The sequence below is a fragment of the Lolium rigidum genome, chromosome 5 (assembly GCF_022539505.1).
Source record: "Lolium rigidum isolate FL_2022 chromosome 5, APGP_CSIRO_Lrig_0.1, whole genome shotgun sequence".
Taxonomy (NCBI): domain Eukaryota; kingdom Viridiplantae; phylum Streptophyta; class Magnoliopsida; order Poales; family Poaceae; genus Lolium; species Lolium rigidum.
Window position 1 is genome coordinate 95,701,136 of NC_061512.1, and position 51,170 is coordinate 95,752,305.

The window sequence follows — 51,170 nt, forward strand, 5'->3', positions numbered from 1 at the left end:
CGATGAAAATAGGAATTTTGGCGTTGATTTCGTCCGATTCCGAGAATATTTCGTTACTAGGATTTCTGAAACCAAAACAGCAGAAAACGAGAACCGGCACTTCGGCATCTTGTTAATAGGTTAGTTCCAGAAAATGCACGAATATGACATAAAGTGTGCATATAACATGTAGATAACATCAATAATGTGGCATGGAACACAAGAAATTATCGATACGTTGGAGACGTATCAGTGCTTCTTGCAAGGCTCGAGCTAGTCCATCCAGCCAGTTGTTCTCCCTCACGGAGAACTGGATTCTCTCAGACATAGGTGGCTTCATCTTTCCCCTCAGGTCTGCAACTACGACCCACTGCAGTTCTCCCCCAGGCTGATCGTTGACTTGTGCTCCAAAGAACTCCGGGTGCGGGCGCTCGAGAAACTCAGCTAAGGCCTCCAAGTCCCTCTCAAAGATCAGGCTTTCTCCGTTGCCCAGCTGGTAGAACTTGGTGTGGTTGAGCATCTCCATCTGCAAGTGAATTGGATGAGTAAGTTACAGAAGTGAGAAAGTGTGTCAAAATTTTATGTAGAATTACAAGAAAAAGTAGAGCATGGATTTCTCATTTTGAAAAGATCAAAGATAAGAGTGAGAATAAGTTTTCATAAATATTCACTTCATTTGTTTTGGAAACTACCTTTTTCAGACGTCCATTCTAGCTAGGGCCTCCTAAGGTCAAACAATAGCTCTGATACCAACTTGTCAACACCCGGATTTTTAATTCCAGATGCCTATTATGCCATACATCGCAATCCCAGGAAGATTGTTTTGCGAGACATAACAGTCGATATCACAGAACATTATTCATTACAAACCATAATCGTCTTACAACAAGGGATCTCATGATCCAATCTTAAAACAACAGTTGATCTAAAGATCAGATACAAAACACATAGCGGAAGAAACATAGTAGCAGTCCATCTGTTTCACAGGCAACACTTGACGTTGGGAGGTGGTCCTAGTTATCATAGACATCATGTTGTCCATCTTCCTAGTACTGGTGCTCTTCTTCATAGTCTGGCCTTTTGAATAGCCAGGGACAAAGCCATGAGTACTTTATAAAGTACTCGCAAACTACCACTAATAGAAGTACTAGTAGCTCTAAATAAGGGTTCTAAGCTTCTAGGTTTATTTGCACAAAGCTAGTTTTATTTCATAAACACTTAATAATCAAAGACTCTTTATTGGTCAAAAATTACTCAAGTGGGAACATCAGTGTCATTCCCACAACTCTTGTTGTGATCAAGTCAAATTCATCTTTGTAGTCACAAGTCATTTTTAGAAAAACATATGACAACGGAACAGTATGGCCATCCAACCGTCCATGACCGCGGACGCGGCTATTCGAATAGTTTAACACAACTTTTGATTACATCCGTCAGGGATAGCCCTGAATAATCATACTCAGTATGCGGATCATCAACCATTAATATTTTACTTACATACCCTAGTATAGGCACCTCCCAGCTGAGCTTGGCCTCCTAGCGATGGCGATCTGCCATCCTGGGAACTGCACAGGGCTTGGGTAGGACATTCATCTCTATTTCACGTCATTTCACTTTTCACGGAGGCAGCCTCAGCATAACCCCTATGACGCTTGTTCAGAGGGAACCATACTAAAGTACATAAATTTCCAGTTAAGCCCTACCCATTATGAGGTATTGTGGGGGTACGCTAAAGTTGGAATGGTATCGCATCAGAACCTAACCATCAGTTTTTGTCAAATTCACCTTGTTATTCAAAGGTCATATTCACCTTCAAAACTTTCAGTAGAATGACTCATCATCTTAAGGTTTTCAAAGTCATTTGATTCACAAGTTCCCATCTAGAGTGGTCATGTTTAGTTTTAGCACTAGCAACTAGTCATGAGGGGTGCTAACTAAATTTTAGCTATCTAGGCTAAGTTTGATGCTCTTGTAGTACTCTAGATTTAGACCAAAGTTAACTATAAAAATAAGCCTTGATAACCAAAGTAAAAGATTGCAAGATAAAAACTTGGGCTTGGAAAAATCCTTAAACACAATAGTATTGCAAGGGTATCTTGCACTAATATAGCTTGCATTAGTAGAGCTTGCCTTGGTTGGTGCAATGATCAAAGTGTTCCTCCTCTTCTTCGTAGAATACCTCCTCCTCCTCATAGCCTTCGGTACTAGCGTCTATAAACGGATACGATGTATACAATCACCAAACAATGCTTAAGTAGACTATTTAACCATAATGGCTCACACAAGATGATCTATTATCATCACCAGAATTAATACTAGGGTTTTCAATTATTTCCTCTGTGAAAAGTAATTTCCTCTGATTGAAAATTACTAAGATTTAATATCCTCAAATAATAAAATATGAGGCCATGTATACTAAAGTCATCACCTCACATTAAATTACTTGGGAAAGTGATTTAAATGAGAGGCTACCTCTCATAATATTTTGCTAATATTTTTGGTAATTTAAATGAGCTAGATATGACTACATAGTCATTATTTAACTCTAGCCCATGATCATGGTAAACAATAATGTCATATTTTTACATATTCAGGTAGAGTGTTTTAAGTGTGAATTTTGAGAGGTGGAAACTCAAAATAATTTATGGTTGATTTTTAATAAATGTTTGAAATTGGCAAAGTGACTGCCTTATTATTTTTACTGTAGGTGATCTACAATGTTTCTGAGGTTGCAACCAATTTATTTTGCTAGATAAAATCCTAAGCTATCCATAGAAATTTGAATCACTAGATTTGGCTGAGCAGATATTTTTCTATGGAATTTTGAACAGGGCATCAACATTATGTCTAGGCTAAAAAGAAATAAAACAAATCTGAATTTATGGGCTTAGGCGGGAAACTAAACAGGCCAGGGGAAAAAGCTAACGGGACGGCCTAGTGGCGCTTCACGCACACGCGGGCTGCCCGGCAGCGGGTCCTACCCGTCAGTGGGTTTTTAAAATCGAAATGGTATGGGCGAGGAGGGTCGTTGGATTAGAACAGGATCTAACGGCCGAGAGTCGTCGTCGTCGACGACGAGCTCTAACCCTAGTTGCGGCGGATCTAGGGGGTCGGAGGGCTCACCGATGGCCGGCGATGGTCTGGGGTGACGGAGATCGACATTGCGGACTAAGAGGAAGCAGATGGTGGTCGCGGCAGCTCCGGGGGTGCTCGGCAACTCCAGCTCCACCTTCTCCTGCTCCGGCGGGTCTCCGGCCAACAATTGGGGCTCAGTGGGTGAAATTGGGATGGGGCATTGCTTGAGGAGGGTCAGTGAGAGGAGTGGAGTGAGATGGTGTGGAGAAAGAGGGCCGGGGCGTGCTCCTTTTATAAGCTCATTGAGCAGCTGCGGGAGGTCACGGGGGCGGACGGTGAGGTGGTGCTACGGGCGGTGAGAGGCATGGGCGAGGATGGGGTGCTGTTCAGGGCGTCATGGCGATCATCACGAGCATCTTCGCACAGGAAACGGTGGTCAATTACAATGGGGAGCTTGACGCGTCCGGCGGTACTGTGGCGGACGTCGTCGACAAGCGCGACGGCGACAGGGCACGGGAGAGCTGGTGACGATGTCTGGCATGCTCCTGCGAGTGAGGTGAGGGTGCGGGCGGGCGCTGATGGCGAGGCGAGGGCTGAGGCGACGGGGCACCGTGGGCGCCCGTGCGCACGCTGGCGTCGCGACCATGCCGGTCGTGGCATGCCTGGGTGACGTGGGCACGTCTTGGGCTGGGCGGTGCGGGGCTCTCCTTGGCCGGGGAAGTGTACTAGCGTGTTCATCGTCGCCGAGGCAAGCCTAGTGGACAAGGTGAGGTGAGCCAGGGAAGAGAAGAGAGAAGAGTGGCATGGAAGAGGTCATGGTGAGTGGCATGTGCATGGCATTGTCATGATTCTCCAGTGATCAGTGGTGCAAAGGCATGCCATTGTTAAGAGGATTCAAGGGGGCACTAAGGATGACAAATGGAGCTATGGTTTAGGCTTAAACCCAACGGATTTTAGGGTGTGTGCACTTATCTGATTCATGCACACAAGGTGTTCGACCCAATGGCCGCAAGAGATTTTATTTTGAATTTTGCCAAAATATTTCATGGGAGTGACTTTAATATTATTTGACATCTCTTGGTGGTATTGGTTTGCAAAATGAGATTGGTTTGATGAAAATCAAATTTGAGGTGATCTTAATTCTGTTTTAAGGTTGCCACTTTGGATGCTTATTATAAGCATTTGAGAGTGACTCAGCAAAGTTGGTCAACACCAAGTTACTCACTTTCATGTGTACTTGTGATCTGGGCAAAAAGATTATGGTGCTTGATTCAGAAAATAATAACCACAGGGGCTGAAAGTAGGCATCAGACTAAAAAAGTCAAAAATGACCATTATCACATGTGCCTTGATTTTTATTTTTATTTTATTTGTTTTGCTTTTTTTGACTCAAAAGTTATTGTTTTGGGTTCAGAGGTATTTCCCACAACTCTAAACAATAATCATGGCAACATCAAAACATTCATGCATGAACACTATGCACAAAATTTAAATCAAACCAAGTTTTTGTTGGCTCAAAATTTTGGAATAAGGGAAATTGACTTTCTTCATTGCTTTGGATTTTTGGGGTGTTACACTTGTGGCGACGCTGAACTTGGCAAGTCTTAAGCACTTGTTGCGGTACTTGAAGATGAGGTTGGCAATCACCCACTTGAGGAAGTTCTTGACGCACTAGCGATGGAGGAACTCCTTTGCGCAGCTGCGACACATGGAAAACGGGGTGTAGCTTGGACTCCTCCGGCAGCTTCAGCTTGTAAGAACAATCGCTCACTGTTTGTTCCGCTTGGAACAGACCGAAATAGCGGAAGGCCAACTTAGCATTGGATCGCATGGCCAACGAAGGACTGGATGTAGGGATGCAGACATAAATAAACCCAGTCGCCCACCAGCCCATCAGCAAAATGATTCATACGATTGTTGGCACGATGAAAGTGTTCACGCGGCACATTAGTCATCAAATGTCGTTCATTCAGCCATTCCTTTAGATCGGTCACAGTTATTTTGTAAAACATACTCCTCTGGGAATAATGTTTTGGCACATGAGAGCACATGCTCCCTTTACATTGAAATGCATCATTGTAGACACATTTTAAAATATTAGAAAAATTGAAACAAAAAATTCACATGTACATCTTCATGTGCTACACGCTCATAAATTCGTTTCATGAAAATCAACTTGTTGTGGGCGTGTGTAAAAATGACAAAGTTAGGTGCCAAAAATAAGGCTTTTCGATAATTTTTCTCGTTTTCACCTAGACCACATAATTTATTATTTTTTCATGAAACTTGACGAATATATACATATTGTGGGGATGTACATGTAGAACTTTTTATAAAAGTTTCAACTTATATATCCGGGAGCCGAACTAAAGAGTTTTCGATACTCCTTTTTTTGTGTTTGGCATGAGTTTCCGATACTCCTAGCAAAAAGTAAAATCCCCTTAAAAATAGGTAACCCTAGGGAAGTCTGAAAGTGGACAGAAGAAGGCGGCGAGAGCGAGAGAGAGAGAGAGAGAGAGAGGGACGAGAGATGTCGATCCTGTGGGAGAAGAGCTCGGCATGGCGGTGGCTGGTGGGGCGGACGCGGGATTCGAAGCCCTTCTTCTTCACCTTCGCGGCGCTCTGCGGCGTCGTCCCTGGCGTGGTGGGCTACGGCGTGATGCAGCTCACCAGCTCCCGCAACGACAAGCTCGAGGCCCACCTCCGCTCCAACGCCCGCCCGGAGACCACGGTGCGTGAATTCGCAACCCCCCTTCCCCACCCCCGCGTCTCGATTAGCAGAAGCATGCTCTGATTTCTTGTGATCGGACGGAGAACTCCACGACTCCCATCGGTGAGGCACGGTTCTGCTCTGTCGTGTATATGTTCTTATTGCCACATCGACACATCGTAGCAAGCATTTCGAATGTACGCGCTAGCGATCTATCTTCTTTAGATTTTCTGTTTGTCCACATTCCAAGATTCGATGTCATGGATAAGAACTGGAGAGCTCGTCTTGAGAGGCATGACGATTGGCAGGATTCGTTCTGGGCGATTATTGTCAGCCATATATCTAAAACTCACGCGATTATAACACCAAGAACACTTGGTGTTGGGCTGCGTAAGCATTCCAGCTTTTCTGGGTTGGTTCTTTCCTTTTACTCATTGAACATGAAGTCTAACTGCCCACCTGACGAGCAAAATCATGCGATTGTGCCATCCCAAGCGTGCGCTAGGCCAGGGCACATCTACCTGCGTCGGCTTGGAGTGAGCAGACTTGTGCACACCTCACTGATTGCCCAATTTCTAGAAGTAAGTAGTAACTAAGGCTTGGCACAAGATACCTAGGCCTGGTTGGGTATCTCTGGCTAACAGGGTTTCAACAACCATTGTGCTGTGTACCTTCTTCAGATCATTTGATGCATAGTTCAAACAAAAGAAAGCTGTAGTTACTTGCTGAAACATTACCAATGATCCTGTGAAGTTGTAACTAATGGACATGTTAAGTGATATTCAGCCAAAATATGTCAAAACAAGTAAAATGTCAATAGAATGGGGATACATGCGACACTTGTCGTGAGAGAAAGGTGGGTGTTAAAGATTAGAGAAATTAGCATGGTCTGTTCCACAGTAATGGTATTCTTGTTTTGTATTTTTGTGCTGTACCCATATCTAGTGCCAGTGGCGGAGCTAGCTCAGGATTGTAGCCTGTGCAAGCTTTGAGTGCAGCCAAGCTTAGCAGAAGAACACTATATGCTTTGGATGGAACATGGCGTGTGAGTTTCTTTTATGCATAATACATTGTTCAATTGCGGTGAAGATGCAACCAGAAGAACAATATAACATACTAATTGCAAATCTTTGAGATATGGCTAGTATTACAATTTTAGGTTGTTCTAATGATGGTTTATTCTGTTGCTACACATTAGGAATTACGTGTAAAATTCATCCTTGATTACCGAGGAACCAAACTGAATACGTTAGATAGTCTGGTATATGGTTAACAGTGTGGTTCATAAGTTCGTAACGGCTGAAGCTTCGGTTATATCAGTACAAAACTGACACAGATTGGTTTCTACCGAACTAACCAGATAGGCCCCATTTGTCCTGGACTTCCTGATCCCTTCTGGTGTGGGCTGCCCGTAATGGGCCTTCTGGTTTCAGTCTCACGGTACTGTGTCTACTGCGTAGCAGTACTATTATCCCCTGAAACAAAAGAAACATAGCAACCTACTAGTACGACCAGTCTCTCTGGACATGAACTTTCATGCAAGGTTGTGTTAATGTCTGAGCATGACGGTCCAACTCATATGCACCTAATGTGTAAAGAACTATGTTGTACGTGGACTTGTGCTTGCCATGTATTCTAATTAATCTTCATACACAATATACATGCATGGAAAATTTGAGGACTAGATCGTTACACAGACACTGATGTGGTATTGATTGCTGTGTTGTGCTTGGGCTCCTCACTGATGTAGATGCCTAATGGAGTGCTGGACACTTTGCTCTTGTTTTTTCTTGGTCCAGAACACTTCTTACTCGATAGTTACTAGTTAGAGAATTTCTAGACAACAAAGGTTGCAATGTGTGATAGTATGATGTGCAGTTATCGTGTCGTTCTAAAATTCATGTCAACTTTGGTTAATATAGTAATTACCGGAACCGTACTGAAGTAGTTTGGCATTTACCAAAACCTAACCCTGTTCTCAATTCATAGCATGTTTTCTGAAGTACTGAAACCGTATTTATCAAATAACCGCATTTACCAAATTAACCAAACATGCACCCCTAGGTACATGTAATTTAAGTACATCGTTATATTACAACCTAACTTGTATGCATCTGTTGAATTAACCGAACATGCACCCCTAGGTACAAGTAATTTAAGTACATCGTTATATTACAACCTAATTTGTATGCATCTGTTGTGTTACTCCCTCCTATTTGTAAGGCGCACGAGCTTTTTGTGACGAACCTTTGACCAAAAAGTTGAGCAATAATATCTCATTTAGATTCGTATTGAAAAACACTTTCTAATGATATGAACTTTTCATCAGATAATCTTTTATTTACTTATACCATTTTTTGGTCAAATGAAAATCTTGCATGTGCCTTATAAATGGGAATGTAGGGAGTAGTTTTCTGCATGTGCCTTATAAATGGGAATGGAGGGAGTAGTTTTCTAGACCTTGCTCTGTGGCATGCTTTGCTATACATGATTTTGGATATACACTCTAGTGGATTGCAGTTTTTTTATGTACAGATAGACTGGAATGCCTTCAAGAAACATGTCCACTACTTGAGTTCTAGTTACACAGTTGACCAGTATTCTTTAGTAGAATATATGGTCCTAGGACAAACCTGCTTCAGTATTGGTAGTTAACAATATGTGAAAGACCTCTTATCTCCTTACTATCGAAGGGGAGTTAGTGGTGATGGTGATTTTGACGCATGTCCTTTCATCCCACATCATATCTTCCTCCTCCACCACTAAAGGCCACCTCAGTTTTCAATATGTGGATTCGATTTAAGAAAAACAGCTACACTATCTTCCCCCTCAAGATTAATCAACAAAACAGACCAAACGCTGTACCCCTTCTCCTGGTAGCAATTCCAAAAGAAAAAAAAGGACCATGGTTCTGGTTCCTTTCTTTCTATCCAATTCTACCCAAACCACCTCCCTACAGAATCGACTTGATCATTGCAAACAAATCTTAATAGAATTTGTTTTCTGTATCAAACCCCTAGTGTCAATCTCATCTTAAGTTGTCTCCAATTCATCGTCGGAACCATCAAGGGCCCTTTTTTCCTCTAGCCGGGAAGAACAGTGAATTAGGCAGCCTCAGTGATGGCCCTCGTTGCCAAGCGTCGGGAGTAGCAAAAGAAAGCTGCCGCTGCGTCCAGGAATTAGCAGGTCGCTCTGCACCTTGCTAAAACTGCTTAGCACTTACGGGTTTAGCATGCTCGATGGCGCACTTGTGCACATGTGATGCCTTTGATTCAGCAGCCTTGTGATCTCATCTGCTCGTTTTGGGCTGTCTAATAGCAAACTGAGTACATTATTCCCGTAAGTCTTTCTCTCCATTCGTGTCCTCCCCCTTCATATGGGGTGCGTTCTTATACCTTTTGCCAGTGTTGATGCTGGAGCACGATCTGAGTACCTTTTCTCAAGTGCTGCCTTGTTGTGCACTTGTGCCAATGTGATATACCTCTCCGCATTGTGCTGTCACTAGTGATTTTTCGTGAATCAAGTTGAAGTCGGTGTGCATATTTGAGTGAGTTGAAGTTTTTCGGTTCTTACTTACTTCACTGTTTGAGCAACATGACATTGGAAGAAAAGGAATTGAGTTGCAAGTAGGGGATTTAAGTGGGAAGTGTTCTGATGTGGAATTGAAAGTTCAAATTCGATGTGAAAGTTTCCCAAGTTGATGAGCTGAAGAAAGGGAAGGAAGCCTTATTCAAACTGTTTATCCGTGCAATAGCAGTTTCATGGTGCAACTTGTTAAGGGTGGCAAGATTTGCATTGAGAAATCATTTGCCTCTTGTGAAGTAGCAGCATAATCTTGTGTGGAAACTATTGTGGTATAGGCAAGACTTGTGCATGTCTTTCACCTATGAATAAATATTTTTTTGTGTATGTCAATGGTGGTTTCTAATACTCGCTTTTAGTTAGTCGAAATGTGCATAATCATACATATCATCATGTGACCTTCATTCAGAAGTGAGTGAAGGGGCAAAGAAGCTCATTTCTTATTTGGAAAATATCATTCATGAATGTTTATTTGGACAGTACAGACCAATATTGACGTGTGGACCATATAATACCTGATGTGATTGACAATTGCCTTCTTTACCATCTAAATTTACACTATACATGTTTATCTGGTGATAGCTATGAATTTGTGTCCCAAGTGTTGAAAAACAAATTGGTGGTGGCTATTTGGACCAGGTCATCCCCATTCCCATTACTTAGCTACAATCTTTTATCCACTTATTGATTTTTTTATGATGGCTACCCGAACCTGGTTGTCCACATTCCCATTACTTCAAACGGAGATGCACTATCTTACATAAAACAGGGAAAATGAGAAGTTCATATTGGAAATACATAGACAGTCGCTATGGTACAAACAATTTCGAGATATAAAGAGTTTCTTAGGGGTTGTTGGTTTGATGCCATATGCTGCCATTACTCTGTCTGGAAATGCCGTGTGCGGCCTGTATTATTGTTGTGTTTGATTGAGTACTTTGAATTTTTGGTCCCTGCAAACAATCTGTAAGAGATGGTTGTGCATGTAGATACTATCAAAATATGCTTCTAGAGTACCTTTGTGGGAAAAGGGTGTGCAGCTTAAATAAGTAATACTCCTAGAATATCCAGGTGGATGAACTTTGACGAAGTTTGATACCCTAACAATTTGTTGCCATTTAATATGTTCCTTGTCCAGTCCATACCATGGTTGAATGTTTGCTGCATTTTTCCAAAGCAGCTGTAAGAAATTGTTGTGCAAAGAATTTATATTAGGTGGATGTTGCCAACCATTGTCTAGTTATCAGTTCAGCATATGTAACTCTTCACTCCCAACAAAGTGCTTGACATCTATTTGCACAGCTAAAGGTTTTAACTTTATTTTTACTTCCTGACAGACCATATATCCAATTCTTTCCTCTGTATCTTTCTATCTTTCCAGCTTCCAGGTGCATCTGTCATGCACATTTTGTTGTGGTCTGTTAGTGCTTCTCCTGAAGTTTTGTTTATTTCATTTCCACTAACTTATGGAACCATTGAACAACAGATGATGGGACAAGTGAACAGGGAGAGGCTGGCAGAGTTTCTCGGTGAGATACAAAGGAAAGAGGACACAAATGACAGATACGTCGCTGCTCTTAAAGGGGAGACACTGACAAGGAAACGCTATGAACGAATTCAGCCTGTCCAGCAGCAACCTGCCCAGGAGAATGCAAAGGACCAGCAAGCTACCCAGGAGAAGGGCAAGGCTAAGTGAACATAAATGAGCTGTAGCTCTAAAAACTTTATGAAGGGAGGTTTATGGATCATATTTCCTCTTTATGAGATAGTGGAAGTAGCATTAGCGGGACAAGTAAACTCCTTTTCAAGTCTTATCTTTGGCAACTTTTGATTAGTTCCTTAGATGCCCTTATAGCAAGAATGATGCAGGAGCAAGAAAGTATGTTTCATCTGCCTTTCCAGATTCTTGCTATTCAAATAACACGGATATCAAATTCAATTCGTAAGTAATGCTGGTCAATCGATGACAGTTATATGCTCTAAAAAATAGGCTTTGCTCTTTGACACGTTTTATATGGACTTCAGTCATGCTTTATTGGAGTTGTCTGACGACGAGGAAGGAATATAGAATAGGATGCTGGCCTTGTTCCTTTTGAAGTTTGGACTTAGGTTCAGTCAGGAATTTACATATAGAAAGGATTTGAAGTTTGGACTTCGGTTCAGTCAGGAGTTTGCGTATAGAAAGGAGCCAGGAATCGCATGCGCATTAGCAACCAAGCTTCTTTTGCTTCTGCAATCGTGCTTTTCGCAATTCTCAGTCATGAATGGAGCTCAAACCTTGGCGCATAGCAACCTGAAGGCTGGTTTCCATAGCGAATGTTTGAGAAAGGAGCTAGTAGAGGGCAGCGCATCTGCATAAGCACTCGTTGACTAAGCCTTGCGTTCCTCAGGGAGGTACGAAACGTTTTGCCCCTGCTCCTTTCTCCCAGGCGGCGGGCACCAGATCCCATCTCCACCGGTGTGAGCTCTAGGCCTCTTTTCCTCCGTTTGCCGCTCCAAGGCCTCTTTTCCTCCGTTTGCCGCTCCAGCGGCAGGAGGGGGAGGGGATCTCATTTCTCCTCTGTTTTGTAGTTAGGGCTTGTCTGCTATGGTGCGTCGTTGGGTGGTGGGAGCGGCGCCCGGGCAAATAAATCTGCCTCAACTCCACTTCCACACCGTCGGCGACCTTCACGGCGGTGTCTCGGAGTTGTTGGCAATGTGTGCTTGTCGATCTTTCAGGTCGGTAGCTTGGTTTTCTCGCCGTTCTTCAGATCTGGCGAGATCTGTTTCTCGACGTGTCACTGGCGTTTGTCATTGTCCACGACGACGCTGGGGCCTGGGGTGAGGTGGTTCTTCTGGAGCGAAGATGTTGGTCCGGAGGTGGTGGATATGCTGTTCTTCTCCGACTTCGTCGATGGGAGACCGCGTATCTTGGTCCAAGACAGCACGGGGACGTCCCCCGGTCGACGTGCCACAGCGACATGTGCCTCGTTGCTTGCAGCAGGCTGTTCATCGACTCACAAAGCGGATCTTGCAAAGGTGGAGGCTCGGCGTCTCTTCTTGCGTTCGTCTCGGCGGCGTTGGAATTGAACGGCGGCCGCTGGCTACGGTGCTTGCAGAAAACCCTAGAGATCGTTTTGTATTTCTTGATCTTTTAGGATTTTATCTGCAAATTCAGGATAATCATTTTATCCCGGTTTGTCTTTTAGTTTCCACATGTGTTGTTTCATGTAACTTGGTTTTCGATTAATGAAATATGTGGTTGCTCTCATAAAAAAAAAGCACTCGTTGACTAACTTGAGGGCTCGCTGCCTATTTATCGTTGGGTAACAAATATGCACACCAAGATCCACCCAAGGGGAGTTAGGAATGGAGAGAAAATCATGGCACGCAAAATCATCACAGGTGATGCCTGACCTAAAATAAAATTGAGCAGCTGGAGAAGCTCTGCTATCCAACCGCAGGTGGCAGGCGTCTATGCCACTTCTCGGTGGAACAACGGTCATGGACACCGAATTCCATCAGCTCGAGCTCCTTAGCGTTGAAAAGGAAGAACTTTGAGAAATTGAGTTCCCGCGGCTTTCCCTCATAGCGTTTGAGGCCTTGAGCACCACTTGCCTGAGAGGCTGAGACTGTGTTCAGGATTTGGTTTCGAATTTGGACCTGAGCCGCCCAAGATCTCCATCTTCTCCGCCTTGATTACCCAGACAGCCAGCGGGGAAGTGTTGTAATGTGATTGTAAATGATTGCGGCACAATGCTCTGGAGCGTCGTTGCAGTAAAGCTGTCCATGATCTTTTCAGACAAGGCGCATGTATGATAATTAAGGTAGAAAGTCGTCCCAGAACTGCACAATTCTAAACTGACATTGATTACTTCAATCCCTCATTCTAAATTGTTTGTACTCACTCGGTCCCGATTTATAGGGCCTGCGCTCCCTAGAAAGTAGAACATCTAAACTTTCTAATGATATGTGTTTTGAAACCTAGGGATACACGGAAGACCTATAAGCCTAGGGATACAAGGAAAAGGTGCAAACAGAGATCTATAAATTCAGCCATGCTCTGCCGTCAAACAACTGAGTATCCTATCTTAGAACACACTATTACATGCTAAAACTCTACACAGGGACTGCAGCAACTGGAAACGGCAGCTTTGCATAAGAATGTGGTGTTGGCACCTCTGAAATCCGGTCCGTGTAGAGCTCCCTAAGGACCTTTCAGCTACTCCATGTTTACCTGGCTACCTGCACCTTGCCTGAGGCGTGCCTTTCGCACCGCCTCTTGGATGTGCCTCTCGTGCTCCTTGAGCATGTCCTCGATGTTCCCTCCTGGCGGCACCAATGGCCCTGAGTGGTGGATCCTTCTGAACTTCCTTCCATGGTTCTGGCCACACAGAAAGGCAACGGCACGAGCCACGTGAGATGAAAGAAAAATATTCGATACTTCCCTACTAATGGTGTCCTTTACCTCTGGGGGGTTCTTGTGAGATGATGTAGGTATATCAGGTGGCTGATTCTGATTGGTAACCTCAGCTGCATTCGTGAGGTCTGTCGCACCAAACTGTGGTATATGTGAATGTGATGATGCCTTTTCCCTTGAGGTAGATGTATTTGCGACATGTACAGAACTGCAGGCACGACCAGGCACCGTCGTGCCATCGTTGTAATCTCCCATGTTCCGTGTTGAGCCAAATTCAGGAACCTGCACCGTGGTTGGCAACGGACGTGGCTCCACCCGGAACCCAGGCACACTGTCCTCTGGGTTGAACTTCATACTGTTGCTCTTTGAACTGGTATGTGCGTTTTCCTGCTGGGTCACAAGGATATGCACAGTTGGTGAAATGTACTTCTTAAGGTGCTTGCCTTTAGGAGATAAAGTAATGTGCTTCAAGGGAAATGACAAAGCCGCCATTTTGGGGCTAATTTTTTTAATGAATGTGCCGATGTTTTAGGAAGCATAAAATCTGACAGCAGTACAGAATTAGAACCAACAGAACAGACAAATGATTTGATTTCTTTTAATTTGGAAACTTGAGCAACAGTCCTGAATCGCAATCATACCCACCTTTGACTCGGCAGCACAATTTACAGCACGACTGGTTACATGATTCTCATTTCCTGGTTTGAAAGATTCAGTTCCACGTCCACCTAAAGCTGTCTTTCTTTGCCTGCAAGAACATGAACGCAGAGTGCTGGTATTTCATTTAACTGCCCAACAAGGTGCACAGCGAATCTGGATGGAACAAGAAATGGTGGTGTTGGCAAGTGTACCTCTTAGCTTCCTCTTGCCTGAGTCTAACATCATATTCTTTGCTTGCTGGAAGTTTTGGTAGGTCTGAAGGGTCGCAGGCAAACGGCTCTGTTGTAAGAAACTGAAAGATATTTGAAACATGGATAAGTGCTACAGATCCAGAAATATCCACACAAGCAAAATACTATGGGTGCACACAGTCACACAAGGAGAGTTCAAAAAAGCAGTGGCAATTAAGGTCACCACTGATTTATTTCCCCTTGAGAATGTAATCTGGCCTAGTTTGATTCCGCAATATACTAACAAAAATGTAATTTTAACTATAATGGTAATACTAATATGTTAAACTTCCAGAGAAGTAAAAAATGATTCTTATGATAGCATATGAAACTTTCACAAAAAAATATGAAACTTACATCACTCTGAAGAGCTGAGGAAGCTGTTCCACGAACTTCTGGTTCTAATGAAAGCAAGGAGTCTATGAGAACTACAGCGGAAGGAGGAAAAACTTTGAAAGTCTCAGCAACACACCGCCTATATTGCTGCTGAGGCTTGAACATTGCTGTTTCTGGCACCTTTGATTTCTTGCAATAGTCATCCATTGGCGACCCACAAAGTTTAAAGATCTTGTGAATTTGCTCCACCTAGGACACCATTACCACAAAAAGACTGGAGACCTCAACCAGCTAAAAATATGAAAGTTAACTGACATGGTTTATTCTGGATCTCCAGAGGTAAAATAAGAGATACCTCGGTTCTTCCTGGCATGATTGGTTTGCCAGAAAAGAGTTCTGCCACAATACACCCTGTGCTCCACATATCTACAGCAACACCATACTCTGTGGCACCAAGTAAAAGCTCTGGTGGTCTGTACCACAATGTCACAACTCGGCTAGTTAGTGGTTGCGGGTTGTCGGGGTCATACGATATTGCCAGGCCAAAATCTGCAATCTTCAGTACTCCGTTGCTGTCAATCAAGAGGTTCGAGCCTTTGATGTCTCGATGCAGAACTCCATTTTTGTGGCAGTGACCAAGGCCATGAAGCAGCTGTTGAACGAAGCATTTTATCTGATAATCATGTTTAATTGTTTTAGTCATATAAGTTTCTTATAACTATTCAATGCAAGAGTGGGACGATAACCACCTGTGGCTCGGTGAGTTTCAGGCCTGGACTTGCAATAAGACCAGAAAGGTCATGTTCCATGTATTCAAAAACAAGATACAGGGTTTGTGATACACGGGATGTTACAATTCCTTCAAGCTTTATGATATTTGGATGATCCAGTCTCCGAAGAATATGGATTTCTCTAGCCATAAAGCGAACACTTTCAGGATCCATGTTGATGAACCTCACCTTTTTGAGTGCAACAATCTTCCCTGTTTCAAGATCTCGAGCTTTATACACAATACTGTAAGTTCCTTGTCCAATCTACAACTCAAAAGAAACCATTCAATTATTCAAGTAATTTAAGTCAGAAAAATTCTAAAACACATAATCCACACCATTAAATCAGTTCTTCACCTTGTCTAATTTCTCAAATGAATCGGCCCGGCGCGGCAACCAGCCTTCTACTGCTTTAGGTGCAACATTTGTAAGCCAAGCTGGCCACCCAGCAACAACATGCTCACCTGAGATCCCTTTCAAATCTGCAATGTTACTACTGCTTATCCTAGCATCAAAACCTACAACCACCTTCTCTTCAACATCTGGCATGACTTTGCTACCATCGTTTGTACCTGATGCAGTCTTAGAGTCATCTTTTCTTGACGCTTCTGTCTTTTCGGAAGTGGCATCAGCATGATCTTTGGTGCCTTTGGAGCAAAGGCAGCCCATAAGTACATGTGATGCCTTCTTGAACCAGTGAATCAGATTGAGACCAATCTGTGCAGCCTTTCTAGCCAATATCTGCACATTACAAGAAATGACCATTGCCTGAATTCTCAGTCTTGCCAAAGCTGATCATATTCTTAACCAAACAATGACAACATCATATGAGGTTTTCCACTTGCATGGTATTCTTAGAAAACAATGTTTGAAGAAATGTTTATTTCTTAACCAAACATGTTTATTTCTTACATAATAAAGCAATCCATGTTTGAAGAAATGAAGTGGCGTAAATCCAAATAAAATTTGAGAGTTACTGAATCCTTGAAAACAATGTTAAAGTGAACCTCAAGGTAACACCAATTAAGGCTGGAAACGGTAAAAATAAATCCTTTCGTATAATTATATGATACCAACCAATATGGAAAAATCGCCCATGATTTGTAACTCAAAAAATTATGTCAAATCCAGATAAGTAGGTAATGGAACACAAAAATGACATACTTCTCACCTTTAAAAGGCAGCTGAACTCTGAAAATTCCAGCTTGGTGTGAAGGCACATGCCAATAACAAGAACCAAGAACCTGGTATCAGTCTGTTTTCTCCTTGCAAGAAAACATCATGGCGCCTACTCCCCATTAGTCCTTGGACAGGGAGGAGCGGTGAGAAGCAGCAATACAAAATGAAATTGAATCCAGAAGACCAGGGTAGAAGATACAGATATCACATCAATGAAGTTTTATCTGAAATTCCTCCTTTATTTCTTTCCTAACACAACAAGGAAAAAAATGAAAAAAAATCTCAAAAGGAAATGCTGCAAACCATTAGAAGTTTTTTAATAGTAACAAACCATTAGAAGTTACAGACAACGAAGCAATGGATAGGAGGGATTTTCGAGAGCTAAAAATAGTTATCAGCTATATTCTGCTCTAAAAATAGTCAACAGTTATGTTTCTTAGTATTTTTTTATACTACTCCTTTTGCGGATAGGACTTGCCAAATCACTGTTAGCTGCTGAATTACTATGTCAATATAAAAGGTAAAGAAAATTTAGAAAATTAGATTACTAGCTAAACATTTCTACAATAACACTGTATTGCTAGAAAAAAATCTAAGTTGCTAACCCTAATTATTATGGCTTATTTAGCAGTGCAACAAAATTTACACTTTTAATGTGTGAGACTCATGCATGAGTCCTGACAAAAAAAACAAACTGAAACAAACAAGTGAGCCATAAACCCAAGTTTCTCATGCTGAAGTCATGTTGTTGAGGAAATAAAGGCAATAATATTATTTAGTATTCAAAACTTGATGTGCTGCAGTTGAAATCAATACTGAATTATTGACCAAGCAATTATAGCATTACTAGTTGGTAACAAACAATGTTCCTTGTCTCCGAGTTCTAAGCTACTAATCCTTACCAGTATGGTTTTGACAAATTTTGCAATAAATATTTGAAGGTAGGAAGAAAATCACATGTACAAAATTACTGCTCTTCAAAGTCCTAAATCGGATCTGGTAAACTAAACAGAGCACCTTTCAGATCAGCAAACCGCTGAGCTTCAGAAGTCCTGCCAGCACCCGTAAGAAGGCGGATGATGCAGTCATAATTCTCTTCAGATGCTTCCAGGTTGTACTCTTGCACCATGGAGTCAAAAATTTCAAGAGCTTCATCATGCAATCCTGCTGCATCACAGATTCTCAGAACCACATTGAAGGTGACATTATTTGGGACAAATTTGTTTGACAGCATCCATGCAAAGAGATCGAGTGCCTCCTTGTGTCGCTGGTTGATTGCATAAGCTTCTATTATTGCAGTGCAAGTCAGGGATCCCTTGGACTCTATGCGATTGAACACCCTCTGTGCTCCCTTGAGATCCCCACACCTGCCATACATGTTTATAAGTTCCGCAGCAACTAACGGGAGAGGTTCCATCCGTAACTTCAACACCTGACCATGAACTTCCTTGCCAGGTTGCAATGCCCCAATATCAGAGTAGGCACTCAACATCCTGGTGATGGCAACAGCATCAGGCCGACGGTTGGACAGCAACATTGATCTAAACACTTCAATAGCAGTTGAAGGGTCTCCATTCTTTAGGTAAGCATCAACCAATGCAGTCCAAGCCCGTACAGTTTTCTTGTCCATAACATGAAACACCCTGCGAGAGTAATCCAAATGACAGCATGCACCATACATGGTGATCAGGGAAGTGCATAATGGGACATTTGGCAGGAACCACCTCCTCAGAGCATATGCATGGATTTCTTTCCCCTCGCTCAATGCCCGCAACTTTGTGCATACTGGGAGGACAGTACCCACCGCAACAAGATCTGGCCTGATTCCTTCTTGCTGCATCCAAACAATGCACCTCAGAGCCTGATCTGGCCTCCCATTGGATGCATACCCAGACATTAAGGCTGTCCATGAGACAGCATTCCTCTTCTTGGTGCTATAGAATACTCGCCTCCCAGAGGCCAAATCGCCACACTTGCAGTACATGTCTACCAGCCCTGCATGGATCTTTGCTACATCTTTACGGTCTGGAAACTTCTTGAGCACCAAGCCATGAATCTCCCTACCCAAGTTGCGCGCACGTAAATCGCCAATAACTGGCACGATCGAGGTGAGCACCACTGAGTTCACCTTGATCCCGTTGTCCACCATCCACCGGAAATGCTCCAACGCCTCCCTCTTCATCCCCTTGTGTGCGAACCCAGAAATCGCTGCGCCCCATGCCACCACATCCCTCTCTGGCATTTCCTCAAAGACCATCATTGCCAGCTTCACCTTCCCGCACCGGAAGTACACATCCATGAGACCAGTCATCAGCATACCTGGCGCACCTGCAAATGCGTTCTTGACCAGCATTGCGTGTGTGGCAGTAGCCATAGCCATCGATGGCCTGGCACTCCCAGAGATGGACTTGAGGATGCACCCGTATGTGTACTCGTTGGCGTTGGCCCCAGCAGCGCGCATGTTTGCAAACTCGCCTGCAACAGCATTCCCTGCCTCCCCTCGGCCACGGCGAACATGCCCGTGGAGTAATGCGTTCCAGGAGAAGGCACTGGCCCGAGGCAAACCGTCGAGCACCTTGCGGGCGTCGTCGGCGGCACCGACCGTAAGGTAGAGCTCGATGAGCCTGGCCAGAAGAAATTCGTTGGAGTCAAGGCCGTGGACACGGAGGTGCGCGTGGATCTGGCGGGCGTGGGCCAGGGAGCGGCATGCGGACAGGAGAGCGGTGAAGGCGGAGGGGCTCGCGGGGACGCCGCGGTGGGATAGATGGTCAAGGAGAGAGAGCGCGGAGCGGAATCGTCCCGCACGCACGAGACGGCATATCTCCGCGGAGAGCGCGGGCGCGTTCTTTGAGTCCGGCCGGAGCTCCGCCTGGGTCGTGCCGGGGGTGGCCGCGGCGGCGTCAGCTCTCGCTGGTATGGGAAGCTTGAAGGGTTTGGAATGGGGGACGAGCTTGGTGGGTACAAAATGGGGGTAGTTCAGGCTGGCGAGAGAGGAGGAGGTAGAGGCCATGGCCATGGCCATGGCGAGCTTGGGTTTTTGGAGGGAAGACGGACCACGTATAGGGATTGGATAAAACGAAGGGCGTTCAATTAAGACCATCTCCACTCGTCCCCCCGAACAAGCCCCCGGCGAGCGTTTTTTCCATCCGGACGGCGTAATTCGGCTCAGTCGTGCCCCCGGTTTCTCGTTTTCGTCCGGATTTGGGCCTAAATTCATCCGGCGATCCCACGCCATCCTCGGCCCTCCGGGGAGCGCTCGGGGAGTCCGGACGAAACGAAAGCGCGCGTGGCCCCAACTTGTCGGCGACAATGGCCTCCGATCTACGACAATACCCTCGTCTTCCCGATCTACGGCAATACCCTCGTCGAACGATCTACGGCAATACCCTCGTCGAACGAAAGCTTTGAACTCTCAAGTGGTGCAACATAGATAGATTATATATATCTTTACTATTAAATTGCAATAGGTGATCGCCTGGTGTCACAAACGGGCCAAAACGTGTTATTTCTAGGCCCAGCATAATCCGCCGCACATAACCACTGCTCTATTTATACTAGTAGAAATGCCCGTGCGTTGCCACGGGTTTTCAAATTTCATTTTTCAATGCACATATATAATTTGAGCTCAATATGAAAATTCAAATTCAAATCAAATCAGGAATATTATAATGTGCTATAGCATGATAATACAGAACAGAATAACATGATATCATTGTCATAATACAACTACATTGCTTTGAAGAACGTTATACATGATTGATCTCAGTAGGACGCGAGCAGTTGTAGAATTCTTGTACGTTATAAAAATTAAATAAGTACTCGACTAACTGTTTATACATGGTATCATGCGCTCTCAGGATATACTTACTTTCCTGGACCCAACCATGCATACGGGAAAACCTTACAAGAGCCATGTTGTAGCACATAGTTACTTTTTGGAAGATAATAGATGTGGCTTGTGCAACGAACTCAAAATTGAGACAAAATATCATTTGTTTTTTCAATATCCGTTTGCCTGGAGATGCTGGAAATATTTTCCCTCCGATTTCACTGTATATACAGTAACATTAAAATATGTTGGCTGCCCTTTTCATATGGAAGTTATTACATAAATAGCATGTAGTATCAGGTGCTGCAGTAGGCAATTCGTATAGTGTTTACCTTCAAAAAGAAAAAATCTGGAAGTGGATATGGACCCTCAAAGGAGGGTAATTCACCTAAGCATAAACTGATTGGGCTTCAAGTATGTTCCTATTTTGTTTTCTTGATAGTTTTGAGAGAAGAATAAGAACTGCCTTTTCACTACTTTCAGTTGTCCATACCCACTTACACCTATACTTCTCTTATAAAAAAAATCGTAGGGTCCATTTAGTTAGGCTTCCAAGCCATTGGGGACTGTGTATTATTGCAAACTGCTATTTTTTGTCTGGATAATTAAACACGGTATTTCTGGCTTGACTAACTGATGCAATTTTGCATGAACATTACTTTGGGTCAGGTTCTTTTGTCGTACTAAAGATTTGCGGGTGGGATAAGTATCAAGAATTTTGAGGAGCTAGATTGCCTTTTTTCCCATAAGCTAGACTGTGGTAATTAGTCAGTGGTTATCCAAAAAAAGATTCAAGCAGGTTATGCAAATTATTAGATTCCCTAGCTTTTTCGTAATATTCCCTTTTTCATGTCAATGGGAATAGTGGAACAGTGCAAAAAATGTGTTTTGTACCAAGTTGAAAGTGGCAGTTGATTCTTCTGAAAAGTGAGCTTATGATTCTTCAGAACAGCTTATTGACCTATATCAAAATGATCCGCTGTGTTCTAACTTCTGTATCAAGTATGGAAGCCATTTCACGAATGATCATGTATTTTGTTTCGTCTTCCACTACTATCAAGTAAAACTTGCTGAAATACTTTACAATGAGCTTGATAAGATATTTTAGCAGCTTGGTGAAATATCTGTGTGATATTAGGAAAATCTTCATTAGAAGCATGAACGTGTCACTCCGACTTCAGTATATTTTGGCCACTGCGTTTGAAATGATTGGAAATTTCATGGTCAATTGCTCTCTTATTAACTATCTGAAGTGTAATAATATTTTAAATGAGATCCATATTTATTTTGTAATCGTGTTATCCCGCAGTATTTCTTGAAGCCAAAGGTTGCAAAGGAGCCTTTTTCGGAATAGCTGTAGCAAATTACAGCTTAAATTTTTGTACCATTGGAAGCGACATTCCATTTTCGCTAAATACTATATACAGTTTGATAGTTGTTGAACATTTCATGTTTTGTGCCCTAGGTTCTGTTTTTGCATGGTGGGTTAAATTGTAATAGAAGCAGATCCTACTTTTAACATTCACGTGTACGGTAAACCCCTATCTTTTAACATTAATCGCACTATCAATCAAATCGTTGCTTGCCAAAAATAGCTTCCACGAGAATGACTGTTGATCTGTACATGTTGAGCCCAAATGTTGTGTCCCTGTCTGAATTTCGCCATCTACAGATTTCCCTCGTATAATTATTTCTGGTCCTTCCATGCAACAGACTGAATCAAATAGTGAAATGCTAGTGTTAATTAGAGATTTCTCTGCCCGAGCTAAAATATATGATATTTAAGAGTTTGGGTGCTCTAGGTACAGTCTCAATGGTGTAAAGGGATTAATTGCTGATGCTGATTATGCTGTTTCACCTATGTTTATAATGTGGACATATCCAAATATTCCTCTCGGTTATTTGCCATCTTTAAGTTAGCTCTGCAGCATTTCACTTACTGCCTCTAATTATTTGCCATCTTTAAGTTAGCTCTGCAGCATTTCACTTACTTCCTCTAATTATGCTATGAATTTAGGATGTGTTGAAAACATTTTAAGTTCTAACCACAATTTCTTTAAGTACCCCTGCAACCACTCACACTATTTTCAGTTGTAACCACACGTATTGGTGATTAGTCACAACACCACATCACCTCGTATTAGTGATTCTCCACACCTATGGAAAATTTCCTTCAGTCAATGTTACACACAAGGGTTTCAGTCGATCATGTGCTCTGCACGTACTGGTTTTCATTCTTTGAAGGACATTTGATCTAACCGATAGTATTATTTTGTATTTTCCAATCAAATGAATGTTCTAATTTTGTTTTCTGCATTTTATTGGCGTTTGTTGGCAGGGTCTTCTCCCTAAGATGAGCTCCTGATTTTGGGTAAAGACATCATATACTGAGCAGAACATATACATCATAATCCAGTTTCAGTTTTTCTCGTATCAAGCATGGCGGAAGCTTGAAGACGACACACACAGTTTTCGAGCGTGTATTTCAACTCACGTAGCAATGAACTAATAACCTCTAAAGCATAACATCGTATCTTGGAGGTGTAATATATATGAGTTTGGCATGTCACTTATGGATTGGCAGCGTGACTTATGGAGGCGATTAGGAAGCATTACAGCGATGGGTCGATTGGTTTGGCATGAAAGTTAATTGTTTGTGAGAGTGAGTTTGGCATGTGAATTATTGTGCGATTTGCTGATTGACTTCGATTATTTTGGCATGTGAATTATTATGTGATTTGCTGATTGACTTCGATTAATCATCACTAAATTATTGCATGATTTTGGCATGTAAATTATTGCGTGATTATTGCTGATTTGCGTTACTTGATGTTTTGCTGATTTCCGTTATTTTGGTGATGGTTGACGAAAGATGATGGCAGAAAACGGAGGAAGTTCCTCCTTTTTATATAGTAGAGATACACGCGACCCCGTCGATCTGTTCTCCTCCTTCTGTGCAGATTGGGCCCTCCCCGAGGTCCTTGATGCCCGCGGAATCCATCGATCTGGAAGCCGATCAGGGCTTGGCACCCTCGCTAAAGACTCCCGATGCAATCGATCGCGTTCCATGTGAGGCTAGACTACAGGTCACTTTCAGCGACTCACTATCCGCTCTGTCGCGCCGCGCCTCGCCTGAAGCCCTAGAACTGAGACAGAGACGAATACTATAGCGGACGAGATACGGATTGGAGACGAGGATAAAAAACTGACACTCCGGGCGACGCTTCAAACTAGGATTCCTAAAGATGGCGGAGAAGGTGTGAGAGAAGGAGCATTACCTGGGTCATCCATGAACTAGAGGCCCAAGGGCATGGAGGACACCGGACGCATCAGCGTGCTTGACCAGCCGCAGCCGCACGCTCACCTGATCCTCCAGGTTCGTGGCTTCCTTGTCGGCATCCATAAAGGCACCCTTGGTGCTGGGCAGAGCGGCCGCAATGCGACCGGGACGTACGACGCTCTGGAATTGCGCGTGGACATGCACTTGATGGAAAAAGGTGTGGACCAGATGACGGAGCGAGATTGGCGCTTCCTCCGCGAGGACTTCAGAATCTCCTACAAGGGCTCCTCCGGCGTGTCGTGGCCAGTGCAGAGCTGGGTGGAGAGAGGGGGCCGAGCTGCGATTAGGCTGGGTATGGGACGCTGAGGCTGATCCTTCAACTGCCCAAGCTCGGCATCCAGCTGCTTGATTTCTTCTCGATTCTGGCGAATGGCTATGTGCAGCAGTGTTGCCTTCATCTAGGAACTATCCCTGACGATTCCTGACGGTGCCCATCTGAAGAATTCGCAACGTGGATTGATGTTGGACAGCACATCAGCATAGTGGATGAATTTTGATGAGTGCATGGCCACGATTACCTAAGCAATGTTGGCCTTATAAACACAAGTTAGTTTAGTTTAAATTGAGCAACGTAGATAATCTATCCGCTACATGTTATCTGTTCTTTGCAGATATTTAAATTTCGATTTAGTAGTTATTATTCTTTTAGTGTGATACCAGTTCGGAGCCTGAATTCGGGTAACATGGAGTTGCAATGACACAGTAATTACGATGGACCTGAAAGTACTATTCATGAAGGTAATACTTCTGAACTAATTCCATTGTAGCTACGTACAGAGGGGGTAAGTTCAGGAAATACATGTTGTAGCCTATCACGGGCTATGACAATTTTGCAAGTACCAAAAAAACACTGAAAATACATCTTACAGATATAACTACTCAAAAGTGCCAATGTTTCTCATACTGCAGCTAGCATCAGATGAGATAAACATGCGCCCTAGACAGCCTTCTACATGTTCTCTTTCTTGAGGGGACCAAGATAAGTTTCTCTGCTGAGCCAATATTTTTTTCGTTTGGTTGATGGATTTATTTTATTTAATGATCACAGGGTAACTCTAAACTCACATGTTTATTACGTTGTTTCGTCGTTTGGATATCCAAGATAAAAGTGATGTGTTTTTTATTTGTTTTGATGGATTGTCACACTGTGGGACGAGTGCGGACTAAAACTGGTTTTGAACTGAAACACATATTTTTGTAGTTGTATATAACCAAAGCTAGAATGAACTTCTGATGTTTGTGGGGTATAAACTATATTAATGTATTTCTAAAATTATAGGCATAAATAAATTTATTTTCGAATTGTTGCAACACATGCTAATTTCCCGTTGCAACGCACGGGCAATTTTCCTAGTTTCGAATATAATTCGAATAAACATAAAAATTACATATAAAAACTTTAAAACAAACTTAAACTACTTCTTCTTCCTACATGGCCCCGCCTCATCGTCGTGGCGGCGACGCTTCCGGCTCGTCACCTCCTCGTCGGAGGAAGTTGAGTCCTCCTCCTCGTCGTATCCTCGGCCTCTTCGTCGTCCTCCTCCTTTTCCTCGGCCTCTTCCTCCTCCTTTTCCTCGGCCTCTTCCTCGGCCTGCTCCTTGGCCTCTTCGTCCTCCTCCTCGTCCTCCTCGTCGTCATCCCATTCGTCCTCGCTGGCCGGCGGAGGGGAATCGTCGCTGCTGGACGATGCAGCTTTATCCCACCAATGGCGCCATCCAGGCGGCTTCCCTCGCCGTCGGTGTCCGATGGCCAAGAGAGATCGCTCATGGTTGACGGAGGATGGTGACGAGAGAACAGATGAATGGCGTCGGCCGTCGGAAACCGTATATGTAGGTCTCTCGACGAAGAGAGCGGCGGTTGCTCTTCCGCGGAGTTCGTGCTCCATTACGGCGGTTCTCGCATCGAGGCCACTTCGACCGTTCCCGACGAGTCGTTTCGGCTCTCCAGACCACTTCGCGATAGTTCAATGCGTCGAGGGAACTCCGACGATTGCCCTTCCCGGTGACTGCGCCGTCGCTATGCACGCGGTGGGTGCGCGTCCATGGGCTCGCGGCTGGAAAAATGGGCCTCCCCAGGCCAAAAACTACATCCATCCGGCGCTAAATAACGCCGGATTTCGGCCTGGGGAGCCCCAACGGCTGGGGATGCTCTAAGGCTATCTAGAGAACGTTCACTAAGTAATTAACTAATGGACATTCTAACATCACACTGTTCTACAATGTGACCTCATTCTTGGATTTAACCACAAGGACATAAATTAATTGATCAAAATAGTTCAGATGCTAAATTTAATAGACTATACTATTTGATGTTTAAGAGTTATAATGATATGGACAACAGAATGTATAAAGAATGGATGGTGTAGATAGTTTACATGATAGATTATAATTAATAAATATTAGGACGATGATATGGCTGACAAAAAGAATAAGACGAAGTGGATAGCTTGCATTTTTAAGCTAAAAGAATAACTTGCACATTGAGAGAGATTATCACTGATTAGTGAGTTTTGCTTTATAAGAGAGAAGGAAAAGGTGTTTCTGCTCCCGGGTGCATGTGCATCATTTATTTGAAATGTATTTTAAACATATTTAAAAAAATTAAATAAATATAAAAAATGCCCCGTGTAAATCTTGACATGTTACATGCTCACAAAGTTGTTTCAACAAAAAAAAACTGACATGTTTTGCGCCTTGTGGAAGAAAGATAATTTTTCCAGAGGCCACAAAAATTGTTAGTTTTATGTGAAACTTTACGTGTACGCATAGAAGTGTCCCTTTACATTTTTTCCTAAATTTTTTACTTTCTAAAGGATGTTCTGTACATACCCGATGTGTATGCACATGGGATCAGTTTTGAGTTTTCTTATGAGACATATCAATAGAATGAAATGAAAGGAGTTAGATCGTTTAAAGGGTCCACATTTGAGTGCCATCGAATTTCAGTCCAGGCGCTTTCTTAGAGTTGAAGTTTGAACATTGAGTTAATTGCTTAAGTATTTATTTACAACATCTTCAACAACCTTTATATATTTGCCACCGGTTGCTAAAACCTGAAATTTTAGAAATTTGGCTAAAAACAGTTGCTCCAAAAGCGTTGCTAAAAGTGCTCCCCATGCCCCTAAACAATTTAGGCAACCGAGAATTTTTTTGCATCCAATTGGTATATTGCCAATCCAAAGGCCGCGGCCTAAAAATCCTAAAACGAGCCGAATGGTGCGTGGGAGAGGCTAACTGCTGTGTGGGAGGTTCCGTGTGTGACCTAGCCTTCCATATTCGGTGACTCTGGCCACCGCAATGACTATGGAGGCCTCCTCCGACCTCTCTCGCGCCCAAGAAACCCCACACACCGCGAGACGCCTCCTCCTAGTGTGGTCGATCGCTGTTCCCGCCCCTTTCGCTCCCCTTGTCACGTCCCATGTCGGCTCGGCCAGCCGCCATTCCCGCTGCCGACAACGAGGACGTGGTCTCCCCTGCCATACTCTGCGCACCAGCCGCCAGGGGGGAGAGGCGAAGAAGCCCAGCGCGACTACGCATCGGCGCCGCCACAGAAATGGGTGCAAAGAATAAGCCCCCTCGCATCCGCGCCTCCATCTTGACCGTCGTGGAGGCTTCGCCGACACTGGCATCCCCCGTGATGCCTTCCCCCGCAGTGGCAATGTCATTGGTGCCCGAGTTGAGCTCACTGATACGTCTCAAACGTATCTATAATTTCTTATGTTCCATGCTACTTTTATGATGATACTCACATGTTTTATACACACTTTATGTCATTATGATGCGTTTTCCGGAACTAACCTATTGACGAGATGCCGAAGTGCCAGTTCCTGTTTTCTGCTGTTTTTGGTTTCAGAAATCCTAGAGAGGAAATATTCTCGGAATCGGACGAAATCAACGCCCAGCATCTTATAATTCCACGAAGCTTCCAGAACACCCGAGAGGGACCAGAGGAGAGCCACATGCCCACCACACAGGATTGTCTGGCGGCTCCGTAGCCCTTCCGACTCCGCCTCTTCGCCTATAAGAAGCCCCCTGACCTAAATCTTTGATACGGAAAAGCCACGGTACGAGAAACCTTCCAGAGCCGCCGCCATCGCGAAGCCAAGATCTGGGGGACATGAGTCTCTGTTCCGGCACGCCGCCGGGACAGGGAAGTGCCCCCGGAAGGCATCTCCATCGACACCACCGCCATCTTCATCGACGCTGCTGTCTCCTATGATGAGGAGGGAGTAGTTCTCCCCCGAGGCTAAGGGCTGTACCGGTAGCTATGTGGTTAATCTCTCTCCCATGTACTTCAATACAATGATCTCATGAGTTGCTTTGCATGATTGAGATCCATATGATGAGCTTTGTAATCTAGATGTCGTTATGCTATTCAAGTGGATTTTACTTATGTGATCTCCGGAGACTCCTTGTCCCACGTGTGTAAAGGTGACGAGTGTGTGCACCGTGTGGGTCTCTTAGGATATATTTCACAGAATACTTATTCACCGAGTTATGATTTGAGTTGGATGTCTCTATGAAATTGTGGTGTGTTAGTACCTCCTATGAATGCTCACAGTGACGGCGTGGGGTGTTTATTAGTACTTGGGAATACATCTTTAAGGTTTGCCTACATGATGAATTAGTGTTCGTTATCTTGCCAGAGAGTAATTCAGAATAGCATAGTGAAGTGCTTATTTATATTCCTTTATGATTGCAATATGCTTTATATCACTATTAATCTATGTGCTACTCTAGTGATGTTATTAAAATACCATATTCCTCCTCCATGATGTAATGGTGACAGTGTGTGCATCATGTAGTACTTGGCGTAGTTTATGATTGTAATCTCTTGTAGATTATGGAGTTAACTATTACTATGATAGTATTGATGTGATCTATTCCTCCTTTCATAGTCTGTCGGTGACGGTGTGCATGCTATGTTAGTACTCGGTATAATTGCGTTGGTCTATCATGCACTCTTTAGGTTATTTAAATATGAACATCGAATGTTGTGGAGCTTGTTAACTCCGGCATTGAGGTGCTCTTGTAGCCCTACACAATTAATGGTGTTCATCATCCAACAAGAGAGTGTAGAGTGATTTTATTATGTGATCAATGTTGAGAGTGTCCACTAGTGAAAGTATGATCCCTAGGCCTTGTTTCCAAATACCGCAATCATCGCTTATTTATTGTTTTACTCGCATCTTTACTTCCTGCAATATTACTATCATCAACTCGCACGCTAGCAAGCTATTTTCTCGGCGCCGTTACTACTGCTCATATTCATTCATACCACCTGTATTTCACTATCTCTTCGCCGAACTAGTGCACCTATACATCCGACAAGTGTATTGGGTGTGTTGGGGACACAAGAGACTTCTTGTATCGTGATTGCAGTGGTTGCTTGAGAGGGATATCTTTGATCTCTTCCTCCCTGAGTTCGATAAACCTTGGGTGATCCACTTAAGGGAAACTTGCTGCTGTTCTACAAACCTCTGCTCTTGGAGGCCCAACACTGTCTACAGGAATAGAAGCGTGTGTAGACATCAAGCCATTTTCTGGCGCCGTTGCCGGGGAGGTAAGGTAAAAGGTATTCACATCCTCCGACTACTAAGCTATTTCCTAGTCTTGGTGCCGGTGTGTGAGTGCTCGAAGCTATTTCCTTTAGATCCTGCAATTGCATCTTTTTGTTTCTTGTTTTTATTTTCACTAGTTAGGCTTAATGGAAAACAACAAAAAAATTAGAGATCTTTATGAACTTTATATCGAATTAGGACATGATGTGTTTGAAGAGAGAATTAAAAAACCCATGGAACTTTGTTTGCAAAATAGCAATGTTATTAGCATGAACTCTTTGAACACTATTATTGCTAATGCTATGGAAGAATTTAAGCTTGGGGAAGCTGGTTTTGATGAGCATGATATTTTTAGTCCCCCAAGCATGGAGGAGAAAATTTACTTTGATGATACTTTGCCTCCCATTTATGATGATTATAATGATAGTGTTATTTTGGTGCCACCTACTATGGAGGATAAAGTTTATTATGATTATACCATGCCTGCAATTTATGGTGATTACAATGATGGTTGTGATAGTTTTACTCCCACTATTACTAATAAAATTGATTATGCTTATGTGGAGAGTAATGATACTTTTATGCATGTGAATAAGAATGCTTTATGTGATAGTTATATTGTTGAGTTTGTTCATGTTGCTACTGAAAGTTATTATGAGAGAGGGAAACATGGTTATATGCATCTTAATAATATTAAGTTTCCCCTCTTTATGTTGAGAATCTTGAAGTTGCGCTTGTGTTACTTTTCTATGCTTGTTGCGTTATGCTTATATGACTTGTTTATTTACAAGATTCCTTCTCATAGGAAGTGGGTTAGACTTAAATGTGTTTTGAATTTGCTTCTTGATGCTCTCTTTTGCTTCAACTCTTATTTCTTGCGAGTGCATCATTAAAATTACTGAGCCCATCTTAATGACTATAAAGAAAGCACTTCTTGGGAGATAACCCATGTATTATTTTACTACAGAAATTTTGTTTTATATTTGAGTCTTGGAAGTTGTTACTACTGTAGCAACCTCTCCTTATCTTTATTTTATTGCATTGTTGTGCCAAGTAAAGTCTTTGATAGTAAAGTCAATACTAGATTTGGATTACTGCGCAGGAACAGATTTCTTGCTGTCACGAAATTGAGCCGCCCCTGCTGTATAAAATTTAGAAAAATCTGCCAATTTACGTGCGTGATCCTCAGATATGTACGCAACTTTCATTCAATTTGGGAATTTTCATCTGAACAAGTCTGGTGCCTCTAAAAAATTCGTCTTTACGGACTGTTATGTTTTGACAGATTCTGCCTTTTATTTCGCATTGCCTGTTTTGCTATGTTTGATGGATTTCTTTGTTCCATTAACTTTCAGTAGCTTTGTGCAATGTCCAGAAGTGTTAAGAATGATTATGTCACCTCTGAATATATGAATTTTCAATTATGCACTAACCCTCTAATGAATTTGTTTTGAGTTTGGTGTGGAGGAAGTTTTCAAGGGTCAAGAGAGGAGGATGATACAATATGATCAAGAAGAGTGAAAAGTCTAAGCTTGGGGATTCCCCCGTGGTTCATCCCTGCATATTTCAAGAAGACTCAAGCGTCTAAGCTTGGGGATGCCCAAGGCATCCCCTTCTTCATCGACAACTTATCGAGTCACCTCTAGTGAAACTATATTTTTATTCCGTCACATCTTATGTACTTTACTTGGAGCGTCCGTGTGCTTTTATTTTCGTTTTGTTATTTTCATTCTCTGAATAAATTCATGCTTGTGTGGGAGAGAGACACGCTCCGCTCGTTCATATGAACACTGGTGTTCTTAGCTTTACTTTTAATGTTCATGGCGAAGGTTGAAACTGCTTCGTTCATTGTTATTTGGTTGGAAACAGAAAATGCCTCATGTGGCAATTGGTATAATGTCTTGAATAATTTGATACTTGGCAATTGTTGTGCTCATATAGATCATGTTTAAGCTCTTGCATCATGTACTTTGTACCTATTAATGAAGAACTACATAGAGCTTGTTAAAATTTGGTTTGCATGATTGGTCTCTAGAGTCTAGATATTTTCTCGGTTAAGGTGTTTGAACAACAAGGAGACGATGTAAAGTCTTATAATGCTTGCAATATGTTCATATGTAAGCTTTGTTGTACCGTTTTATACTTGAGTTTGCTTCAAACAACCTTGCTAGCCTAGCCTTGTATTGAGAGGAATCCTTCTCGTGCATCCAAATCCTTGAGCCAAAAACTATGCCATTTGTGTCCACCATACCTACCTACTACATGGTTTTTCTTTGCCATTCCAAAGTACATTACTTGAGTGCTACCTTTAAAATTCTATTCTTTGTCTTTGCAATATATAGCTCATGGGAAAAATAGCTTAAAAACTATTGTGGTATTGAATATGTACTTATGTATCTTATTTCTTATAAGTTACTTGTTGAGCGATAACCATGTTTCTGGGGACACCATCAACTTTTACACCTTTGTTGAATATCATGTGAGTTGCTATGCATGTTCGTCTTGTCTGAAGTAAGGGCGATTTTCATGATCAAATGGTTTGAGTATGTATATTGTTAGAGAAGAACATTGGGCCGCTAACTAAAGCCATGATTCATGGTGGAAGTTTCAGTGTGGACAATTAATCCTCAATCTCTTATGAGAATATTATCTGTTGTTGAATGCTTATGCATTAAAGAGGAGTCCATTATCTGTTGTCTATGTTGTCCCGGTATGGATGTCTAAGTTGAGAATAATCAAAAGCGAGAAATCCAATGCGAGCTTTCTCCTTAGACCTTTGTACAGGCGGCATAGAGGTACCCCTTTGTGACACTTGGTTGAAACATATGTTATGCAATGATAATCCAAGCTAATTAGGATAAGGTGCGAGCACTATTGGTAATCTATGCATGAGGCTTGCAACTTATAGGATATCTTATACATAACACATATGCTTTATTACTACCGTTGACAAAATTGTTTCTATGTTTTCAAAATGAAAAGCTCTAGCACAAATATAGTAATCCATGATTCCCTCTGCGAAGGGCCGTTCTTCTACTTTATTGTTGAGTCAGTTTACCTACTTCTTTCTATCTTAGAAGCAAACACTTGTGTCAACTGTGTGCATTGATTCTTACATGTTTACTTATTGCACTTGTTATATTGCTTTATGTTGACAACTATCCATGAGATATACATGTTACAAGTTGAAAGCAATTGCTGAAACTTAATCATCCTTTGTGTTGCTTCAATACCTTTACTTTGAATCTACTGCTTTATGAGTAACTCTTATGCAAGTCTTATTGATGCTTGTCTTGAAAGTACTATTCATGAAAAGTCTTTGCTATATGATTCATTTGTTTACTCATTGTCTTCACCATTGCTTCGAATCGTTGCATTCATCTCATATGCTTTACAATAGTATTGATCAAGATTATGATAGCATGTCACTTCAGAAATTATCCTTGTTATCGTTTACCTACTCGAGGGCGAGTAGGAACTAAGCTTGGGGATGCTTGATACGTCTCAAACGTATCTATAATTTCTTATGTTCCATGCTACTTTTATGATGATACTCACAAGTTTTATACACACTTTATGTCATTATGATGCGTTTTCCGGAACTAACCTATTGACGAGATGCCGAAGTGCCAGTTCCTGTTTTCTGCTGTTTTTGGTTTCAGAAATCCTAGAAAGGAAATATTCTCGAAATCGGACGAAATCAACGCCCAGCATCTTATAGTTCCACGAAGCTTCCAGAACACCCGAGAGGGACCAGAGGAGAGCCACAGGCCCACCACACAGGTGGCCGGCGCGGCCCAAGGGGGGGCGCCCCCCTATTGTCTGGCGGCTCCGTAGCCCTTCCGACTCCACCTCTTCGCCTATAAGAAGCCCCCTGACCTAAATCTTCGATACGGAAAAGCCACGGTACGAGAAACCTTCCAGAGCCGCCGCCATCGCGAAGCCAAGATCTGGGGGACGGGAGTCTCGTTCCGGCACGCCGCCGGGACGGGGAAGTGCCCCGGAAGGCATCTCCATCGACACCACCGCCATCTTCGTCGACGCCGCTCGTCTCCTATGATGAGGAGGGAGTAGTTCTCCCCGAGGCTAAGGGCTGTACCGGTAGCTATGTGGTTAATCTCTCTCCCATGTACTTCAATACAATGATCTCATGAGTTGCTTTGCATGATTGAGATCCATATGATGAGCTTTGTAATCTAGATGTCGTTATGCTATTCAAGTGGATTTTACTTATGTGATCTCCGGAGACTCCTTGTCCCACGTGTGTAAAGGTGACGAGTGTATGCACCGTGTGGGTCTCTTAGGCTATATTTCACGGAATACTTATTCACCGAGTTATGATTTGAGTTGGATGTCTCTATGAAATTGTGGTGTGTTAGTACCTCCTATGAATGCTCACGAGTGACGACGTGGGGTGTTTATTAGTACTTGGGAATACATCTTTAAGGTTTGCCTACATGATGAATTAGTGTTCGTTATCTTGCCGAGAGTAATTCGGAATAGCATAGTGAAGTGCTTATTTATATTCCTTTATGATTGCAATGTGCTTTATATCACTATTAATCTATGTGCTACTCTAGTGATGTTATTAAAATACTCTATTCCTCCTCCATGATGTAATGGTGACAGTGTGTGCATCATGTAGTACTTGGCGTAGTTTATGATTGTAATCTCTTGTAGATTATGGAGTTAACTATTACTATGATAGTATTGATGTGATCTATTCCTCCTTTCATAGTCTATCGGTGATGGTGTGCATGCTATGTTAGTACTCGGTATAATTGCGTTGGTCTATCATGCACTCTAAGGTTATTTAAATATGAACATCGAATGTTGTGGAGCTTGTTAACTCCGGCATTGAGGTGCTCTTGTAGCCCTACACAATTAATGGTGTTCATCATCCAACAAGAGAGTGTAGAGTGGTTTTATTATGCGATCAATGTTGAGAGTGTCCACTAGTGAAAGTGTGATCCCTAGGCCTTGTTTCCAAATACTGCAATCATCGCTTATTTACTGTTTTACTGCATCTTTACTTCCTGCAATATTACTACCATCAATTGCACGCCAGCAAGCTATTTTCTGGCGCCGTTACTACTCGCTCATATTCATTCATACCACTTGTATTTCACTATCTCTTCGCCGAACTAGTGCACATATACATCTGACAAGTGTATTGGGTGTGTTGGGGACACAAGAGACTTCTTGTATCGTGATTGCAGGGTTGCTTGAGAGGGATATCTTTAACCTCTTCCTCCCTGAGTTCGATAAACCTTGGGTGATCCACTTAAGGGAAAACTTGCTGCTGTTCTACAAACCTCTGCTCTTGGAGGCCCAACACTGTCTACAGGAATAGAAGCGTGTGTAGACATCACTCACCTGCCGGCGTCAACAACCCAAAGGCCCAAGGACCTGATTGGTCTTTCTTTTTTGTGTTTATGGACTTATTAGTAAAATTTAAGCCTATTTGAAAATTTGGCAATCGAAGGCTAGCAAAGAGAATTTTGTGTGAATTGATATGCTTCTCTCCCCCTTCATATAACCTTTTTTAGCAAACCATTATGCAAAGACCGTTAGAGATGCTCCTAGCACTAGTTTGAGCCGGGGAGTTGAGAGTAAAGTTAACAAGTTGGAATTTCAAAAGCCAATAAGGAGCAACTGACTAAGAGAATTGACACAATGTGGCATGTATGATAAAGAAAAACTTGATGAGCAACTAGGAAGAACTAAATAAACAAACATGTTTTGTGCAATTAAGATTTAACAGACCTAATTTGATAGTACAAGTTACATATACAAGATAACTTAAATTTTTGATGAACTATCATTGGTGTGGAGTAATTTTGAACAAGATAGAAGGAGTGTTATCCGGGTCAACCTCATGCTTCTTCTAAGCTTCCTAAAGCAATCATCTCTTCCCTTCCATCTTCATGAGTACATCTTACCATGGGCAAGGTCAAACGAGAGATGATGAAACACAGTAAGATAAATAACATGATGACAACCAATAAGGTGTAAGATAAGCGGACGTGCCAAACCGATGTACGAATATGATATAAAAAACTAAAATCACAAGCTTACTTATCGAAAGCATGGGTATCTCTAGTTCTATACTATGTGATTTTCCGTGATCTCATGTCTCATTTGTGTGTCTCGGAGTCAGCCTTTGCTAAGCTTCGCCAGAAGCAGCTCGTCGCTTCCTGAATGCCTCCATGGTGTCATCCGTGCGTCATCGCCAAGTGTGTTAATTACTCGATTTATCCTCTCTTCATTTCCAGACCCCTTTTCAGGAGCGAGCGTGACTCGATGAAATTCCAAGATCAACCATTCCTGAGGAAGACTTGACTTGATCTTTATTCGCGTCGTGTTTTCATCGCGTCAAAGGATGAGCAAGTTGTTAATCCAGAAGCAATGCCCTAACATAAAAAAATGCCTTCTGCCTTGGAAGGGAAGAGTTCTCACGCTGACACACATGCCAAACACCTTAAAACGCATCATAAGTCATACACCCTAAGAGATGGTGCCACACATGAACCATTGTGAGAGGCATCATGTGTACAGTAATCTCTCTCCTTAAGCATTTGCATTTAAGCACCATGCATCGTACATATTCTTACACAACAATAGCTTACTACTTAGCACCGAGGATCTTGATGCTCTTTTCATCCCACTAGCCGATTGATTTAACACTACCCATTGCAAAAACTAGGTGGGACGGGCACGAAGACTGGAAATATAAATTTCGTGCTCCTTCCCTTTCCTAGGGAGTGTTCATCCTAATCTTCTCGCGAGGCAAATTTTATATGTGCTTCTTCTGTATAGTAAGGGCACCTGCGTCATGCAAAAAAAATTGGCACCATCATGTTGTCATTGTCCCATTAATTTCTAAAAGTGAAAATTCAGAATGATTTATCTCCTAAAATGTTAGTGCGATTGGTGATTTGTTTGCACAGTTGAGTTTGCTCGATGAAGGACCATATATGTGATGCTATGTTTTTAAGAAAATTTTCGCCGCACTAGTTATCAGATTATTAATGTACTATGGTTACCAGATTAACAATGAACAATTGCCATAATAATATAGTGCAATTAGAAGATAATTTTATAGATGTTTCTAGGCATTGCAATTTTATGCACATTCAAGTTTATTGCCAATAACTAGGAGATGGTATCATTTTAGAAAAAAGTAGTGTTATGCAGCTTTCCATTGATGTAGAATGAACCTGGCAATCAAGTTATTATAATTTGACAAATAGTATATAATTCAACGAGTAAGTGATAACAACCTCACAATTAGCGACCAAAAAGCTATAGAAATATTCCAACATGGGATCTAGTTTCGAACACATTGCGAATAAACCAATAATAAAAATGAAGCGTCAGTTGAGTACAAGGTATTTTAAATAAAAGCTTTTAGAATCAAAAAAAATCTTGGATAGGTCATCGCTTGTGAAAGGATCGTATGCCGCACCTAGAGGGGGGGGGGGTGAATAAGTGCTAACCAATATTTAGTTCTTTTTCGATTTAGATTTGACACAAAGGTAAATTCTCTAGATATGCAACTATGTGAATTTACCTATATGACAAGGTCAACAACTAAGCAATATATAGCTAGACAATATATAGGGGAGATAATGAGAATAGAAGTAACCGAGAGTGGCGCACGCGGAGACACAGAGATGATTCCCGTAGTTCCCTTCCTTTGCAAGAAAGTACGTCTACGTTTGGAGGAGTGTGGTCGCTACAAAAGCCAGACCAACGCCACGAAGGCTTCACTCAGGTCTCCTGTGAGCACCGCCACGAAGGTCTAGCCCACTTCCACTAAGGGATTTCCTCGAGGCGGAAACCGGGCCTTTACAAGGTTCTTGGGGCACACATCCACAACCAAATTGGAGGCTCCCAATATTTGTAACAACACAACAATCAACAAGAACACATCAACCACAAACAACTAGTGATTCCAAAGAGGAACACTAGCAAGGGGGCCCTCAAAAAAATGAGGGGGGAATGATAATCGCTTTGGTGAAGATGTAGATCGGGGTCTTCTCCTTCGATTCTCCAAAGCTCAAGAGATTTGGGTGGTTGAGAGAGGATCTAACGATTTTGGTGTTCTTGGTGGCTCAGCAATGGTGGAACAAGTATTGAGGGTTTGAGCAACTTTCGAAGGTAGGGGAAGGGTCCCTTATATACCCCACCACCTAATCTTCCCGTTGGAACAGCATCAGCGGCAGTGCCGGCCCTGAAACGGCGGCAGTGCCGACCCCTTGACATTAGGTCACACCTGGTCGATAGAGCTGGCCGGCAGTGCCGGGGTGCATCCACCAGCAGTGCTGGCCCTTCTCCACCGGCAGTGCCGGCCACTGGTAGAATTCAGCAACACTGTTTTCTCCTTTTTGAGGGGATCGAGATTATCAGACGTGATACCTTTTCTTTATCTGTCACTCACTTAGCACACAGTTAGATTGTCACCGGTGTTGTTAACAAACACGCAAAACCCGAGAGATCATGAAATGCTCTTTCAATCTCCCCCTTTTTGGTGTTTGATGACAATACCGGGATTTCGCAAAGTAGAGAGCAAGAATAGCATGGTGTTTCAAATAAGAGAGAAACTCCCTCTAGATGTGTGCATACAGGTATTTTGTGTTTGAATACAAATGCACATATTAGGTACAGAGCAACTCTAACTATCAAGGTATAGGCAACACAATGCTAACAAGACATATGACAGATAATAGACGAAGGGATATAAAAGTTGAGATGTAGAGACCATACCCTTTGATGCGTGCAGTTGACACACGTCCGTTGGGAACCCCAAGAGGAAGGTGTGATGCGTACAGTACCAAGTTTTCCCTCAGAAAGAAACCAAGGTTTATCGTACCAGTAGGAGCCAAGAAGCACGTTGAAGGTTGATGGCGGCGGAGTGTAGTGCGGCGCAACACCAGGGATTCCGGTGCCAACGTGGAACCTGCACAACACAATCAAAGTACTTTGCCCCAACGTAACAGTGAGGTTGACAATCTCACCGGCTTGCTGTAAACAAAGGGTTAAACGTATTGTGTAGAAGATGATGATTATTTGCGAAGAACAGTAAAGAACAATTGCAATAGATTGTATTTCAGATGTAAAGAATTGGACCGGGGTCCACAGTTCACTAGTGGTGTATCTCCCATAAGATAAACAGATGTTGGGTGAACAAATTACAGTTGGGCAATTGACAAATAAAGAAGGCATAACAATGCACATACATATATCATGATGAGTACTATGAGATTTAATCGGGGCATTACGACAAAGTACATAGACCGCTATCCAGGCATGCATCTATGCCTAAAAAGTCCACCTTCAGGTTATCATCCGAACCCCCTCCAGTATTAAGTTGCAAACAACAGACAATTTCATTAAGTATGGTGCGTAATGTAATCAACACAAATATCCTTAGACAAAGCATCGATGTTTTATCCCTAGTGGCAACAGCACATCCACAACCTTAGAACTTTCTGTCACTTTCCCAGATTTAATGGAGGCATGAACCCACTATCGAGCATAAATACTCCCTCTTGGAGTCACAAGTATCAACTTGGCCAGAGCCTCTACTAGCAACGGAGAGCATGCAAGAACATAAACAACATATATGATAGATTGATAATCAACTTGACATAGTATTCAATATTCATCGGATCCCAACAAACACAACATGTAGCATTACAAATAGATGATCTTGATCATGATAGGCAGCTCACAAGATCTAACATGATAGCACAATGAGGAGAAGACAACCATCTAGCTACTGCTATGGACCCATGGTCCAGGGGTGGACTACTCACACATCGATCCGGAGGCGATCATAGCGATGAAGAGACCTCCGGGAGATGATTCCCCTCTCCGGCAGGGTGCCGGAGGCGATCTCCTGAATCCCTCGAGATGGGATTGGCAGCGGCGGCGTCTCTGGAAGGTTTTCCGTATCGTGGCTCTCGGTACTGGGGTATTCGCGACGAAGGCTTTAAGTAGGCGGAAGGGCAGGTCAGGAGGCGTCACGGGGGCCCCACACGCTAGGGCCGCGCGGGCCCCCTCTATGCCGCGCCGCCCTAGTGTGGCGGCGCCCCGTGGCCCCACTTCGTGACTCCGTCGGTCTTCTGGAAGCTTCGTATAAAAATAGGCCCCTGGGCGTCGATTTCGTCCAATTCCGAGAATATTTCCTTACTAGGATTTCTGAAACCAAAAACAGCAGAAAACATCAACTGGCTCTTCGGCATCTCGGTAATAGGTTAGTGCCGGAAAATGCATAATAATGACATATAATGTGTATAAAACATGTGAATATTATCATAAAAGTAGCATGGAACATAAGAAATTATAGATACGTTTGAGACGTATCAAGCATCCCCAAGCTTAGTTCCTACTCGCCCTCGAGTAGGTAAATGATACGTCTCCGACGTATCGATAATTTCTTATGTTCTATGCCATATTATTGATGATACCTACATGTTTTATGCACACTTTATGTCATATTCGTGCATTTTCTGGAACTAACCTATTAACAAGATGCCGAAGTGCCGATTCTGTTTTCTGCTGTTTTTGGTTTCGAAAATCCTAGTAACGAAATATTCTCGGAATTGGACGAGACAAAGACCCGGGGGCCTATTTTTCCACGGAGCTTCCGGAAGACCGAAGAACATACGAAGTGGGGCCACGAGGTGGCCAAACCATAGGGCGGCGCGGCCCGGGTCTTGGCCGCGCCGACCTGTGGTGTGGGCCCCTCGTCCGGCCCCCGACTCGCCCTTCCGCCTACTTAAAGCCTCCGTCGCGAAACCCCCGATGCGAAAAACCACGATACGGAAAACCTTACCGAGACGCCGCCGCCGCCGATCCCATCTCGGGGGATTCCGGAGATCTCCTCCGGCACCTGCCGGAGAGGGATTCATCTCCCGGAGGACTCTACACCGCCATGGTCGCCTCCGGAGTGATGAGTGAGTAGTTCACCCCCGGACTATGGGTCCATAGCAGTAGCTAGATGGTTGTCTTCTCCTCATTGTGCTTCATTGTTGGATCTTGTGAGCTGCCTAACATGATCAAGATCATCTATCCGTAATTCTATATGTTGTGTTTGTCGGGATCCGATGGATAGAGAATACCATGTCATGTTAATTATCAAGTTATTACACATGTGTTGTTTATGATCTTGCATGCTCTCCGTTTCTAGTAGAGGCTCGGCCAAGTTTTTACTTTTAACTCCAAGAGGGAGTACTTATGCTCGATAGTGGGTTCATGCCCGCATTGACACTCGGGACGAGTGACAGAAAGTTCTAAGGTTGTGTTGTGTTGTTGCCACTAGGGATAAAACATTGGCGCTATGTCCGAGGATGTAGTTGCTGATTACATTACGCACCATACTTAATGCAATTGTCTGTTGCTTTGCAACTTAATACTGGAAGGGGTTCGGACGATAACTTGAAGGTGGACTTTTTAGGCATAGATGCAGTTGGATGGCGGTCTATGTACTTTGTCGTAATGCCCAATTAAATCTCACTATACTTATCATGTCATGTATGTGCATTGTTATGCCCTCTCTATTTGTCAATTGCCCGACTGTAATTTGTTCACCCAACATGCTTTTATCTTATGGGAGAGACACCTCTAGTGAACTGTGGACCCCGGTCCATTCTTTAATACTTGAAATACAAATCTGCTTGCAATACTTGTTTTACTATTTTCTCTCGCAAACAATCATCTTCCACACAATACGGTTAATCCTTTGTTACAGCAAGCTGGTGAGATTGACAACCTCAGCTGTTTCGTTGGGGCAAAGTACTTTGGTTGTGTTGTGCAGGTTCCACGTTGGCGCCGGAATCTCCGGTGTTGCGCCGCACTACATCCCGCCGCCATCAACCTTCAACGTGCTTCTTGGCTCCTCCTGGTTCGATAAACCTTGGTTTCTTCTCGAGGGAAAACTTGCTGCTGTGCGCATCATACCTTCCTCTTGGGGTTGCCCAACGAACGTGTGAAATACACGCCATCGATAAACGATAACAAAGATAATTTACGAAGTGACATGCTATCATAATCTTGATCATACTATTGTAAAGCATATGAGATGAATGCAGCGATTCGAAGCAATGACAAAGATAATGAGTAAACAAATGAATCATATAGCAAAGACTTTTCATGAATAATACTTTCAAGACAAGCATCAATAAGACTTGCATAAGAGTTACTCATAAAGCAATAGATTCAAAGTAAAAGCATTGAAGCAACACAAAGGAAGATATAAGTTTCAGCAGTTGCTTTCAACTTCAACATATATATCTCATGGATAATTGTCAACACAAAGCAATATAACAAGTGCAATAAGTAAACATGTAAGAATCAATGCACACAGTTGATACAAGTGTTTGCTTCTAAGATAGAAAGAATGGGTAAGCTGACTCAACAATAAAGTAGAAGAATGGCCCTTCGCGAGAGGAAGCATGGATTACTATATTTGTGCTAGAGCTTTTATTTTGAAAACAAGAAACAATTTTGTCAACGGTAGTAATAAAGCATATGTGTTATGTATAAGATATCCTATAAGTTGCAAGCCTCATGCATGGTATACCAATAGTGCTCGCACCTTGTCCTAATTAGCTTGGATTAACATGGATTATCATTGCATAGCATATGTTTCAACCAAGTGTCACAAAGGGGTACCTCTATGCCGCCTGTACAAAGGTCTAAGGAGAAAGTTCGCATTGGATTTCTCGCTTTTGATTATTCTCAACTTAGACATCCATACCGGGACAACATAGACAACAGATAATGGACTCCTCTTTAATGCATAAGCATACAACAACAGATAATATTCTCATAAGAGATTGAGGATTGATTGTCCAAACTGAAACTTCCAACATGGATCATGGCTTTAGTTAGCGGCCCAATGTTCTTCTCTAACAATATGCATACTCAAACCATATGATCATGAAAATCGCCCTTACTTCAGACAAGACGAACATGCATAGCAACTCACATGATATTCAACAAAGGTAAAAGTTGATGGCGTCCCCAGAAACATGGTTACCGCTCAACAAGCAACTTATTAAGAAATAAGACACATAAGTACATATTCTTCACCACAATAGTTTTTAGGCTATTTTTCCCATGAGCTATATATTGCAAAGACAAAGGATAGAAATTTTAAAGGTAGCACTCAAGTAATTTACTTTGGAATGGCGGAGAAATACCATGTAGTAGGTAGGTATGGTGGACACAAATGGCATAGTGTTTGGCTCAAGGATTTGGATGCACGAGAAGATTTCCTCTCAATACAAGGCTAGGCTAGCAAGGTTGTTTGAAGCAAACTCAAGTATAAAAGGTGCAGCAAAGCTCACATATGAACATATTGTAAGTATTATAAGACTTTACATTGTCTCCTTGTTATTCAAACACCTTAACCAGAAAATATCTAGACTCTAGAGATCAATCATGCAAACCAAATTTTAACAAGCTCTATGTAGTTCTTCATTAATGGATGCAAAGTACACGATGCTAGAGCTTAAACATGATCTATATGAGCACAACAATTGCCAAGTATCAAATTATTCAAGACATTATACCATTTACCACATGCGGCATTTTCCGTTTCCAACCATATAGCAATGAATGAAGTAGTTCAAATTTCGCAATGAACATTAAGAATAAAGCTAAGAACATATGTGTTCATACGAAACAACGGAGCGTGTCTCTCTCCCAAACAAAGAATGCTAGGATCCAATTTTATTCAAACAAAAACAAAAACAAAAACAAACAGACGCTCCAAGTAAAGCACATAAGATGTGACGGAATAAAAATATAATTTCACTAGAGGAACCTGATAAGTTGTCGATGAAGAAGGGATGCCTTGGGCATCCCCAAGCTTAGATGCTTGAGTACTCTTAAAATATGCAGGGATGAACCACGGGGGCATCCCCAAGCTTAGACTTTTCACTCTTCTTGATCATATTGTATCATCCTCCTCTCTTGACCCTTGAAAACTTCCTCCACACCAAACTCGAAACAAACTCATTAGAGGGTTAGTGCATAATTGAAAATTCATATATTCAGAGGTGACATAATCATTCTTAACACTTCTGGACATTGCATAAAGCTACTGAAATTTAATGGAACAAAGAAATCCATCAAACATAGCAAAACAGGCAATGCGAAATAAAAGGCAGAATCTGTCAAAACATAACAGTCCGTAAAGACGAATTTTTTAGAGGCACCAGACTTGTTCAGATGAAAATTCTCAAATTGAATGAAAGTTGCGTACATATCTGAGGATCACGCACGTAAATTGGCAGATTTTTCTAAATTTTATACAGCAGGGGCGGCTCAATTTCGTGACAGCAAGAAATCTGTTCCTGCGTAGTAATCCAAATCTAGTATTCACTTTACTATGAAAGACTTTACTTGGCACAACAATGCAATAAAATAAAGATAAGGATAGGTTGCTACAGTAGTAACAACTTCCAAGACTCAAATATAAAATAAAGTGCAGAAGTAAAATAATGACATGGGTTATCTCCCAAGAAGTGCTTTCTTTATAGCCATTAAGATGGGCTCAGTAAATTTAATGATGCACTCGCATAAGGATGAGAGTTGAAGCAAAGAGAGCATCAAAAAGCAAGTATGAAACAAATTTAAGCCTAACCCACTTCCTATGAAAAGGAATCTTGTAAATAAACAAGTCAATGAAGAACAAAGTGAATAGCATAGGAAGACAAAACAAGTGTAACTTCAAAAATTTCAGCATATAGAGAGGTGTTTTAGTAATATGAAAATTTCTACAACCATATTTTCCTCTCTCATAATAATTTCCAGTAGCATCATGAACAAACTCAACAATGTAACTATCACATAAAGCATTCTTATCATGAGTCTCATGCATAAAATAATTACTACTTCCAACATAAGCATAGTCATTCTTATTAATTGTAGTGGGAGAAAATTCAACAAAGTAGCTATCATTATTATTCTCATCACCATAATCATCAAATGTAGGAGGCATAGTATAATCATAATAAACTTTATCCTCAATAGTAGGTGGCACCAAAATACCATCATCATAAATGGGAGGAAAAGTGTCATCAAAGTAAATTCTCTCCTCCATGCTTGGGGGACTAAAAATATCATGCTCATCAAAACCAGCTTCCCCAAGCTTAAATTCTTCCATAGCATTAGCAATAATAGTGTTTAAAGAGTTCATGCTAATAACATTGCTACAACTATTTTGCAAACAAAGTTCCATAGGTTTTTTAATTTTCTCTTCAAACACCTCATGTCCTAACTCAAGATAAATACTATAAAGATCTCTAATATTTTTGTTGTTTTCCATTAAGCCTAACTAGTGAAATCACACAACTTAGTGTTCTCAGGAGTATTCATTTTAACAGTAGTAAAAATAAGTAAAGCAAACTAAATAAAGTAAATGCAAGTAACTAATTTTTTTGTGTTTTTAATATAGAGATCGCAAACAAGACAATAAATAAAGTAAATCTAGCAACTATTTTTTTTTGTATTTTTGATATAGAAAGCAAACAAAGCAGTAAATAAAATAAAGCAAAGCAAGACAAAAACAAAGTAAAGAGATTGGATGTGGGAGACTCCCCTTGCAGCGTGTCTTGATCTCCCCGGCAACGGCGCCAGAAAAAGAGCTTGATGCGTGCAGTTGACATACGTCCGTTGGGAACCCCAAGAGGAAGGTGTGATGCGTACAGTAGCAAGTTTTCCCTCAGAAAGAAACCAAGGTTTATCGAACCAGTAGGAGCCAAGAAGCACGTTGAAGGTTGATGGCGGCGGAGTGTAGTGCGGCGCAACACCAGGGATTCCGGTGCCAACGTGGAACCTGCACAACACAATCAAAGTACTTTGCCCCAACGTAACAGTGAGGTTGTCAATCTCACCGGCTTGCTGTAAACAAAGGATTAAACGTATTGTGTAGAAGATGATGATTATTTGCGAAGAACAGTAAAGAATAATTGCAATAGATTGTATTTCAGATGTAAAGAATTGGACCGGGGTCCACAGTTCACTAGTGGTGTCTCTCCCATAAGATAAACAGATGTTGGGTGAAAAAATTACAGTTGGGCAATTGACAAATAAAGAAGGCATAACAATGCACATACATATATCATGATGAGTACTATGAGATTTAATCATGGCATTACGACAAAGTACATAGACCGCTATCCGACATGCATCTATGCCTAAAAAGTCCACCTTCGAGGTTATCATCCGAACCCCCTCCGGTATTAAGTTACAAACAACGAGACAATTGCATTAAGTATGGTGCGTAATGTAATCAACACAAATATCCTTAGACAAAGCATCGATGTTTTATCCCTAGTGGCAACAACACATCCACAACCTTAGAACTTTACATCACTCTGTCCCAGATTTAATGGAGGCATGAACCCACTATCGAGCATAAACACTCCCTCTTGGAGTCACAAGTATCAACTTGGCCAGAGCCTCTACTAGCAATGGAGAGCATGCAAGAACATAAACAACATATATGATAGATTGATAATCAACTTGACATAGTATTCAATATTCATCGGATCCCAACAAACACAACATGTAGCATTACAAATAGATGATCTTGATCATGATAGGCAGCTCACAAGATCTAACATGATAGCACAATGAGGAGAAGACAACCATCTAGCTACTGCTATGGACCCATAGTCCAGGGGTGGACTACTCACACATCGATCCGAAGGCGATTAGAGACCTCCGGGATATGATTCCCCTCTCCGGCAGGGTGCCGGAGGCGATCTCCTGAATCCCCCGAGATGGGATTGGCGGCGGCGGCGTCTGTAACGGCCCCGGGTAGAACCCCCTATTAGATTTTTCTCGTGCTTTTTCGTTTGTGCATCATCATGCATCATGCATCATGCATCATATCATCCACAAGATTTTTTCAAATAAAAGTTATTTTTAAATGAAAACTATTTCGGTTTCACTCTTGCAAGGTTTTATATTAAACCCTCCCTTTATCCTTTCTTTACACAAAATCCCTAACAATCAAAACTATTTCAAATGTCTTACAGTTTTAAAAATAGTTTGGCTTAGTTTGGTTTTATTTTCAAATACCAAAGCAGTTTTGAAAATAAGAGAGAAAAAGAAAAGAGAAAACCTACCCTAACCGGACCAGCCCATCTATCTAACCTAACCATCTAACCCAGCAGCCAACCGGAGCAGCCCAACTTCTCCTCCACGTTGGGCCATGCCCATCCTAGCTGTGAACCCATCAAGCCATCACAGCAATTCCTTTGCAGCCCACCAGCGGGATCTCTCTCCACGCTCTCTTTCTCTCTGTACGGCAACACATCGACAATGGCCACGTCGCCTGCAGCTTGATGGGACGGCCTCCATGCAACGTCCTCCTCTTTATAAAGTCCATCCCTACAACCCTAGCTGCTCTCCTTCCTCCTCTACAGCGCCGCCACCTCTCTGTCTCCTCCCAAAAACGCTACCCGAGAAACAACACCACCGTCGTCTACCTCCCGACGTCGGCGCCACGGTTGCCGTCCTCGCGACCTGAGCGTTGGAACGGAACCGCCACGGCTCCCTCTTCCTCAACCTCTGCTTCACGGAACTGTACATGCCAAGATCTGCTCGAGTTCGACACCATCTGCTTCGTCTACGTCTCGGCCATCTCGTCTTCCTCGTCGCCGGCGACCTTCTCTGCCGCTTCCTCCTCGTCTCCGACCACCCCAGGGTGAGCAGCGTCAGAAACTTCTCCTCCTCCCCCTCGCATGGTCCCTGCATCCTCGAACGTGAGAAGAAATCAAACGGAGACGAACACGAAAACACACCGTTTTATTCTGTTTCACGGTCCTATCTTTCGACGAAGATCCCCGGCGAACCAGACCATCCCAGCACGAGCGGTTTATTTCCTTAGATGCACAACATCACCCTCTTTCTGTTGATCTTTGATTCGCCCAGAACGGTGCAGTATAGGCGACGCCATCGTGGACCAAAGTTTGATCCAGAAATCAGTTTTTCAGTTTTCAGCTGTTCCTCGCTGTGTCGCTGATCCGTTTTCCGACGAAGCTCACCGGCGTTCCAGGTCGTTTCAGCACGCTCGTTTGATACCATCAGAAGCACGACATCTTCCTCTCTCTCCTGGTTTTCGAATCATCCAAATCGGAGCAGTAACGGCGTCACCATCTTCATTCAAAGTCGGTTCCAGAAAAACAGTTTCTGTTTTCGGTTTTTCAGTTTTCAGTTCGCTGTTTCGTCTGTCCGTTTTCCGGCGAGTTTCGCCGTCGTCTCCGTGGTCCGTTTCCGACCAAACTCGTCCCATTCGAACCATGCCACATCCCTCTTGCTCAACTTCTTTTGTTACGTTCAAAACCGTGCCCAGATTCGCCGATGCCGTCACTTTAAAATCCGTGCACTTCGCTGTCTACAGGAAATCGCTAGTGTCAATCTTCAGTTTCGAGTGTTCAAAGTTTCAGATATCCAGCAACATTACCTTACCTTGTCTACAGCCTGTACTTGCACAAATCCTTCACAGCAGCTCACTGGTTCCGTTCCTTTGTATCTTCCAGGACATCCCTGGTTCGAATCTTGCCGGCGCGAAATAAACCCACCTTTTTGCATCCTGCCCCGCTGTGTTTCTATCTAGCTTCAGCTCGGTATAAACCACCTTTTCTTTTCTCTGTTTTTTCTAAATTCCCAGAAAATGCTTTTATCTTGTAAAATTAATATCTTTCAAATGGTAACTCGAAATAAAATGTGTTATATATAAAAATTGATCTGAAAAACATAAGGAACATTAATATGCTATCCATTCATCTGTTTGCATCTCGCATCATGTCACTCGTTGATAGTCGTGCATATCCACCTCACATAACATGCGGAGTATTTTGGATGCCGGCTAGGGTTTTCCCCGCTCCGTTTAAATTTGAAGTAGCTCATCCTTGCCATGATATGCCATGCTAACAACCACTTAATTTTGGCGGTAGTAAATGCAACTCCAACCTAATTTGCTTGTCCGGGGTACCGACTCCGATTAATTTGGATAAGATTGCATAGCATCATCTTTGCCATGTCATGCATACCATCTTGATCATGCTGGATCTTCTTTATCCGTAGCAGTAAGACTTGCATACGTTGTGTGTTCCAGCATTTGCTTCTTTCCGGATAGGATCGCGAAGTGGTGTGGTGAGATACGACAAGTTCTCCGGATGTTCCTCGACAAGCTTTAACAGGCAAGCATTTCCCCTATACTCCTGCCCTGCAGAGTCGCTCACCTATTTTATTTTGCCTTCTCCCTCATGCTATCCTTAAGTTGCGTTCTTGTCACGTGTCCCTTCCACATGTTACCTCAAGCAGCCCATATTGCCACCACCACCTCCTATGGCTATTGTTTGGTTATCTCGTTACCGTTATTGTTATCTTATCGGGTTATATGTTGGGAAGAATCATGGTTACTTTAGTTGTTGACATTTGTTTAGCGGAGACATCGGTGGGTCAGCTGATCGTTTTATGACGGCTCACTTGTGTTTCCTAAATATCTTAGGACCCCGAGTTCTTGTTATCCGTTCGAGGTCGAGCGCTCTAACCACACGTGGGTATGCTTACGGGTCTCCCTCGACCACTGCTCGGAATCTACGACTTTGTCCAGTGGCCACAACTAGTTTGGATGTTTGTTTTGCTTCTCCCGGCGTGCAAGCATGTTTCTTTGTGGTCGGATGATATGATGTTACTTTTGGGGAAGCCGTGAGTGCCTTGTAACCCCGTTGTCTCTTGCACGCTCGTAGGATGCGGTACGTATTGTTAAGAGGTCATCCTCTAGTGGGCTCGATCCTCTTAGCCGTAGACGCAAAGCGGCTAAGTCCGCTCGGAGCACGGCCGGACTTCGATACGGGTTAACTTAGTTAGGTGGCTTCCTGGACATTGTTGTAGTGAAGGAGAGTGCGTGTCGTGATATCCACCTGTCGTAAGTGGGTTGAGCGTGCGTGTGGGCACATTTGGGCACCCCCGCAGGTTACAATCTTATCGATAAGCCGTGTCCGCGGTTATGGACAACTTGGAGCTGTATGACTCGACCATAGACAACTTACACATGTTGTTTCAATCATAATAACTTGTGTAGTAAGTTAGCACAACTCTAACAATAAATGGTTAAAACTTGACAACCGTGTGAGTGCCTTTGCCAGTACCTCTTTGCGAAGGGGGAACACATCGGTTGGGTTATGTTTGCGAGTATAGAAGCTGTTAGTTGTACGCTCTCTCACCTTCTACGATTAGACGAATGTTGTAGAGTGTCTCTATAGGTTTTTAGTGCTTGCGTCTGCGCTTAACTCCACCATATTGCCTATGACGTTCCTCTTGCGTCCTCTAAGTCCCCTGCGTGCCTCAAGTACAAAGGACGGTCGAGTTGACGAATGCTTATACGTCTTGAAGTCTTGTTAAGTACGAACCCGTACTTATTGTCGCTTCTACGGGATATAACCGGGCAGGTATGAAGATATGTTCGATGAAGACGACGTTAGCAAGGGTTACCCTTCCGGCTTGGCCTGGGCAGGGTTATGGACGCCACTGGTTATCTTCAGGACTCTTAGTCCAATTTTTATCTTGTTCGTACTCGGACGTATTCGATCTTCTGTATGATTTGGATCTTTGTATGTATCTATTTGTATCTTGACTCGTTGGAGTCGTTGTTGTAATATATATGTTTCTTGTGGGCTCTATTGTAAACCTGTTGTAATGTTACTACTCGTGGTAATTCCTCTGGCATCACGTGTGCTTTGTCGCGCACGTCGTGTCGGAGGGCGTGTCGGAATCGATATCGTGCGGATTTCGGCGGGTTCGCTGGGATCCTCATGGTACCGGTTCCGGGGAGTCACAGCGTCTCTGGAAGGTTTTCCGTATCGTGGCTCTTGGTACTGGGGTATTCGCGACGAAGGCTTTAAGTAGGCGGAAGGGCAGGTCAGGAGGCGTCACGGGGGCCCCACACGCTAGGGCCGCGCGGGCCACCTCTAGGCCACGCCGCCCTAGTGTGGCGGCGCCCCGTGGCCCCACTTCGTGACTCCTTCGGTCTTCTGGAAGCTTCGTGTAAAAATAGGCCCACGGGCGTTGATTTCGTCCAATTCGAGAATATTTCCTTACTAGGATTTACGAAACCAAAAACGAGCGAGAACAACGAATCGGCTCTTCGGCATCTCGTCAATAGGTTAGTGCCGGAAAATGCATAATAATGACATATAATGTGTATAAAACATGTGAGTATCATCATAAAAGTAGCATGGAACATAAGAAATTATAGATACGTTTGAGACGTATCACCCTTTCATAAAGATATACTCAACTATGTATAATCTCGAACTCCAAGTCTCATAATCATATCATGCATCAATTTGAGATATATCCATAGTCAAGTTGAGATATATATACTGACCATACCATCTCATAAAGACAATCTCAACCATATTGAATTCGAAAACCATAACAATATGTCACACACTAACATGTCTTGCCACCACACATAGAACGAGTTT

The 51,170-nt window shown here is 42.8% G+C and overlaps 3 protein-coding genes across 4 annotated transcripts; 1 reads left to right on the top strand and 2 right to left on the bottom strand.

Moving 5' to 3' along the window:
• Nucleotides 1–5,568: 5,568 nt before the first annotated feature.
• On the top strand, nucleotides 5,569–11,315 carry LOC124653127. Its single transcript, XM_047192186.1, has 2 exons — nucleotides 5,569–5,785; nucleotides 10,833–11,315. The coding sequence occupies exons 1-2, from the start codon at nucleotides 5,585–5,587 to the stop codon at nucleotides 11,040–11,042; spliced, it is 411 nt and encodes a 136-aa protein (XP_047048142.1). The 5' UTR covers nucleotides 5,569–5,584; the 3' UTR covers nucleotides 11,043–11,315.
• Nucleotides 11,316–13,532: 2,217 nt separating this feature from the next.
• Nucleotides 13,533–17,020, bottom strand: LOC124653126 (probable serine/threonine-protein kinase At1g54610). The gene is made up of 9 exons (XM_047192185.1): nucleotides 16,913–17,020; nucleotides 16,099–16,482; nucleotides 15,721–16,005; nucleotides 15,327–15,644; nucleotides 14,993–15,220; nucleotides 14,597–14,697; nucleotides 14,391–14,493; nucleotides 13,794–14,132; nucleotides 13,533–13,709 (listed from the first exon to the last, which is right to left on the bottom strand). Exons 1-9 carry the CDS (start codon nucleotides 16,961–16,963, stop codon nucleotides 13,548–13,550), a joined length of 1,971 nt encoding a protein of 656 aa, XP_047048141.1. The 5' UTR covers nucleotides 16,964–17,020; the 3' UTR covers nucleotides 13,533–13,547.
• A 39-nt stretch (nucleotides 17,021–17,059) lies between these two features.
• Nucleotides 17,060–19,991, bottom strand: LOC124653125 (pentatricopeptide repeat-containing protein At1g71460, chloroplastic-like). Of its 2 annotated transcripts, none has more exons than XM_047192184.1 (2): nucleotides 17,938–19,991; nucleotides 17,060–17,169 (listed from the first exon to the last, which is right to left on the bottom strand). In XM_047192184.1, exons 1-2 carry the CDS (start codon nucleotides 19,940–19,942, stop codon nucleotides 17,159–17,161), a joined length of 2,016 nt encoding a protein of 671 aa, XP_047048140.1. In that variant the 5' UTR covers nucleotides 19,943–19,991; the 3' UTR covers nucleotides 17,060–17,158. The 2 variants fall into 2 exon arrangements, with proteins under 2 accessions (XP_047048140.1, XP_047048139.1); XM_047192183.1 differs by having other exon boundaries at nucleotides 17,061–17,164.
• Between the last annotated feature and the right edge of the window lie 31,179 nt (nucleotides 19,992–51,170).

Coding starts and splice junctions, on each gene's coding strand:
- LOC124653127 (XM_047192186.1), top strand. CDS start 5,585: ATGTCGATCCTGTGGGAGAAGAGCTCGGCATGGCGGTGGCTGGTGGGG. Junction 5,786..10,832: donor ACGCCCGCCCGGAGACCACG/GTGCGTGAATTC, acceptor ATTGAACAACAG/ATGATGGGACAAGTGAACAG.
- LOC124653126 (XM_047192185.1), bottom strand. CDS start 16,963: ATGTGCCTTCACACCAAGCTGGAATTTTCAGAGTTCAGCTGCCTTTTA. Junction 16,006..16,098: donor CATTTGAGAAATTAGACAAG/GTGAAGAACTGA, acceptor TTTGAGTTGTAG/ATTGGACAAGGAACTTACAG. Junction 14,494..14,596: donor AGGCAAGAGGAAGCTAAGAG/GTACACTTGCCA, acceptor ATGTTCTTGCAG/GCAAAGAAAGACAGCTTTAG.
- LOC124653125 (XM_047192183.1), bottom strand. CDS start 19,942: ATGGCCATGGCCATGGCCTCTACCTCCTCCTCTCTCGCCAGCCTGAAC. Junction 17,165..17,937: donor GCGGTTTGCTGATCTGAAAG/GTGCTCTGTTTA, acceptor GTGTTAGGAAAG/AAATAAAGGAGGAATTTCAG.